Below are 72,089 nucleotides of genomic sequence, written 5' to 3' on the forward strand. Positions count from 1 at the left end.
CAGCGTTTGCCTTAACGAAGCCCGAAAAGAAGCAGAAGAGCTGAGCAGGAACTGCGAGGGGCAGATAAGCTGAGGAACAGAGAAGGTGAGACAGAAGGAAACGGTCTATGACTGCCACTAGCCTACGCAGGAGAAACAAAGTACACCAGCAAGCGCCGGCAAGTCCACCCAGGGAAGTGTGGACACCATGGCATATTGACAGCCGTGCCAAATCCAAATAACTATTAATGAAGCAAAATAAGTACATGAAAGATAAAGAGCAAGTGAGCATGTCTTTAAAAGGAAAATGGAACAAAAGTAAACGACTTTCAAGTTTGTGAATGTATGCAATACACACATAAGAAAAGCCCTGTCAGGATAGAATACGAGGCACATACAATATTAAAAAAGCAAACAAAAGAGAATATCAACTTTGGAAGTGTGTGCAGAGCCCACATGATCAAAGACCTGGAATGAGAGTACACCAGGCAGATTAAAGCTGCAAGTAAAATACACATATTAGAAAGTCCTCACAGGAGAGTATACCAGGCAGTTGCAGTGTGTGCATATAAGAAAGTCCTGGCAGGAGAGTATACCAGGCAGTTGAAAGTATATTCATGTAAGAAAGCAGTGGCACGGGAGTATACCATGCAATTGCAAGTGTGTTCATATAAGAAAACCCTGGTAGGGAAGCACACCAGGCAAGGTCAAGCTGAACAGTGTGTAAGAAATATATTCCCTAAGGAGATGCTGAGAAAGATATATCTGGACTAGCAAAAAGCTGTGCTGATTAAGAGAAGAGGAGTGAAAACCTGGCAGGAGAGTAAACCAGGTATCATAACAAGATAAACACGAAGAGCCAAGTTGTTATGTTTACCAGTTGTGGTTTTGATCAAGAGAAACTAAAGGAATTGACATATTTGAATATACAACTGAGTGGGCCTCGACCACTCAACTCCTCCTCCTTGTAGACTTCAAAATCCATTTGGATGCTTCCTGTCCCTCCACTGGACTCTTTCGCGACCTCTGTGACTCTCTCTCTCTCTCTCTCTCTCTCTCTCTCTCTCTCTCTCTCTCTCACTCTCTCTCTCTCTCTCTCTCTCTATTCTTCCCTCTCACCACTCCTCTCTCCTGGAGTGACCACTTTCTCCTCTCCTCTCATCTCTTTCTCTCTCTCTACTTTTCAGGCTGAGCCTACCCCCACACTGCCACCCACCTTCTCAGTCATCCAACCCATGAAGTGTGTGTCAGTTGAGGCTTTCGCCACCACTTTCTCTCCCCCTCCTGCTCCTCTGGCTGATTAATACCCTGACACAGCCCTTTCCATGCTCCACTCTGCTATCTCTGATACTCTTGATGTACTTGGCCCTGTCATGAGGATCTGCTTGAAGCCCAAAGCCAAGTGTAACTCTTGGTATGACTCAGACCTCGTCACCTTTAAACGCAAGTGTAGGGTGGCTAGTGGAAATGCTGGGCATCTTGTGCATCCTATGACAAACTGGCCTGCCACCTGCTCCACAGGCAATACTGACTCTCTGTCCTCATTAAGATGAGAGTTCACATCCAAGCCTTCATCTCTGTGGCATCTAATAACTCAGCCGAACTTTTTAAAATCTGCAAGGAGCTGGCCAATCATGCTGCAGTCTCTACCTCTCCTGTCCCCTCCCAGGCCTTCTGCACAGCCCTGGTTTCCCACTTCATCTAAAACATCCAGAACATCCTGCCCACCCTCTCGTCCTCTCCTCATTCTCCCTCTCCTCTCTCCTCTACCTGCAGACTCCCTACAGCCACCTCTCCCCCTCCCTTCTCTGTCTTTCCTCTGTTCACCGGTGACAAGATTTCTAGACAAGTCTGAACTATGAAAGTCTCATCAAAACAGGTTCTTCCCTGTTCTTCCAAAACCATTAAGGACCACATTGACACCCTCCCTCCAGCCTTGGCCGACTTCTGAAATCACCCTTTCGCCACTGGAACCTTCCCTTCCCCTCCCCCCTGAAGTACTCTCTTGTGCAGTCTCTTATCAAGAAACCCTCAGCTGACCCCTCTTGCCCGGCTAACTATCGCGCAATCTCCATTGCTCCTTTCCAGGGCAAACTCTTGGAAAAGCTGGACATCTCTCAGCTTAATTGTCACACTGAATCTGTTGATTGTCTCCCTGTCCATCAGTCTGGCTTCAGAACACCCAGAAGCATGGAAACTGCTTTTCTGAAATCCGTGAGGACCTGCTCTCTAAACCTTGATGCTAATCACCCCTTTCTCCTCATACTACTTGATCTCTCTTCTGCCTTTGACATGGTCGACCATGCCATCCTGCTCAACCAGCTCCGTGATAACCTTGGTATCACTGATCAGGCTCTGACTTGGCTGATCTCTTTCCTCTTGGACCAACCCTCCCAGGTCCATCTTGGGTCCTCCCTCTCTGCTATCCGACTCTCTAGCTGTGGTGTTCCCAAGGGGTCTAACCATTCTCCCTGGCTGTTCAACCAATACCTGGCATCCCTCGCCCACTGCATTGCTACTCTCTGCTCCAACTTGCAGTGCTATGCGAATGACACTCAGCTTGCTTTCAGGCTCTCCTCTGCCGCCTCTTCTCCCTCTCTCAACCCGGATTGTCTTTCTGCAATCCAGGAGTGGTGTGCCACCAACGATCTCTGCTTTAACACCAATAAGACTGATATCCTCCTCATCGGCACACCTGCACCTTCCTTACCTGTCACTCTCTGGCCGGCCTCCCTTTGCCCTCTTCCTGCTCCCACCTGTGAGGCTAAGAACCTCTGGGTCATCTTTGACTCCACACTATCCTTCTATCCTCACATCTCTGATGTCTCTAAGAAGTCTAACTACCAGCAGCTGCACCTTCTCAGAGGTATTATTTCCTTTCCCCAGAAGCTCACCATCTCCAGAGCTCTGGTTCTCTCTAGGCTTGACTATTGCAATAGCATATTTTTAAATCTGCCTGCCTCTACTCTCCGTCCTCTACAATTCATCCAGAACAGGACTGCAAGATTTGTCCTTGGCCTCACGCCCAGGGATTGTATCTCTGCAGCCCTGAAATCTCTCCATTGGCTCCTAGTTGTTACAAGGATCAAATTCAAGACCCTCTGCATTGTCCACAAGGCTTTCTGGGACCTGGGACTGCAGTGTCTCCAACTCTCTCTTCAGAAATATCTTCCTACTCGAGATCTTTCATCCTCCACCTTCAACTCCTTGAGAGTCAGTCACTTCTCCTAACAACGATTTGGGAGCAGATTTCTTTCTTCGGCTGGTGCCTCCCTCTGGAACATCCTCCCTGCCTCTCTGAAACTTGAGCAGAACCATCTCTGGTTCCGGAAGCACCTCAAGACCTTCCTCTTTGCATCTGCCTCCTCTCTTCCTCTCCCCTGTCGATCTTCTGTCTGATACTGCACTGGTCACCTAGCCACCCTTTGAATTCAGGCCCAGGTCCCTGCCTCTCCAGCTGCAAACCCACACTCTCTCTTGGCACCCCCTGCACTTGTGGTCTGTATCTGTAACACTACGGTCCCCTCTTCTGCCCTTACTAGACACTTGTTGTCTGCACTTCTGAACACCCGCACTTGCCACCCATTGGCTGCACTACTTGTTGTTTCATGTTCCTTTGTCCTGCACTTTTCCAACCTCCCACTACCCCCCAGAACTTCTCCCCTCCCCGTCCACCTGCACAAGGGTCTTGACATATAAGACCTCAGGTCTAAAAGCATTGATTCCGTTCCAAGACCGGGTCTAAAAAAAGGGTCTAAAACCTGACTGGCATTTGTTCAAAATCCTATGCTTATTAAGGTGGTCCAAAATGTGCTCCTATGGCAATATTTTTAGTAGAAATGGGGAGTTAGTGATTGGTCTATAGTTTGCCAGCATGTCTGGATCTAATTCTGGCTTTTTTAACAAAGGAGTGATCCAGGCACCCTTTAAGTCTAAAGGCACAAAACCTTCCATCTATGAGGTATTAACAATGTTTGTGAGTGTACCAATCAGTAGCTCAGAGCATTATTTGACGGATATTTATAGGCATATGTCAACTTTACATTCCGAAGGTTTGATTTTATTTAGCAAATTCTAAATTCTACCTCAGTAATAGTTCTGAAATTAAATGTAGGAATAATCTGCTGACATGGGGAGTCTATGATGGGCCTAGACACGCCACCTTCACTTGAGCCCTCAAGGTCGTTACAGCTCTAGCATTCTGTATGTTCATTCTAATGTTGTCCACCTTATTTACCATTGCATCCTGGATTGATGAATACCAGGTGTTGTCTTTGAGAATGCCTTCTTTAGTGTTATCCACAGGTTTAATATCCTGAGTTGTGTTCAGCTTCTTCTATACGTGTGTCATATGTGGATTTTTTAGCCTTAATGACTGCTACTTTATGCACTTTAGCAGCAATAATATAGGTTGCCTTGTCTACATCTAAGTGTGAATCTTTACAGAGATAAAATCTTTTCCTTTTGGGTACTCTTAGGTCTTGTAGTTCAGTGTGAAAACCAGGTATTACTTTTCCTGCATAATGCAATTTTTGTTTTCAAGGGTGTGCGTGTATTGGTGTCCTCTCTCATTGTGCCAAGATAAACCTTGGTCAAATGATCAGCTGTATGCAAATAAGGTAAATTAATACATGCATAGTTTTAGGCTTCAGTTACCTGATATTTTTTGACCCGGTCTATATTTTTTAGGCATAATTGTCTTTATGTTATGCACAAATACAATGCAGAAGTGAATAAAAAAGTAGTCCAGCCACGGACAGGGGGTAATGATAGGTTTACTCAAATTAGTGTTTAATGAGGCCATCCAGTCCAGGGTATTACCCTTTATATGTGTGGCCTCATATATTTGCTGTACCAAACCTACACTTGAGAGGACAGCCTGTAATTCCTTGGCTAACGAGTCGCTCTCATTACCATTCCAGAGGTGAACGTCTTCCAGCAAAATGAACATGGAAGTATGTTTCAATAAAGGTAGTACCAGTTTACTCAGCTGTATAGAAAAGTCAGCCATGGCAATTGGGGGCCGGTATATCGGCATCATATTCACAGTTGTTGTTGCCTCTGTCCTCACCTTTATACATACCTTTATACATAACGTTTCACATCCAATTGGACCAATAACCTTGGTTTCCCAAATGTCCAGGTTGGTTTTGTGTATGAAAGCAAATCCCCTCCCATTTGGTTCATTCTATTTGTATAATGGACAGTATAAACCTTGGGTGTTGCAAAGGTGATGGATGAACTGGCTTCTTCATGGAACCATATTTCTGTTATGGCACAGATATCTAAGTCTTGTTCCAAGATGTAGTCGGCCACCTCCAAAGCATGCTTTACTAAAGACATTGTGTGAAGCAGTAAAACATTAAAGTTATTGTTCTTTTCTATTCTATATTTCTTCTCCTGTAGTATAGCACTACTAGGATCCTTATTATCTGTATCATGATCTAACACGGAAGGGGTGTTAACATTATTGACCCGTGGTGTATCCATTAAATCCAGCCTGCAATTGGTTATATGGGGACCCATAGCTGCCCTACTGGGCTCTGCCTCAAATGATAGATGACCTGCTTTCCTTTGCTCAACCTCACACTCCCCAATCCCACTGCATGTTCCTTCTGTGAATGCAAACATGGATACAGGATTTAAATCTTTGTGCATGATAACGTGGCTCGCAAGAAAGCAGGCATATTTTCTATAACTCTATCCGTGCTATTACGCCATGCCAGCTCCAATGCTTCAAGCAAATTCATGAGGTTCGTCCAAAAGTGTAAAACGTGAACTCACATGACAATGGCACAAGCAGCAACATGATGGCATGGCTGGCACGGAGCATCAATGACTGGCTTGGTGCAGTCATGCCGGTGCTGTCATGTCTGCTGGCCAGAAATATTCAAATTGGACTACAACCTGCGCCTGGAGTTGTAGTTCTAAGCCCTCCTTTCCTTCTTCAAGGATACCAGGAAGTACTACCGGCACTAGCGTCTCGAAAATCAACACAGAAATGAAATAATGTGGCCAATGACTGTATAGAACCAGTTTTAAACACATTTCAAAACAGTTGGCACAAACAACAATTATTCCCAATAAAACAATATCAAAAAGCAGTGATTTTCAACAAATTAAAAGCTTAAACAATTTAAAAAATCAAGTGATTTACAATGTGTCAACTAGCTTTCAGGCTAACTAAAGTGCACAGCATTAGAAAAGAAAATGTATATAGCCAGCAAAGACCGGCTTGGTCCGGTCACGCCGGGGCGCTGTTTGCGCCTGCTGGCCAGTAAAAATTCAAATGTGACTAGAACGCTGCTCGGAGTTGTAATTCTAAGCTCTCCTTTCCTTCTGTAAGGGTACCATGAAGAGCTGACGGAACTAGAATTTCGTAATAAACACAAAGATGAAATAATGTAGCAAATGATTATGTAGAAACAGTTTTAAAGCAAATTTCAGAACTGTTGGCAGAATCAACAATTATTCCCTAAAAACAAGATAAAAAAGCAGCGATTTTCAACAAACTAAAATCTTAAGCAATTTTCAAATCCGAGCTTGCTACAATGTGTCAAATTTCAGGTTAATTAGAGTGTGTGGTGCAAGTAATGCATGGCAATATAAAAGGTCAATATGTTATCTGATGTTGTGTGTTAATGGCAGATCATGTGTACAATATTATCCCTGCTGATTGATGGTGCATATTGAAAAGGTAGTATTCTGTTCCAATTGTATATCAGAGCAATGAATGTCCATTCATATTAGCTTGACCTGTTTCAATCGCAAACCAAATTGAATTCTGTAATAACATCACATAAACAGTTTTTTGGCTGATCCTAAAACAGTTTTGTTACTCCTGATTAATATATAAAATATGACTCCAATAAATTTCTGGTTTGCGAGAAATGGGTATTTCATAGGAACAAACTCATCTCATGGTCATGTTGAAGACAAATTCAATAGTTCTGAGTCTACGAGTGATGTGTGCTTCTAATTGTCTCAATTTTGTGTCACGATCCCCTCGCCTTGGGTGTGCTTTGATGAGCTTGATATGCAAGAATCTGATTCCTTCTTTTTTGTGTAGTTGTTTTTTACTTGCCAATGGGCGACCAAAGGGATTCCGCAGTCTTGTGTACCAGTCAAGCTGAGGTGATCTCTGATCCTTGTGCAAAGTTATATTTTGTTACTGCCCACATATAGGTTCTTGCACAAACATTCAATAATGTAAAGAACATACTTAGTTGTGCATTTGGTTGATACATTGGTCAAGGTGTAATTCATAGTATGTGCCATATTTGAAGGTTTTGATATTATTCATAGTGAATATGTGCATGTCACACGTATCACATCTGTAAAGGGTCACTTCAGCTGTTAAAGAAACTTCTTTCATATAAATAGGTCTGAGTACACTCCTCAATGTTGGTGCCTTTCTATATACAATAGTTGGTTTATCTTGAATGTAGTTTCGGAGGTCAGGGTCCAATTGAAATATGTGCCAGTGTTTCTTTAGAACTTTAAATAAAGGTTTTGTGCCTCTCGTTGCTATATTGCGGGAACAATCTGGTGACATCTTTTTCCTGAACAGGTTGGGGAGTAAGTAAATCAGTACTGGATTTGGTTTGAGGTGAATTAGCTGCAACATTTACTAACACCTTTTTGTAGCCACGTTCTCTAGATCTGCTTGTAATGTTGGTTCTCTCATATTGATATTGCGCTAGTTCTATACAGTTCCTACGAGTTCTGATAAACTCTCCTTTTCGTATATTTTGATGGTGTTAGCCAGATCCCAACTTTGGGCATGCAAAATAGAATTAACCTCTAGTTTAATGAAAGTTTTAGTTTGGAATGTATTGTTCTCGACATAGATGTTTAGATCCAAAACATTAATTCTTGTTTGATCAAAATGACGTGTGATCGGTAGGCCAAAAGAAGAATTCAACGCAATTGTTCAGTTCAGTTTCGGTTCCCTTCAAAATCATCAGGATGCCATCAATGTATCTCTTTCAGTTAACAATGTGCTGTGTTAAAATCACATCTGATAGGGCATGTGCTGCCTCGTTTTCTCCCATAAAGAAGTTGTCGAGAACAGGTGTAAGACATGCACCCATAGCAATACCCTTAGTTTGGCTATATTATTCCCCATTAAAAAGAAGTATTTTGTTCCGTAGTATGATTGCTAAAGGTTCTTTGAGCATTTTGACATGATAATAATAGGAAGCTGATTTATTCCTGAAGAAAAAGTCAATTGTTCTCAATGCCAGTTCATGATCATTTGATATGTATAAATCTATGGTGTCCATAGTCAGTACTATGTAGTTTGTACGCCATTTCATGTTCTCAAGCATCTGCAGGGCATGCACGGTATCTCTAATACATGAATTCAGTTTTAATACCTCTGGTCCGAATACTTTGTCAATATATTTGCATGTGTTCTCTGTTACCAATCCAAGGCCTAACTTCCAGTAGTCTCTCAAATCCTTCATGGACTTTCAGTGGGAAATAAATAGTGAGTATGGCACAATGCTCTACGAATCAGATAGTCTTTTTCCCCATCTGTCAGGGGTCCTCCCTGGGACCAGAACAAAACAAGTTCTTTAACTGTACCTACGAAATTACCTATAATATCCCTATTGAACTTGTTGTAACATTCTGGTGTTTGTAGGTCTCTCTCTGCCATTGTTATATAGTCATGCTTATTAATAATAATAATGCTGCCACCCTTGTCAGCTTCCTTTATTATAATGTCAGTGTAACTGGATAGATTTGCAGAAGCTGTTTTTCCAATGAGTTAAGGTTGTTAAATATTTTGCTTCTATATTTAGGTTAATTCTCCATTGCCTGGTTCTGATCCCTTGTGTCTGTCTGATGAACAGTATCAATAAGATTCTCATTAGGCATTTAGGGTACACATTTAGATTTGCTTTTCAACCTGGTGTTCATAATAACAGCATAGTGTTGGATACATCTTGGATACTCAATTGGCTAATTGTTGGAGTGTATATTGTGGGTTCATATTTGGGTTTTCTTTGGTGGAAGTAATTTTTATGATTAAGCTTTCTCATACATTTTTAAAGATCAATTTGTATATTAATGTAGTTATTATATATGTTGTTGGAGCAAATGATAGGACTCTATTGAGAACATCTATCTCCATATCGTCCAGTGCTCTGATAAATTAAGGACAAGATTTACTTTTGGTCCCTTTTTTCCAAAGGTCTCTCCTTCCTGTATCCTGTGTATGCTTTGACCTTGGAGTCCACTTCTTCTCTTATGCAAACTCCTGTGACCTCTGCCTCTTCCTCCTCTGAATCTAGTTTTTGTGATGAAGTGTCTGTAAAGGTTCCTGAAATCTGACTTATTACTTTGGTTGTCTTTTGTTTGCCATGTGATGATGCCTGATATACTTCTAATAAACTGCTTTTAGGGTTGATGTTAGTGGTCCTAATAGTCATCATACTTAATACTGATGTTTCATTGTCTGTTTCTCTGGATCTTTCATCATTGCAGTCTACACCAGAGCTACCCGGGAGGTTCCCGGGGTATTCTCTCTTGATAGGTTTTCTACCATCTTCAGAGAAGATCTGAAATCATTATTTAACATTTCCTTTCACAAATCTGTATATCTGTAAACATGGACTTCAATTACCATAGTTCAACTTGTGGCTGTTCCCATTCCCTGGTTATTCCTATGCATCAGTCTAGGAACCACAATCCCCAGAAGCCCTAGAGATCAGTGCTGCTTTCCCTTTCCCAGAACCATAGAGGGAGGAGGCAGATGACCTTCAGGTGTGCTTATCCAGGTGCTGCTAATGAGCCTACTTCAGCCCAGGGCAAGTCAGCATTTAAACAGATGCCTGCAGGAGCACAGGGCTCTTTCATTGAGTTTCCTCCCAGCTCTTTGTGCCTTGATCCTTGGAATTCTTCTGTTTCCTGTTGCTGTCAGAACCTGCACCTGCTCCTGTTCCATTGCCCTGTGCTCCCGGCCTGGCAGCCAACCTACACTGCCGACTCTCCCCTGACTTCTGCCCTGCATCTCTGACCTCCCTGAACTGCAGCACTACTCCCCTGTTTTCAGTCGCCTGTTCCCTGTCTGCAGTCCTGTGTACCCTACCACCAATTCTCTTGTTCAATGGCTGCAGTTCCTTGCTCTGTGCCCATAGTTTGTGTTTACTGGCTTTAGTTTCCTATATTCTAGTCCTGAGTTTTCTTATTCTCTGACTGCAGTTTAGCCCTTGTTATTGTAGCCCAGGGCAAGTCAGCATTTAAACAGCTGCCTGCAGGAGCATAGGGCTCTTTCATTGAGTTCCCTCCCAACTCTTTGTGCCTTGAGCCTTGAAATTCTTCTGTTTCCTGTTGCTGTCAGAACCTGCACCTGCTCCTGTTCCATTGCCCTGTGCACCCGGCCTGGCAGCCAACCTACACTGCCTACTCTCCCCTGACTTCTGCCCTGCATCTCTGACCTTCCTCAACTGCAGCACTACTCCCCTGCTTTCAGTCGCCTGTTCCCTGTCTGCAGTCCTGTATACCCTACCACCAATTCTCTTGTTCATTGGCTGCAGTTCCTTGCTCTGTGCCCATAGTTTGTGCTTAATGGCTTTAGTTTCCTATATTCTAGTCCTGAGTTTCCTTATTCTCTGACTGCAGTTCCGCCCTTGTTATTGTAGCCCAGATTTGCAGTCCTATGTATTCCTGTTACATGCTCCAGTCCAGTCCTTGCTATCCTACTCCAGAGTTTCGGTGCTGAGTTCTCCCTGTTCCTGCTCTACAGTTCAGTCTGCTGTTCCTTTATTTCCAGTCCATAGTCTCTAGTCTGCAGTTGCACTCTCCTGTTCCATTCCACTTAGAGTCTTTTCTACTTGCTTTTCCTCTTTCATTCCTGGTCTCTGTCATAAACCTTGCTTACTTTGACTTCCTATTCTTCCCTAGATATTTCTGTTACCGTTCTTGTCCTCACACATGCTTCTGTTATTCCTTTGTTCAGAGTTTAACTGCAGGGTTCCCCAGCCAGCAATCTCTGCCCTTCCTTTGACTCGTTTTACTAGTAGTCTATAGTGAATTTAATGTAACAGGATGTTGTGTTCTGTTCTCTCAGAGGGCATCCACCGTAGGTTTCGACTGGACCCATGCCGGCTTGTCTCGTTTAAGTACACACCTTGTTTGTGATCCAGACACAGAAGCCACACTTGCTTCCCCTTCCATGGGCTTGCAGGGTGTGGTGCCAGTAAAAGTAACTTACGCAGAGGCATTCAGCTTCCCTTATATCAGTGGGTAGTGTCTAGCCCGGTTTATAGTCATAAAGTTGAATTAAATAATGTCGAAAGTCATAAAGTAAACAAAAAAATGTCGAAAAAATAAAATCAAATGTCTTTTTTACTACGTTTTTTATTCGAAATGGGGGGGGGTTCCCCCCAAATGCCCTTTTTTTACCTTTTTTTTTACATGCAGAACCCAAAAAATATATAAATAAAAAAATAAAGCATTTGAATTTTATTTTCTCGACATTATGACTTTTTTGTAATTCAACATTATTTTTTCGACATTATGACTGCACACCGTCTAGTCCAACCTGTGCATACACCCTTAGTGGGATTCCTCAGTGTTTGTCCAGTGCATAGTTCCCATCCCTTCTTGTTCACCATTGAGGTCTGCCATTCTACCTGTTCAATGTTCAGAATTACCTTATCTATTCTTCCTTCTTATTTACCCACCTGCTATATGTGTTTGCCTACCCCCTTACATCAGCACAGCCACCCCAAACCTACCTGGTTGTCATGTGTAACTTCTGACAGTTTCAATATTTCATCCATAACCTAACATTGTTCTTTTTGGTAGATTCTGGGTGGTCCATTTCAGAAATCTCTTTGTTTAGCTTTTCAATTTATATTTCTGATTGTCTGTGTTCCCTGTCTGCATGGTCTACTAATGATTCAATCATTAGTCTCCTCTGTACCTCGTCTTCCTCCTCAACCTTTCAACGGGATATTATTTCTATATTTGAAGCTATTTGATGTATGACTCAAGTCCAGTTTGATAATCAACCTGCAATTTATTAGCTTTGGATGTGTCGCTGGACCAATTATCAAAATGTTTTGATTGCGGACACTGTATCAGGATTCATGATTTTGATCTCAATGAATGAAGGTGGTAGATTAGGGCTTGTTTAAATGTTATTATGCACCAACCTTGAAAATGCCAGTTGCCTGTCAAAACACTAGCACATGCATGTCACGACCCACATCCAGAAACCCCCCTGGCAAGCCCATGTGCTAGGAGTGGTCTTGGCTTGGTTCTCCAACAAACTTAGCCATCCTTTGCCTAGGCCCTCTTGGGGCCAGTCCTGGCTCCTTTGGCGCCAGGCTCATACTTATTAAAGACTTGTGTTTAGGGAACTACTTTATTTCAAGTGCCAGCCAACATGCATGCATCCGCATAGCTTGGCTCCCTGGAACCAAGCTATGCAGTATAGTGTTTTGGGTGTGGTAGCCTAGGAACTACTTTACCTGGACTACTTTCTTGAAGCTATTTAAACCACATCCGACTTGGATAACACGCTTCGCGTTACTTTGCAATCCTTCAACGGGAACCTCATTGTGTTCTGCTGTACCCGCGGACCTCGGAAGAACAGCATCTGTAAACAGACAAAAGAACATCGTTAGCAGCAGCAGCTTACCTGTAATTTTAATTGTTAGCTTCCCTCAGCTCCTGCGAACAGCATCCTAGGGTCAGCGCGTCTTCCGGATCGGCGGATCTTCAAAAAAGGAAGAAACAAGTCATTAGACACTTTTACAATATAACGAATTGTGCCGAAAAGCTTACCTCGCAAGTCGCCCCTCGACCAGCATCGCCTCAGGATTTCATACACCGGGTGAGCACCGCGATCTATGGGAAAGAAAAGACAACAGGTTAGCAAAGGCAAGGCATCATAGTGCTGCGCATAGCGCCTACTTACTGCATCAAAGCGCTCATTATACACCATCATTTACCGGCGACACCCAATTCAGCCAATGCATCACATTGGACTTCCGCACAGCTAAGGAAGAGAAAAAGACATTTATTAAACCAAGATAGGCATGCAAGAATAACAATATACAACAGCAATAAGACCTACCTGAAAGACAAAAAATGGGCCGGCATCAGTGAAGTAACTAGATCGCATTCATCCACAAGGACAACGCGCCCCTGCCAAGAAGGCAGGATGGAGAGCACACCTGAATTAACAACAAGGTGAGGAGAGGTCCAGATGGGCTGCGGGCATACAGGGTGTTGGGGGGCTGCTTATCCCAGTTGCCTAGTCTTGAACATTGCCCACCTGAATTCCAGGCAGAACTTCCCCGCTGGTCACACCTGGGAACCGCAGAGAAGGATACCAGAGTCCCTATGGCTGGGTGGCGTCCCCGTGGATACCAGGTGAGCGTAACAATGCAAAGGTTTAGCATTTATTGGTTGGATTTCTACTGATGGTTCTATATTTTACAACTTACTAAACACAATAATAAATATATTTGTATACGTTTCTTTTGTTTTATTAATTCATATGATAAATTATACACTGTAGCCAATACGATAAATACAGTAATCATTGCTTACCATGTGCATAGTCACCCTTAGGGAATACTACACAATATCACAATAGGTCATCCATGTTAGCAGGTGAAGGTAACACACTTTTTGGGGGTGCATGCTATCAGGAACCTTTACCATCATATTAATTCCAAAGGTGTTTATCACAATATAATAATAGTCTGGCACTGGTTTGTTGATTCACCCAATCTCTATTATCCATTTTATTGGCTGACAATGAGTTGGAAGGTAAAACCTGTGGGGACATATGCTAGCCAACACACACATGGTCAGATACACAACTTTAATAACAAGCAGAACCACCAAAGCAATATGGGTTTACAACAACAGGCTGGACCAAATGCTTAAAGGTACTTGGAAAACGTCTGAAAATTATTAGGTGATTCTAAATTCAAAGAATGTTAGGCATTGCACAATGCAAAGTAGGGTTTTTATATGGTGTAAAATACCTCCAGTGGTGTATTGTTCTCGACATAGATGTTTAGAACCAAAACATTAATGCTTGTTTGATCAAAATGACATGTGATCGGTAGGCCTAATGAGGAATTAAACAAAATAGTTCAGTTCAGTTTTGGTTCCCTTCAAAATCATCAGGATGCCATCAATGTATCACTTTCATTTAACAATGCATTGTGTTAAAATCACATCTGATAGGGCATGTGCTGCCTCGTATTCTCCCATAAAGAATTTGTCGAGAACATGTGTAAAACATACTTAGTTTGGCTATATTATTCCCCATTAAAAAGAAAGATGTTGTTCCGTAGTGTGATTGCTAAAGTTTCTTTGAACATTTTTACATGATAATAATAGGAAGCTGGCTAAATTCCTGACGAAAACGTTGATTGTTCTCAATGCCAGTTCATGATCACTTGATGTGTATAAATCTATGGTGTCCATAGTCAATACTACATAGTTTGTATGCTATTTCATGTTCTCAAGCATCTGCAGGGCATGCATGGTATCTCTAATAAATGAATTCAATTTTAATACCTCTGGTCTGAGTACTTTGTCAATATATTTGCCTAACTTCCAGTAGTCTCTCAAATCCTTTGTGTACTTTCGGTAAGAAATAAATAGTGGGTGAGGCACGATGTTCTACGATCAGATAGTCTTTTTCTTCATCTGTCATGGGTCCTCTCTGTGACCAGAACAAAACAAGTTCTTTAACTGTTCCTACGAAATTACCTGTAATATCCCTATTGATCTTGTTGTCACATTGTGGTGTTTGTAGGTGCCTCTCATCCATTGTTATATAGTCATGCTTATTAATAATAATAATGTTGCCACCCTTGTCAGCTTTCTTTATAATAATGTCAGTGTAACTGGATAGTTTGGCAGAAGCTTGTTTTTCCAATGAGTTAAGGTTGTTAAATATCTTGCTTCTATATATAGGTTAACTCTCCATTGCCGGGTACAGATCAATTTGATTTTCAACATGGTGTTCATAATAACAGCATAGTGTTGTATAGATCTTTGGTACTCAATTGGCTAATTGTTGGAGTGTATATTGTGGGTTCATATTTGGGTTTTCTTTGGTGGAATACTTTTCAAGTTTAAGCTTTCTCATACATTTTTAAAGATCAATTTGTAGATTAATGTAGTTATGATATATATTGTTGGAGAAAATTATAGAGCTCTATTGAGAACAACTGTCTCCATATCGTCCAGTGCTCTATCTGATAAATTAAGTGCAAGATTTACTTTCAGTCCCTTTTTCCCAAAAGTCTCTCCTTCCTGTGTCCTGTGCATGCTTTGACCTTGGAGTCCTCTTCTCTTCTTATGCAACTTCCTGTGACCTTTGCATCTTCCTCCTCTGGATCTAGTTTTTGTATTGAAGTATCTGTTTGTAAAGGTTCCTGAAATCTGACTTGATACTTTGTTTATCTTTTGTTTGCCATGTGATGATGCCTGGTATGCTTATAATAAACTGCTTTTAGGGTTGATGTTAGTGGTCCTAATAGTCATCATACTTAATACTGATGTTTCATTGTCTGTTTCTCTGGATCTTTCATCATCTCAGTCTGCACCAGCGCTACCCGGGAGGGTCCCGGGGTACTCTCTCTTGAGAGGTTTTCACTCTTAATATCATCCTTCTTCAGCAGATAAGTCTACACCCTATCTTCTCTATGGTCCTGATCATCCCTAAAAATGTTCCTGGATTTCCTGATTTTTACCGCATCTTGTATGTTGTTTATGTCATGTTTCTGCATCTTTGCCTCTGGGTAGCACTGTCTGCAGACCTGCAGGTTGTTTTATACCATCTTCAGAGAAGACCCTAAATCATTATTTAACATTTCCTTTCACAAATCTGTATATCTGTAAACATGGATTTCAATTCCCATAGTTCAACTTGTGGCTGTTCCCATTCCCTGGTAATTCCTATGCAGGAACCACAATCCCCAGAAGCCCTAGAGATCAGTGCTGCTTTCCCTTTCCCGGAACCATAGAGGGAGGAGGCAGATGACCTTCAGGTGTGCTTATCCAGGTGCTGCTAATGAGCCTACTTCATCACAGGGCAAGTCAGTATTTAAACAGCTACCTGCAGGAGCACAGGGCTCTTTCATTGAGTTCCCTCACAGCCCTTTGTACCTTGATCCTCAAAATTCTTCTGTGACCTGTTGCTGTCAGAACCTGCACCTGATACTGTTCCATTGCCCTGTGCTCCCTGCCTGGCAGCCAACCTACACTTCCTACTCTCCCCTGCTTTCAATCACCTGTTCCCTGTCTGCAGTCCTGTGTTCCCTACCACCAATTCTCGTGTTCCATGCATGAAGTTCCTTGCTCTGTGCCCATAGTTTGTGTTTACTGGCTTTAGTTTTCTAGATTCTAGTCCTGAGTTTCCTTATTCTTTGACTGCAGTTCTGCCTTTGTTATTGTAGCCCAGAGTTACAGTCCTATGTTTTCCTGTTACATGCTACAGTCTAGTCCTTGCTATCCTACTCTAGAGTTTCAGTGCTGGGGTCTCCTTGTTCCTGCTCTACAGTTCAGTCTCCTGTTCCTTTATTTCCTGTCCATAGTTTCTAGCCTGCAGTTGCAGTCTCCTGTTCCATTGCACTTTGATTCTTTTCTACTTGCTTTTCCTCTTTCATTCCTGATCTCTGTCGTAAACCTTGCTTACTTTGACTGCCTATTCTTCCCTAGATATTTCTGTTACCATTCTTGTCCTCACACATGCTTCTGTTATTTCTTTGTTCAGCGTTTAGCTGCGGGGTTCCCCAGCAGGCAATCTCTGCCCCTTCCTTTGTCTAGTTTTACTAGTAGTCTATAGTGAATTTAATGTAACAGGGTGTTGTGTTCTGTTCCCTCAGAGGGCATCCACTGTATGTTTCGACTGGACCCATACCGGCTTGTCTTGTGTACGTACACACCTTGTTTGTGATCCAGACACAGAAGCCACACTTGCTTCCCCCTTTCATGGGCTTGCAGGGTGTGGTGCCGGGAAAAGTAACTTACACATAAGCATTCAGCTTCCCTTATATCTGTGGGTAGTCTCTAGTCCAACCTGTGCATACACCCTTAGTGGGATTCCTCAGTGTTTGTCCAGTGCATAGTTCCCATCCCTTCTTGCTCACCATTGACGTCTGCCCTTTCTAAATGTTTAATGTTCAGAATTACCTTATCTATTGTTCCTTCTTGTTTACCCACCTGCTATATGTGTTTGCCTACCCCCTTACATCAGCACAGCCACCCCAAACCTACCTGGGTGTCATGTGCAACTCCTGACAGTTTCAATATTTCATCCATAACCTAACATTGTTCTTTTTGGTAGATTCTGGGTGATCCATTTCTGCTCTTTGTTTAGCTTTTCATTTAATATTTCTGTTTGTCTGTGTTCCCTGTCTGCATGGTCTACTAATGATTCAATTATTAGTCAACTCAACTCTACCTCGTCTTCCTCCTAAACCTTTCAACTGGATATTATTTCTATATTTGAAGCTATTTGAAGTATGACTCAAGTACAGTTTGATAATCAACCTGCAATTTATTAGCTTTGGATGTGTCGCTGGACCATTTATCAAAATGTTTTGATTTTGGACACTGTGTCAGGATTCATGATTTTGATCTCATTTAATCAAGGTGGTAGATTAGGGCTTGTTTAAATGTTATTATGCACCAACCTTGAAAATTCCAGATGCATGTCAAAACACTAGCACATGCAAAGGTTTAGCATTTATTGGTTGGATTTCTACTGATGGTTTTATATTGTCCAACTTACAATAATAAATATATTTGTATACGTTTCTTTTGTTGTATTCATTCATATGATAAATTGTACACTGTAGCCAATACGAAAAATATAGTAACCATTGCTTTCTATTTGCATAGTCACCGTTAGGGAATACTACACAATATCACAGTAGTTCATCCATGTTAGCAGGTGAAGGTGGCACACTTTCTGGGGGTGCATGCTATCAGGAACCTTTACCATCATATTAATTCCAAAGGTGTTTATCACAATATAATATTAGTTTGGCACTGGTTTGTTGATTCACCCAATCTATATTATCAATTTTATTGGCTAACAATGAGTTGGAAGGTAAAACCTGTGGGTACATATGCTAGCCAAACACACACATGGTGCAGATACACAACTTTAATAACAAGCAGCACTGCCAAAGCAGTATGGATTTACAACAACATGCTGGACCAAATGCTTAAAGGTACGTGGAAAACTTCTGAAAATGATTAGGTGATTCTAAATTCAAAGAATGTTAGGCATTTCACAATGCAAAGTAGGGTTTTTATAAGGTGTACAATACCTCCAGTGGTGTTTTTCCAAATCATAAGGTTTGAACTAAGTGTTGCTCTGCTGGGATACCTGAGTCCACAAAATAGTGTCTCAATATGTAGCCAACAGAACGTGCAAAACCTATACTTAATACGTTTTAAGCCTACAGGCTAGACCTAAGCTAAAACACGCATATTCAAATTCTTGACAAACAAAATAGTTCACAAAACTATTTGGCAATGTCCACCCCTAATCACATAACACAATATGTGAATGTCTCCTGGAAGGGCTCTTCCAGGGATTTATAGCCTGGACCCTTCTTTGGTATGCTTGCTTTCAACCCAGTCCTCTATATCTCCTCCAATACTATGGTTGCTCAGAAGTCTCCTCTGGCCTCAATTTGGCCTCTTTATCTTCCAATGTGTTCTGTTTGTGTCATCAGTGCTCCAGGTGCACTTATGGGTTCATACCCTGATCTCTGCTTGTCCACTATATGAGGTAGGTCTTTTCCAGACCATGGGCTCATCAAAATTGAATTGAGGAGGTCTATCCCTAGATTAGGCTTTGTCATCATTCACTTGAACAGGCTTATTCTTTAGACCTTGGGTTTGCAGCATTCACTTAAAGTGGTCTATTCCCTGGAAATTGAGTTCATCCATAATTACTTTAGTAAGTCACTCCTTATAACCTTTCTCATCAGCATTCACTTGCATAGGTCTTTCCTTTGATCTTCGCTGACCATCATTTAGTTGAATAAAACCATTCCTACACCTTTGATTAATCAGTATTCACTTAAGTATGTTTCTTCTCTAGACCCATGTGGCATCTGTATTTGCTTGCGTAGGTATCTTTCTTAGACAATAGGTTGACCAGCATTCACTTGAGCACGTCCCTTCCTTATACTTAACTTCATCAGCATTTTCTTGAGTAAGTATCTCCTTAAAGTTTGGTCAAAGTTCAAAGCATGATATAAGGGTGCAGTTAGTCAGTAGCTCCTCTAGCAAAGTAGTCACTTTGCACCAAGTGACATGATCTCTGTCTCAGTAGAAAATGGTACAGAACACATCCTTCTGCACCCAGTCTGTTCCCATTTCTCTCCGTTCTTTGGCCTTACTGAGCTTCTTTTATTGTACTTAAGTGAGTTCATTACCTTTATCGAGCCTTACTCTTTGCTAGGGCTGCTAGATTTTCAACTCTGGGTTTTGGGCTGAACTCTTCTCATGATTTCCCTTAACAGATCTTGAAATTTGTAATAATGAGCATGAATTTCACTTTTTTCCACTGCTTCGTACATGTCAGCTCCATCTTGAATTCTCATCTTTATTCGCCCTTTAGTCCACCACCTTCCACAAGACTGGTACGCACACCTCTGTGGATTAGCTGCCTGGCCGTTTGGCTCCAGAGTGCCATATGTCTTCTCTCTGTTCAATTGGTAAGTTCAAGAATGGTTATAGTAAGAGTCCTTGCATGATTGAACACAGAATGGGTGATAGCCTTGGTCTCAACCCTTGAACTTGTTGGGCAGTGCACAAAGGGGTCATACACAACCAATATGTTATATGACTGCTTCTTTAAGGGGGGCCGGATCACACTCGATCCACCCTTTGTTGAGGGACATATGGTAGCAGCAAGACCACCCAGTCCCGGTGGCTTGCCATTTCAAATGAACTAATGGGGAGGTCTTGGACTTGTGGGTGGGGAGTGGCCAATTCATTTCCATGTGCTGGACATACAATGTAACATAAACACATGCACAATTGTAGACTACAGTGTTATTTCTAAACAGGTCTTTCTTCTAATGTGATGCAGCATTCAAAGTTGAAAACTATCGAGTCTTAGTGGTCTCATTCCACAGCAACCATCAACCATCAAATACCCTAGCATTAAGCTTGTTTGTCTTTCCACTAATCGGGAATCAGCAACCTTTGGCTCTCCTAATGTTTTGGACTAGAAACCCCATCATCCCTAGCAATGGTGGAGGATTTGGGGCATTGTAGTACAAAACATATGGCTTGCAAATGTGATTTCAGTCCAGGGGTGTATTTTGGGATTCCTGAACTGAGATCTTCAATATCCAAAGTTATGTTATATTCCCTTCTATACTAGTCATGGGAAAGGACGTTGCAGCATATCCTGTCTCAGAAATGTCTAAACATGCGGAAATGTCCTATGATCTACATGATTGAAGAAACATTGGGCTGAACAAATTGCAGTAAATTACATTACCTTACAATATATACTACAACCCATAAGACCCATCCACTTGTGCTTATGTTCAACGATTCAATAGTTCATTTTTATTAACAGTGCAAAATGTAATTCTATTATATTAGGGTATTGCAGCCAACACATTTGCCAAGTAACTCTGCTTAATTAGGCATTGCACTTCACAACAGTCGTTGTGAGCATAATGCAGACACATATTCACATGCATAGGTTTTTAACCACTCACAACATAATATGTAACGATATATACACATACAGGTTCCTTGTATAATTACAATGTAATTAAAAAACATGAATATACACATATTACTTAACCTCTCCCAATTTACAGAGTACACAACAGAATAAGGTGTTAACACATAACAATTTACTGACATTTGTTAATACTTAAACCAAGGATAAATCCTGATTAAGTTCTGAGACAATCAGTCGGTTCTCATCTCCCATAGTGTCTCTAGCTTATCATCTCACAGATCACTCCAAAGTATACAACATCAACATCAATGTTCCTAACATGTTTCGTCCTTCGTCCATCACTTAATTAAGGAACTTCTTCAGGGGATACATTATGTCATTGCTGGTACAGGGAGCCACTTATCACGAATACTATACTATATTCTTAATTTTGTTAAGCGACCTAGAATTGCTTTAGGTTTCTGTCGCATACTGTTCATAAATAGCTACTCCATCATGCTGTAGACCCATCTTCTGCTGTTAATTGTAGTGCACAGTAGTCCACTCAGCATAGGGTTTGCTACAGTTGCCTTAGTAGGTGCCTCAGTTATAAGTATGACATTTAATTCCCATCCGTTAAATACTATCGTGTCCTTTAGCACTGCACAGAACCTGCAGAATACAGGATAACCAGTGTTACTGTTACAAAATAACCACCCTTCAGGGTAAATCCTGCATCATTACAATATTAGTTTGAAGGAACGCATGTGCAACACGCTAAGTGTGTGATACTTCAGCAGCACACATTCAGTCCGCTTGATGTGCCTGATACCTCCATGAACTGTGAAGACAAACAGATTGTATCTTACCAACAATCTCCTTACCAGTGTCTCCTTTTCTGTAAATCATTACCTTCTACTCAAGGGCATTACTCACTTGTCTCAAGTCTTGTTGCAGCATTTGCCACTATTCCCACAGTGTCATTATGAGAGGTAAGCAAGTAGGATCTAACGCTTCCTGGTGTCAACGCAACTCCGGGACTTGTGCTGTCCCTGTCATTAGACTCAATAAACATTATGTTGTGCTTAACATGCGTTACACACGTACGCAGGTCCTTTCCTCAAATATTCATCGTGTTCACAACCCAATCAGCTGTCCACAACTTCATGATATTGCACTATTCTTTACCTGTATGTCAGTCCTATTTTTCCATCAAGATAGATACAGAAGAATCAAACAAACAAGAGAGAATGCAACGTGAACAAATGAATCAAACTAGTACACCCACTACTGTCTAAATCAGGATTTATCCTTGGTTTAGATTTAGTCTAGGGGTGACCCATTCCACATTAACCTTAGAGTATTTATCATAGTGTATATGACCTTACAATATAACATTTCTTAACAGAATCCCCAAGAGTTTGTTGTCATCCACATGCAGAAGCACATGCAGAAGCAAAACATCCCTGCACCATTTTTCTCATAGCATAACATAACATGAGACATATTACAAGTTGAACGGTAAGTGGACAAATTGGCAGTAATGGAATTACCACCACTTTTATGCTTTCACGACTCAAGGGTGAGCAAAAATAAGCACTAATACATTACTTGAAATTAGAGCCAGCAGAATTAGTAATTCCCACAGGGTAAATTTGTACAGAGGAATTAGCACTGGAAACAAATGCAGTAATTCCAGCGCATTACACATGGAAATACTGCCAAAATACCACCACGCATAGGTGCTAATTCTGCAAAAAGACATGAAATTTCTTTCACCCCAAGGGTGAAGGTAAATGCATACGTGTGATGCAAATGAAGGCCCATGTGCACCTAATTCACCCTTAAAGGGTATGTAAGGCCCACACATTGCCCAAACACAATTCCTAACACCATGCATCCACTAGCAATAGCAAACCGTGAGATCCGGGACCTCCTGCTCTACATTATGCTGCAGAGGCACCACAAAGTACAATCAGCAGGAAGGACGAGGACACACTTTGCAAAGAGAGTGCCCATTCCCAGGGTCAGACGATCATCCTGGGCACTAACTGATGGGCAACACTCTACTGCTCCAACAGGAGGACCAAGGCAGAGCTAATCTCACTGATACAGGTTGATATTCAGAGCAGGATCAATATCAGTCCAACCGCCCCACTACTACTGATGCTTGTGTCGATACTGCACTTTTATTTGTCACAGGCACCTTCCAGCACACTGTGGGCATGCTGCATGGCATGCAGCATATACCCCAGCACGTCCTCCTGCTCACCACCCATGCACAAGTAAATGCAGCGAAGGTATAGTTCTATGAAGTTGTCCCCTTCCATAATGCCATCACAGCTCCAGACAGTATGCATTCGTGGATCCACAGGCAACAAAAGAGATTTTCCAGAACAGGAAACAACATTCCCTTTGCGTATGGTTGACCTGTTGGCAGACCAAAAATGCAAAAACCCAAATTAACAAAGAAATATTTTAACCATGAACTACAGGGCTAGGGAAACCATACCTATACAGGACACAACATAGATATCCGGTGCAAGATAAAACTTCAACACTGAGAGGCATGAAGGCATCAAGATTGCAACCATGAATGTCATTTGCCAAGAGCACGCACACTATCACAAAGGGCACAAGATTACCAGACAGCTTATCAGAGTACGTGCATGAGCGCCCGGTACTGTATAGCCACAGACAACATATGCATTGGCGATCCAGACACATTGCATGACTATTACCTCTGTTGGGTCCATGATGTGTTAAATGGGGGATTTCCCAAGTGACATTAACTATAGCTGTACAGTAACTGACATTTTGACCCTTATTTCATGACCAATGATTACACTTGCTCATAGTTCTGAAACCGATACATATCCCCATTACCGTCTCAAGTAAATCTGACTTTCCCCATCTTCTTTGGCTACTGACACCTGCCCAGAACCCACAGACGGCGCAGGAGGAGGAGCACGATGAGACACATATAAGGACCGTGTTCTGCCTAGAGCATAACCTTGGCCTGCAGAAGGGACATTTCTAGAGCCTCCATCAGACAAGAGATGGCCTAATGTACTAGCCAGACAAGTTGGGCAACATTTTCATTGTCTGTGACATGCTGTATAGCATGTGTATTAGGAGACATGTTCCCCCACCCCAGATGCCAGCATGACCCCCCCCCCAAGAGGAGAATGGAGATACTCCGGCTTGGGACCACTTGTAATGAAGGCATGGACGGACATCTTCAGTGTCATGGACTGGTTGAGAATTTATTTAAAAAACATTTTATTTCACATACCTCACACAATTGTATCTGGGCCACCCACTCAAGGATGACTGTGCTCGAATCTGTTCCAGTGTGTATGTGATATTATTTTCATTGCAAAAACACCCTTGCCCTCTCATCTCTATCGCCCCCAACACCCTTACCCGTCCACGTTCCTTCATCTCTAATACCCGTGCCCTCTCAACTCCCTTGTGCCCAAAAGGAATATTACAAGTTGTGCAGTTTCATTTTCATGGCCGTTTAAGCATGGCAGCCTACTCAGCCTGCCATTATCCAACAGTGCATTGTGGCTTGCGACTGGTGAGGGTGACTTACACCAGACAGTGAGCCTTCTGTCTAGAGACTGAGGTTGCAGGTTCCAACTACTGGCCGTGGATATGCTCCAATGTGAGGAGCAAAGTACTTTGCATGGTCTCTGCAACAGCTGAGATTGCCTCAATGAACTCTCTCACCGTCTGGGAGTTATGGGGACTTGCCCCATCATGTATGCAGGCCTTCCTGACTGTATTTGATGCTATTGCTGCAGACATGTGGTGACATTGCCTGTCCATATCCCTTGCCATACGTTGGGATGATTCCTGCCTGTCATGCCTAATTTCTTGCAGGTATTCCTGCTCTGTGACATTTTCTATGTGGTCTTGGCCCTGCTCTATATTGTTGAGCCTCTTCTAGATTCCTTCGTGGGTGTACTGGGGCACACTCTCTGGCGTGTGGACAGGGCTAGGGGTATGGCTCTGGTACCTGTCTCCCTGACCACTTTCCTTCATGGCTCTGTTACCTTTACCATCATCATCAGTCCCTGTGGCATTGGACTGATGGAATAGGTGAGGTCGGGGAACGGGGGTCCAGGAGAGTGCTTGCCAATGTCACCCCATGAAGGGCTGGTATGTTACTGGAGTCGTTGCTGTTCTCCAAAGAGGCTTGCTTGCAGGCTGGTAGTCATGGCAAAAGGTAAGGCATCAGCAGAAATATTGTTTATGGTGGTGATTGGTTGTGGCACAGCATCAGCATCAATGCCAGTTATGTTAGGTTCAGTAACCACAAGTGCTTGGATGTAGGCAGTGCGGCTGGTGAGTATTTTGGCAGGGTTCCTCCTACAGGTGCCATAACTGATGGGTGCAGGGGTGGAGGAAAAGGTGCTAGCAGTTGTCATTGGACTCTTGGTGCTCCTAGTGGCATGTATCATTGACACCAATGCACTGGGCCTGATGTAACCTCCCTGAGTGGTCTGTGAACCTGTTGGGTGATGAATGATAAGCAGTCACTCATCATGCAGACTGGTACGTGGCATATCAAGACACTCATGCATTTTGGAGGAGTCTGACCTGTCAAATTATCTTTTGATAGGTTTGTTTATGAATTCTGTTTGGTCAACATAAGTGATTTCATGCCCCTTGATGTACAATCCCACCCCACAATTCTGGGAAAAATTAACAGTGTGCAGCTCAAAATTCAAAATGTATTTTGAAGAATAACATTATTTAAGCTAAGGTTGTCTCCAGCTTTACACCATGGAGATTGCCACAATGTTACAGGCTAGAATATAGTTTTTCATTCAAGCCAATTTTACCTGCATGTAAGAATGTCGCTTCTGGCTATATATATATATATATTCACTCAAAAAGTCTTAGTTAAGATACAATTCAGTGATTAATTCTGCAGTGTTATCACTGATCCCCAGCCTAAAGTCTCCTCCCATGTGGCTAGGGCAAGGCAGCCACTACCTGATCCTGATGCTGGGGATGGTATTCTGGGGGTGGACCACATAGGAGGAGATGGCTGTCAGGGGAGAGTGGTGACTCCAACAGGAGAGAAGCAGTATTCTTCTCTTTCTTGTGAGGAAAGCACCTTAATTCCAGAGTTTTTGATGGCCTGTTGTCATTATTCAGAACCCTTTAACTATTACACTCTAAAACCTACTTTTTTCAAAGAAAACCCTATCCAGTCTTCATGTATGTGTAGTAAGCCTAGAACATATCCAACATCTAATGTATATAGTGATTGCTATCTAAACCAAACTGTCCAACAATGTAATGTAAAATCATCTGAAACTTCCTCGGACTCAAAGTTCAAGAAAGCCACAAGTACTGAGTTGAGGAGGAGGAGCAAGGAGTTAAAGTGGAGGGAATGTGACACCAAGTACAGCATGCAGTCTAGGGGTCAGGATTCAAATCAGCTGCATGGGACAGTTAAACATGGAAGTTACCTGCAGCTGGGATCGAGGATGGAGAGAGGAGAAAGCCTGCAGAGTGTGCAGAGCAAAAAGCAAATCCAGAGGCAGAGGCAAACTCACAGAGAAGCGCTGTGGGAAGAGTGAAAGGCATCTGCCGGTAACAAGCTGGGGGCGTTCAGGACTGAGTTAAGGTGGGCTGTGCACAGCAGGACCAGGGCAGACGTGATCCTGTAGAGCGGCAGTGGATCCATCGCCGAAGCGTGAACCAACAGAGGCTCTGGCCAGAAGGGAAAGCTTGCCTATCCGAACCTCCATGCATCAGCTGCACAGTAAATCTCTGAGTCAGCCTAAACGAGTAGGGGGGCCCAGGACGTGCAAATACATTAATTAACATTTAGGAAGGAATTTTGAATAGTGACCAAATAGAATTGAAAAATTAAGGCAAACATGGTTCAAAGTTCCTGATATGAGATGTCAGTTGGGGGAAACTTGGGACCATCATTGCCACAGGCCACAAGACATTATGGAGAGAACAAAAAGGCAAATATGGTATAATTCTCCTAACATGAGATGTAAGTTGGGGGAAGCCTGGAACCAACATTGCCATAAACCAAAAGACACTGTAGAAGAAAAAAAGAGGCAAACATTGTACCATTCTCCAGATATGAGATGTCAGTTGGGGGAAACTTGGAACAAGCATTGTCAAGAGCCAAGAGACATTACAAGAAAGGTTGACCGATAGAGATTGAACAAACCCTCATATATCGGATGTCAGTGTGGGGGAAATTGGTACAAGTAATAACTGAAGTCAACAAAGTTGTGCCGTTGGAGAAGTATAATTGTATGATACTTAAGAGGAATGTGAATGTTGTAGAGAGATCTGATAACAGCATCAGGTAGTGTACCAGTTTTGAAAGAAATTCCTGGCCGGAGATTAAACCATGATATTAAGAGTTTCAGTTGGGATATTCCTGGCAGGTGAATAAACCAGGATATCAAGAGTTTCGGTTGAGGGGTTTCCTGGCAGGGAAGTGCGCCAGGAAGCCCACTTTGAACTGGTGTGGTGAAGAGAAACTTTGTTATATTAAGTTGTTCATTTCTGAACATTTTGTCTACCAGAGAATCTGAAAAGATGTGTCTTTTGTCATCCTTTGATCACTATTGGATAAAAAAATATTTGTTTAACCATCCTGAAAAGTAGGACCGACTTTCCTTTGCCATATTCCAAACAGCACTGTGGAAAAGACATTGGGCCTCATTATAAGGTCGGTGGTAATCCGCCGGTGTAACCGGGGGTTTGCCACTGACCTTGTAGCACCGCTTCTGGCACTCATCTTCCCGGTGCCACCAGAACATTACAAGTTCTGGTGGCCTGGGAAGTCAGGCACCAGAAAATATAAGTCCTGATTCCCATGGAGTCCTAGAGGTACCACACAGTGCTGGTGCTTCCATGGCAACTCTGCCTGCCGGGGTTGCTGTACCCGGCGGGTCGGACCTGTCAGACACAGCAGCCCTGGCAGGCAGCCTCGTATTGTGGCAGTGCCGAAAACATGGGTGCCGGTAAGCTTACTGGCACCCTTGTTTCTGGGCCGCTACACTTGCAATCAGGTCCATTGTGATTTGCTATCCTGAAAGACTACGAGAGACTTCCTCTTTGTTATATTCCAACCCGTGTTATGAAAGAGACATTTGTTTTGGCATCCTGAGGATAGTATTAGGTAAAAAGAGACAGTTGCATTGCCTTTCAGAGACTGGTTTTGAACCTGAACAATTTGAGCAATTTTCCTGAAATTATATGTTTGAGTTTTTGCCCATTTCTGCACATTTTGTTGAATTGAAATTTGGAACATTTACTGTGCACCTTTTTATTGCGTGTGTTATTGTGAGGCTCAGATTTAGTTTGGACGCAAGGTCATCCTATTTTAGTTTTAGTTTCATAGGCAGGAACGTTAGCTTTAGGATAGGGAAAGTTAGACCTTTATCCAGACCCCTTTCTGTTAATAAAATGGCTAAAGTTGAGAATATTACCACTTTGTGTCCACCTCTAATTTCTGACATCTTACAACTCACAGTGGTTGCACATTTGCATTATATCACACCATGCGATAGTGGGTCGACTATCCTATATCATGTGCAATTCTATGCCTGCATGAGCCAAGTATTCTATTTAGTGATGTTTAAGTTTACAATAATAGTCTGTATTTAAGTGCCCCAAAGTTACATTCAGTTTTAAATCTCACCTCTTAATACAAAATACATGTGTTGGACTTTAGAGAAATGACATGGCACTTTATATTCAATGTAGATGGGAGAAACATGGTGCTATATTTAAGATGAGAGTCGACTCCCAACCTGGACATTCTATCGGGACAATTTGGAGTTTTATTGGGGATTGTATACTAACATTTCAAATGCAGGTTTTCTTGCTTTGGGGGGACAGCTTGGACCCTCAATCTGGAGGGGCTGTCTCTGCAGTGTCTTTTTACCTAGCTGTGTGGAAAGCCAGTCTCCCCCATGTGGGATGTTCCTCTGGAATGTCTCAATTCTACAACCTGACTGGAACCCAATTATCCAAATGATCTCAGCTATGTTCCCTCCATTCAGTGGTATCCACCATCTTCAATATCCGTCACCCCATATTCCATAGCAATAATCTAGAATCTATGAAGGTGCTTATTATATGTTGTATAACAACTCCCACATCTTGTTACAGAGGAGTGGTTACTACCAGTCTCATGACACTGAAAGGGAGGCGTGAGGCATTAAATTGTCTTTATATAATTCTGACATTAATGGGGGTAATTTATGGATTATTTGCACCGAAAAAAACAGGGATTTGTGCGCCATTCTGCCCACAAATCCCTGTTTAACAAATGGGGATTTGCGGGCAGAATGGCACACAAATCCCGTTTTTTTGCCACAAATAATCCATGAATTACCCCCTAAATGTGCAAGCTTAATAACAATGATATCATCAGATTACGTGTATCAGTGTGCACAATCACATGCATGAACAACCACACTTTGATAAACACTAGAGGAGATCATTGATTTTCCTAATTATCTCAGAATCTTTACATGATACCAGAGGTGAATGTCTACATGGTTTAGTAGATATACTTTCCAGTCATACACTGCAATTTGTTTTATATGGATCGGAGCTCACATCACATAGATATGATATTTCTTCATAATTAAATCTTTGGGTTTTTACAGGCAACATTTACTTTGCTATCCTATTTTGATGTGAAGAAGAAGTATTGGATTTATCATATAGAGGGCATCATTGATAGATGTCCTGCATACTACTTTTTAATAATATCAATATGTTTCAGGCAGAATTATCTTTGACCTCTCGTGATGGTCAGTTAAACTGCTGCGTGTATTCAGCTAAAAGATTTTTATGAAGTCTGTGATTTGACAAGTGGTGACAGGTCTCTTGAAAGCCCAATGTGCAAGCCCATTAGCTGGCATTTGGCAGCAGGTTTATTGGTCTGCCTCCTTAGAAACTGGCTTCCACAAAATAGATTGTTAGTCCTTTGTGGGCTCATGTCTTGTGATATGCATTCTTAGACAGGTTTCCAGTGTGAGGTGGATTTCAGACAGTTTCAAGTTACCTCCATGTCCCAACAGAAATATGTCTGGGCAAATATTTTACAAGCTATACATACACCATGTGATTCCAAGTGAAATACATATACAATGCAGAAAATAATTTGACTTTACAATTTGTTCTGTATGCCCTTTTACATTAATTTAGTTAACATGAAACATGCAACATATGATAATTTAAAACACATGACCTAAATGTAACACAAGTGAGGTTTTCTTGAGGTTTTATGCTCCAAACATGTGTCCTTAGGCCTGCATATTTCATTTGAATGCAAATACACTCAAACGTTATGGGTTTTGTCTTTCCCTTTTAACATTGATTTAGTTGATAGTTGCAGAAGTGTGCAAATTCCAGTTGTGTCTTTTAAGTATAAAATCAGACCCCGGTAATGTTGCAATCCAAAAGTCACTTTCAGACTATTAAAAAGTTGTTTGGCTTGCACATTTGTTACCACCTCAAACTTTAAACAGACATTCTTTTGACCACAAAAGCAAGTGAGCTGAGTACTCCAATAAGCTGTTTACTTTTACTAATAGTGCCTCCTGCGCTTTTTCAGAAAGGCTTTTTTCTGTTCACTTCTTGTTTGGCCATTATCCTTTGCTATATGTTCCCTTACAGACCAAGGCTAATAGGGTTAGGGTGGGTTCACCTGCAGGGGATGTCTCCCCAGCCATTGGTACTTATGTACTCAGAGATGTGCACCCCTTGCTGGAGTTGACTTTCGTGTGACTTGGTGTTCATTCTGCTGTTCACCTTGTGGATTTCTCTGTGAACTCAGCATGTCAGGTCCTGCACACAGACTGGCAAGGATGGACTAGGGCAAGGAGATATGTGGACTGGCCCGCCATGGATGCAGGCCTTCATTTGCAGATGCCTTATTCATATGACATTCACATGTCCAGGATAGTTATTAGCGCATGTGTTTTCAATGTAGGTAGATTGGTATTTAGCTGTTTCAGGGATGCATGTGGATAGGAGTTACATTTTAGTGCAGTGGAATTGAATGCCCCAATAGGTGCATCTCCAGATTGCATGAGATCACATGTCCATGCATGCAATTGTATATTTCTATTTTCAAAGTCATGTGGTCATGGTGTCCCACCATGGATAGTCCATGCATGTTGTTCCCCTAGCATTGGCCCTATCAACTTTTTGCAGGGTGCCTATGATAGGAAGTATACTCATGTCTCCACATTAGAGAGGTGACAATTCGACTCATCAGCCTCTGCTTGACTGGCTGCTCCAATGTCTGCTCCTCCAATTTCCTCAATGACTGCCATGTGGGGAAAACATCTGGCCTTTTCCTCCCACGGCATGAGGGCGAGTGTCTCCACTGTGCCACCTCATGTAGCATAGGCTGCGTACCCTGGCGTTCAGGTCATTCCACTGCTTTCAACAATCTTTGTTGGCCCTGGGTACTGTGCCAACTGCCACAATCTTCTACTCTATCTATGTGTAAATGACATATTTCCTCTCAACAGAGGGTTTCCATTGCTGTCCCTGAAATAGCTCTTCAGCATGGTGTGCTACCTTGCCCACAATGACTTTTGGCTCTCCCTCACTGGATTTGGGTTTTTTTCTCACCTGCAAATCTTTCTCTCTCTCTCTCTCTATCTATCTCTCTCTCTCTCTCTCTCTCTCTCTCTCTCTCTCCCTCTTCCTCTATTTTTTGTATACATTTCTGCAAACTTTTCTGCTATGTGGTAATGTGCTAACTCTCTAAATATTTTAAGAGGATTGTTCTTAGCAGAAGCCCCTCAAGAAGCTCTGCAGTTCAAAAAGTAGGCTCTGGACTGGACTGCACCATAGAGCGGCATCTCCCTTCACCACAGAATAAGGAAATGCTATTGGCTACATATTTCCACTTGAAGGCAATGCACTTGCACATTCTGGCTTTATTATGTTATGTTATATTACTGGAATGTATACCATTCATCTCTGTTTATATCTCTCAGTGTGGTGCACTGCGCTCCTTCCTTCCTTTCTCTCTCTCTCTGTCTCTCTCTCTATCTCTCTCTCTCTCTCTCTCTCTCTCTCTCTTTCTCTCTCTCTCTCTCCACCTCTCCCTTTCTCTCTTTCCCTTTATTATGGAACTTATGTGTTCCACTATGGGGTGATACAAAACACATATAATATAATGTTACATTAATAATATGTATGATCAAAAGAAGCCATCCAAGAAGCGCCACAGTTGGGGAAGCAGGTGCTGGACTGTACCAAATAGTGGCAGGTACTCACACTCAGGAACCTCGTCCCAGGATGCTCCTAGATTTTCCAAGGACCAAGAACTGCTGAGTGCATCAAAGCCCCACCCCTCCCTCTCTTAGTCCTCAGACCAGGGCAGCCATCAGCATTCCCCCTGTACTTCACCCATCTCTTCTCCATGTGGACTTCAACAACAGTGGTAGTCATCAACCTTCCTACTCTGTTCCTCACCCTTCTCATTCACCTTCAGTTTCTAGGAGCTTCTTTGCTTTAAGAGATTACCATACAGTGATGCATTTACATTCTTGCTCTCCCAATAACATATTTTCAAAAGCTTCTAATATGTAAGTGAGTTGAGTAACAAAACATAATGTTACAAACATTTAGAAGAAGTCCGTTCACATATTGATCACAACCTCATTGTTCTCATTGGGCACAGGGCGACACATCTAAATGTGGTTTATCATCCTCTTATCAGTATCTGGGTCAGGACCTGCCACCAAAATACTGCAATGTCCTTCAAGATTTCTGTCTTGTTGGTTGGCTAGATACCTCTTAAGATGTACCCATATAAAGTCAATAGGATTTAGGTCAGAGGTTTCTGGGGGAGTTCAAACCCAAGTGAGGCCCTCAGATGTTTTTGTGCTCTCTTTCTTCCTATTTTCCATCCCTTTGAACCTTTTGAGGACAAATGTAGTTACATCTGTATATAGTACATCCTTGGTTTCTTCCATTGTCTCCATCCAGATCTTCATGTTGGATACCAAGTTTTCCTTACTGATGTTGGCATTCATATGGCATAGCCTGTGGTGCATAAACTAGGCAGGCTAAAATGGACAAATGAGTACTGCCATGCATATATGTCTAAAGTGAAGGTAATATTTGTTGAGTTGGGTGAGGTGGGAAGGTAGACTTGCTGAGTAGGATGAGTTACAAAAGGTAAGTTGGGTGAGGGAGAGGAAGTGATTGGAGTGAGGTTAAAGGGGTGAGTGGGGAGAGTTAGAGTAGGCAGGGTAAATAGTGTGGCAGAGAGAGGTGTGGCAGAATTGAGTGTTGTAGAATAGCTGAGAGCACTTACGTACAGTGGGTGGATAGGGAAAGATTCAGTGGAATAGTGGGGTAAGGTCGAGCGGATGACTAGGGTGAGGTAGAGTGGGTGAGTATGGTGAATAATACAGGGTTATAATGAAAGAAATGAGCAGTACACAAATAAATTGCAGAGTATCTGGCCTTGCTTTCTTTGACTTTTAGCCCAGAGTCCTGTGCGCATGGTAGATTACACCTGTGCTAAACTTGATCCTTTAGTCATGCAACCGGATTTCTTTTAGCTGCCAAACTGTCATTTTATCATCTTGTTACTTGAGCCCATCTATTATATTGCATAGATGCCAACATTTAAGGACAAAAAATTGAGAATTAATTCATAGTACTGTAGATTAAGGTTACCACATTTTCACCAGGCAAATGCAGGAGACCCTGAATCTATGTGAGTTGGCCATGCTTTCGAATATATTGCATTTTTGAATGAGTTCCATACTCCCTCCCTCCCACAAGCCTTCCGCACAATTCCATACACTTCAATGGGATCGTTATAGCAAATCTACATCATTCTCCCTGATAAAATGTTCACTATTTTGACTCCGACATAATTTCTGTCGATCGATTGTCAGTTTGATATATCCTGGTATTTGACATCTTTGTACAATACAGTATACTTATTTTATGCTAATGCCTGTACCGTTTAATCCTAGGTTGACAACCCCCCATGATATATTGCAAGTGTTCGTCTATTTGCTTGCCAGTAGCTGGCAGAAACATGTTCTAATATATATAATCACACGTATATATATATATATATATATAGGAACAGCACTTTTTGGCCGGCTTATAACTTCGCTCCCCCTGGACGAATCCTCACCAAACTTTGTAAAAAAAGTATATGGCCCACTCTGGATTATTTTGCAAAGTTTTTTGAGGATTAGTCCAGGGGGGGCCAAGTTGTAGGGTGGGTCCCAAACTTTTTTTTTCTCATAGACTGAATGGGGAAAAAAATTTGCTCGTGCCTACAGCCCAAACCGCTGGACGGATTTTCACAAAATTTGGACCAGGAGTAGCGGCTTGGTCCTGAAAGCGTGCTTTCGGTGAAGATTCGTCCAGTATTTTTTTTAAAAAAATTACTAAAAAGTAGGTCATAAAAAATTAGTGATATCTGTGTTCGGTCCACGGACACACTTCCCTGTTCGCTCCTCGGACAGTGTCCTGATTGGCCAATCGGCTTGCGTGATGTCCGCAGACATGCAACGTGTTCGCTAATTGGACAGCGTGGAGCATGAAGCACGTCAGATTTTCAGTAGCACCCGCCATCTTGGATTCACGGACAGCGCGGTGAAACCTGGTTTAAAATGTGTATTTAGTACAGTGTGTTGGTGTGTAAGAGTGTTTGGGGAGGGTGTGAGAGTATGAGATAGGTTAAATGTTTTTTATGTGGTGGACGCTCTTGTTGTGTTCGATTTGTCTGCGGACAACATGGCTGTTCTGAAATGTTCTAAATAAACTAAATGGGGGGGTGTTCTGAGGACGCAAGATGTGTCCGTTTTGTTCGCAAGCAAGCTGAAACTGTTCTAAGAACACTCGCAGTGTCCTGAAATGTTCGTAAATAAACAAAATGGGGGTGTCCTGAGGACGCCGTCCGTATTGTTCTCTGGTAAGTTGAATGTGTTCTAAGAAAACTTGTCGTGTCCTGAAATGTTCGTAAAAATACAAAATGGGGGTGTTCTGAGGATGCTGTCCGTATTGTTTGTTGTGTAGTTTAAAGTGTTATAAGAACACTCGCAGTGTCCTGAAATGTTCGTAGGGGGTGTCCTGAAGACGCTGTCCGTATTGTTCTCTGGTAAGTTGAATGTGTTCTAAGAACACTCGTGGTGTCCTGAAATGTTCGTAAATAAACAAAATGGCAGTGTCCTGAGGACGCTGTCCGTATTGTTCTCTGGTAAGTTGAATGTGTTCTAAGAAAACTTGTCGTGTCCTGAAATGTTCGTAAAAATACAAAATGGGGGTGTTCTGAGGACGCTGTCCGTATTGTTCGTTGTGAAGTTTAAAGTGTTATAAGAACACTCGCAGTGTCCTGAAATGTTCGTAGGGGGTTGTCCTGAAGACGCTGTCCGTATTGTTCTCTGGTAAGTTGAATGTGTTCTAAGAACACTCGTGGTGTCCTGAAAGGTTCGTAAATAAACAAAATGGGGGTGTCCTGATAACGCTGTCCGTATTGTTCATTGGGAAGTTGAATGTGTTCTAAGAACACTTGCAGTGTCCTGAAATGTTCGCAAATAAACAAAATGGGGGTGCCCTGAGGACGATGTCCGTATTGTTCATTGACAAGTTGAAAGTGTTCTCAGAACAATTGCGGTGTTCTGAAATGTTCATAGGGGGTGTCCTGAAGACGCTGTCCGTATTGTTCGCTGGCAAGTTGAATGTGTTCTAAGAACACTCGCGGTGTTCTGAAATGTTCTTAAATAAACAAAATGGGGGTGTCCTGAGGACACTGTCCTTATTGTTCTCTGGCAAGTTGAATGTGTTCTAAGAACACTTGTGGTGTCCTGAAATGTTCGTAAATAAACAAAATGGGGGTGTCCTGAGGACGCTGTCCGTATTGTTCGATGGCAAGTTGAATGTGTTCTAAGAACACTTGCAGTGTCCTGACATGTTCGCAAATAAACAAAATGGGTGTGTCCTGAGGACGCTGTCCGTATTGTTCGTTGTCAAGTTGAATGTGTTCCAAGAACACTTGCGGTGTCCTGAAATGTTCATAGGGGATGTCCTGAAGACGCTGTCCGTATTGTTCGCTGGCAAGTTGAATGTGTTCTAAGAACACTCGCGGTGTCCTGAAATGTTTGTAAATAAAAAAATGGGGGTGTTCTGAGGACGCTGTCTATATTGTTCTCTTGCAAGTTTAATGTGTTCTAAGAACACTTGTGGTGTCCTGAAATGTTCGTAAATAAACAAAATGGGGGTGTTCTGAGGACGCTGTCCGTTTTGTTCGTTGTCAAGTTTAAAGTGTTCTAAGAACACTGGCAGAGTCCTGAAATGTTCATAGGGGGTGTCCTGAAGACGCCGTCCGTATTGTTCTCTGGTAAGTTGAATGTGTTCTAAGAAAACTTGTCGTGTCCTGAAATGTTCGTAAAAATACAAAATGGGGGTGTTCTGAGGATGCTGTCCGTATTGTTCGTTGTGAAGTTTAAAGTGTTATAAGAACACTCGCAGTGTCCTGAAATGTTCGTAGGGGGTGTCCTGAAGACGCTGTCCGTATTGTTCTCTGGTAAGTTGAATGTGTTCTAAGAACACTCGTGGTGTCCTGAAATGTTCGTAAATAAACAAAATAGCAGTGTCCTGAGGACGCTGTCCGTATTGTTCTCTGGTAAGTTGAATGTGTTCTAAGAAAACTTGTCGTGTCCTGAAATGTTCGTAAAAATACAAAATGGGGGTGTTCTGAGGACGCTGTCCGTATTGTTCGTTGTGAAGTTTAAAGTGTTATAAGAACACTCGCAGTGTCCTGAAATGTTCGTAGGGGGTTGTCCTGAAGACGCTGTCCGTATTGTTCTCTGGTAAGTTGAATGTGTTCTAAGAACACTCGTGGTGACCTGAAATGTTCGTAAATAAACAAAATGGGGGTGTCCTGATAACGCTGTCCGTATTGTTCATTGGGAAGTTGAATGTGTTCTAAGAACACTTGCAGTGTCCTGAAATGTTCGCAAATAAACAAAATGGGGGTGCCCTGAGGACGATGTCCGTATTGTTCGTTGACAAGTTGAAAGTGTTCTCAGAACACTTGCGGTGTTCTGAAATGTTCATAGGGGGTGTCCTGAAGACGCTGTCCGTATTGTTCGCTGGCAAGTTGAATGTGTTCTAAGAACACTCGCGGTGTTCTGAAATGTTCTTAAATAAACAAAATGGGGGTGTCCTGAGGACACTGTCCTTATTGTTCTCTGGCAAGTTGAATGTGTTCTAAGAACACTTGCGGTGTCCTGAAATGTTCGTAAATAAACAAAATGGGGGTGTCCTGAGGACGCTGTCCGTATTGTTCGATGGCAAGTTGAATGTGTTCTAAGAACACTTGCAGTGTCCTGACATGTTCGCAAATAAACAAAATGGGTGTGTCCTGAGGACGCTGTCCGTACTGTTCGTTGTCAAGTTGAATGTGTTCCAAGAACACTTGCGGTGTCCTGAAATGTTCATAGGGGATGTCCTGAAGACGCTGTCCGTATTGTTCGCTGGCAAGTTGAATGTGTTCTAAGAACACTCGCGGTGTCCTGAAATGTTTGTAAATAAAAAAATGGGGGTGTTCTGAGGACGCTGTCTATATTGTTCTCTTGCAAGTTTAATGTGTTCTAAGAACACTTGTGGTGTCCTGAAATGTTCGTAAATAAACAAAATGGGGGTGTTCTGAGGACGCTGTCCGTTTTGTTCGTTGTCAAGTTTAAAGTGTTCTAAGAACACTGGCAGAGTCCTGAAATGTTCATAGGGGGTGTCCTGAAGACGCTGTCCGCATTGTTCTCTGGCAAGTTGAATGTGTTCTAAGAACACTCGTGGTGTCCTGAAATGTTCGCAAATAAACAAAATGGGGGTGTCCTGAGGACGCTGTCCGTATTGTTCGTTGTCTAGTTGAAAGTGTTCTAAGAACCCTTGCGGTGTCCTGAAATGTTCGTAGGGGGTGTCCTGAAGACGCTGTCTATATTGTTCGCTGGCAAGTTGAATGTGTTCTAAGAAAACTTGCGGTGTCCTGAAATGTTCGCAAATAAAAAAATGGGGGTGTTCTGAGGACGCTGTCCATATTGTTCTCTTGCAAGTTGAATGTGTTCTAAGAACACTCGCGGTGTCCTGAAATGTTCGCAAATAAACGAAATGGGAGCGTTCTGGGGACGCTGTCCGTATTGTTCGTTGTCAAGTTGAAAGTGTTCTAAGAACTGTCGCAGTGTCCTGAAATGTTCGTAGGGGGTGTCCTGAAGACGCTGTCCATATTGTTCACTGGCAAGTTGAATGTGTTCTAAGAACACTCATAATGTCCGCGGACATTAAAAGTTTCCATAGGCCATAATTGAAATGTTTGACTCTATATTTGTGATATGCTGAGGTGGTTGTGGCCAGGGCAAAGAGTGTTGGGTGCATAGCCATTTGGCCATTTGGCCATGCACCCAAGACTCTATGCCCTGGCCACAACCACCACAGCATATCACACTCATAGTTGCTTATAACTTTGAGTCAAAAACAAATTTATAAGGAACAAGGTTATAAGCCTCTATGGATGTGATATGCTGCAATGGTTGTACTTATTATAATATACTTACTGTTTGGTTTAGTAACTGGAGTATATGTATTTCTTGTTCATTTCTGTGATAAAAGAATACAGCATGTTTATTTATTTATTTATTTATTTGCATTTATAAAGCGCACAGAACTGCCCTGGGGCATCGTGGCGCTGTTACAGCAGACTTAGTCATGAACACAAGCATAGTAATGTGTTTACAGATGTAAACCGAGTTACAGAGTACATTTCACATTGGTAATAAACATTGAGCTTAAAGGTTATGCTATGCTGTGGTTACAATGCAAGCATGAGAGTGCATGTGGTAGACTTTAGCGGAATAGGAGGGTTTTGAGGTTTTTACGGAAGGTATGGTATGATTTTTCGTTCCTTAGTGAGGTAGGTAAGGAGTTCCAGTTTTTAGGTGCGAGGTGTTGGAAGCTGGTTCCTCCCGCCCTGGATCTTTGAAACGTGGGGACATCAATCATGTTGGTGCGGTGAGCTCTGGTGGGTCTGATGGAGGCTTTCGGTGTGATTCTTTCTGCGAGATAGGGTGGGGCATCCAGGGATAGGCATCTATGTGTGATGGTCATGGCTTTGAAAAGTATGCGTTCCTTCACGGGTAGCCAGTGAGCATCTTTCCTTGCTTGCGAGATGTGTTCTCTTTTTGGAATGGACAGTGCTGCCCGGAGCGCATTGTTTTGCGTGATTTGGAGTTTTTTTAGGTTGTGGGCAGAGGTGCCTAGGAACAGGGCATTACAGTAGTCTAGTTTTGTACCTATAGTGGCTCTGGCGATGGACAGGCAGTTTTTAGCGGAGAGAAAAGGCTTGACAGCATTTATCATCTTGGTGGTAAGTGCCGAGGAAGAGGCTATGGCGTTGACCTGGCGAGACATAGATAGTGAGGCATCTAGGTGAACGCCTAAGGTTTTAACAGTCTTGGAGACTGTGATGGTGGAGTTGTCGATGTTGAAGGATTTGTATTGGGGGGGGAGTTTGTTGAGAATTTCATTGGTCCCTACTATGAGGATTTCGGTTTTGTCCCCGTTTAGGCAGAGGCCGTTGGCCGCCATCCAGGTTTGGATGGCTGTGTAGATTTTGGTTAATGCTGTCGCATCTTCTTCGTAGGTCCCAGTTAGAGGGAGTAGTACCTGCGTATCGTCTGCGTAGTTGGTGTATTAGTTTTTTGTTAGTATTAGTATTTTGTAATGACTTATTACATTGTATAATCAACATTTATTTTTTTTGGACCCTCATATTTAGTAGATTACAAACCAGAGTACAGTGCAATTTGCTCAGTTTCTGTGTTTGTTGCTAAAATCATTGGGTCTGTGGGAGAAAACAAATCCATGTTGGATTAAAAACAAAAACCCTTTTCTTTTATGCTACAGTTTATTTGTTTGTTTTCAGTGTTCACTTGTTGTTTCTGGCTAATGCTTTATATATTGGCTTGTTGCAGTTTTTTGGAGCAGTAACATATTATTTATTTGTTTGGATATTGTAAAATTTTGGAGCAGTTAGATACCAGTAGGTGTATTCTAACTGTCTATTTTTTTATATATTTTAGTGGTATTGATTTATATGTTTGGATATTATTAAATTTAGGTACAGTTAGATACCATTTGGCGTATTCTAACTGTCTATTTTTTGCTCTAATTTAGTGGTATTCATTTATCTGATTAGTTGTAGAATCTTTGGGCAGTTAGATAGCTTTTGGAATATTCTAACAGTATATATTTTTTTACTATAAGTTTACTTAAGGTTTAAGTACAGTTTAGTTATCAAATTTTGGTTTTAAGAACATTAAATAAGCGTTTGTAAGATTTGCTGGTAATCTCTGCTTTAGAGTAATGGAACTATCATTACATTCAAACCATCCACATTTGTTTTTTATGTATGCAGTGTAGTGCCCTGACTTGGTTGTGGCTCCTGTGTGGTAGATTACACCTATTGTTGTGAAGGTTTTCTTACCAAGTGATATTTGACCATGTGTGAATCCAGTCAGCCTGCAGTTGTTTTTGGTACTATCTGCATTGTAACATAGAAGCATTAGTATTACATATTTACTATGTGTTTGTATTACTAACGTGGAGCGATTATTCAAATTGCAGGTAGTACATAATCTACCATGGTTTGCATTTTGTACAAGTTGCTGAAATGGAATGGATTCACAATTAGGTATTGATGTATATATGAAGCGTTCATTGGGGATTTCATCTTGTGTCACATTGTTGCAGAGAGTGCATGTATGTTTACACATGTATGAAATCTGGAATATTTCATTTATAGGTATGTTTTTGTTTTCCAGTACTTGTAGTAAGTACATTAGAAATTCTTGTGGATCTTCCTGTGAGTTTATAGTGAATTTAACCATTCCAGCACAGTAGTCCAATTGTTGTCTTATTCCATAAACACTATACGTGTTATCAGGATGTTTGTTGCATTTCTGTGAAGTACTAACATTTGCAAACACAATTGGTCTGTACTGTGTAAGTAAATGTTGTCAACAATTGGTGGCAATTGAAATAGAATATTCATTGCTACATTTGCATAGAAACTTACTCCAACTATATTTGAGAGTTTAAATGGACCAGGTAGTTCTGTATCTGATTGATTTTTGTTTTAGTTTGTCTTCCTTCTTTGATGAAGTACCTAGTTTATTTTCCCTAATGGGTTCTTTTATGTTTGTGGTACTTGATGAAGTTTTAGTTTCTTTTGCTCTCTTTGGAGGATTTGCAGTGACATCCTGTGTCACGTTTGATAGGAAGAAGCGGATTATCTACAATATCTGATATATCAATGTCCACCTCTCCTTCCTCCTCACCTGTCTCTTCAGAGGAGGGTTCTCGTCTGGAAGTCCAGTTCTTGGGTCTTTTCTTCTTTGTGAAGAGATACGGCCGTCCGCGGGAAGAAGCCACCATGATTCCCTGATAAACAGGGAAGCAGCCGGCACCCGTCCCGCAGGAACCAATACGAGAGGAAAAAAGCAGCCGCTTAAAAAAACCTCTCTACGGATGTTGCTGTAGCCGATTCCGTTCAGGACGCGATGACAAATTACGTCCGGACTTGCAGGTAAAACGAGCAGAAGCAGCAGGTTACCTCGGAGATGGAGGTACAAGTTCCACAATGCAGCTGAGGACCGGAGACGTCCGGACTCACAGCAAAACTGGTATTGAGCAGGAGGCAGAGCAAAGGACCAGAGAAAAAACAGGCACCGCAAAGGGGGAAAACCTTCCGGTCTGGGAAAACGGGCTGTAAGGGAAGCACTGAGAGGGACCAGGGAAGCGGTCCGGAAAAAAGGCAGCATGAAGGGAAAAAACCACTACGGTGCGGGAACCGTAGGGAAGGGAAAACAGAGAAGAAGAAGAGAGGGAGAGCTAGCACGGGGGGAAGTACCCGCGCGAGGAAAAACAGAAAAACAGGTACGGAGCAAAGGTATGGAGTAGCACGGCAACAAAGCGAAAGGAAACAAAGTTGCAACGCAAAGAGCCCAGAGAAGGGCGTGGCTAAATACGGAAAGGAGAAAGCAAGGGAAAAAGACTAGACCGTAAAACCAGGAAGAGAAAGAAAAACACGGGACATCCTAATGGCGCCGCCAACGCCAAGCCTTCCATAGCCGCCAGCGACCACCAAAAGACGGCGGCATGACATCCTGTTGCATTTCTGTTTGATTTAGTTTTCTTTTACAACGTTTTACTTTTTGTGGTACAGAATATGTGTTTAGATGGGGGGTGTATAGTGAGCAAAGTCTATTATATTCTAAAATGCAAGGAATATCAGCGTTTACTTTACTTGCACCAAAGTTTATTAGAAATAGACCGTCAAGTGTACGTAAGTGTGATAGTGCTACGTAGCTCATGCCTTCTTTAAAGACTGTGTTACCAATGTCTACCATTGCTTTGGCTAGTGTAAGACCTTGTGATTTATGAATGGTGACTGCATATGCAAGAGTTAGAGAAAATTGTTCTCTGCGTACATACATGTCTTTGAAGAGAAGGAATCGAGCTGTTTAGCATCCTATCCTTTTTACTTCTGAAAGTTTGTCAAAGAGAATATTGACAAACTAAATTTTGTTGTCACGTGGGTATGTTTGAAAGCCAACAACTGTACCCAGTGCTCCATTAACTAGTCCTTGGTCCACGTCAAGGTTACGTTTAAGCATTACTCTGCAATTTAAGGATAATTTTAATATCTTTTCCAATCCTGCTGTGTTTGAGATTGATTTTTCTAAACTATTTAGTTTCGTTGTGGCTTGGTCACACATGGTAGTGTCATACCATGTACATCTAGTTTGTCTGTGGCGCTAATTTCCATTATTGGTTGTATTTCTTTACTTAACATTATTTCATTGAATTTGAAACAGCTTGCAAGAGTTGGCATTAAGGCCTTACAATTGAAACTTCTGTGGGCTAATTGTTCCATAACATCTTTAGCACATGCATTATCACCATAAAGTGCATGAATGTGCTGGGTTTTCAATATTGCTTCTGCTTCTTTAGAAAGTATACCAACTCTGATACTTTTTAAGATGTTGGCATAAGTGAGATCTGCAGATTGCTGCATGTTTTCTGTTAATTCTCTGTATTGGAAATGTTGCCAACAGTTTTATGGCAGAGTTTGTGTCCTAATGTTTTAAAAATAGGCTCACCTTTTACTGGTGTCAATTGAAGAAGATCTCCGAAAACAATAATGTGTTTTCCTGCAAAGAGCTCTTCATAGTTTGTTTTGAGTACTTCTTGTAATCTGAGGTGAATCAAAGCCAACATTAGGTTGGACACCATGCGCTCTTCATCTATTAGAAGTATTTTCATTTGTTTCAATACTCTGCGTAGTTCCATTGCAGCTTCTGTAGAAAGTTTGTAATAGTCTAATTTGTTTTGGTGTTCTACTGGCAGGAGTAGTAATCGGTGTAAAGTGACACCACCTATGCTGTAGGCAGCTAAACCTGTGGGGGCAGTGACAACAGCTGACAGTTTGTTGTTTGTCAATTGTTGAAGGAACTTACTGATGATTTTGATTAGGAATGTTTTGCCAGACCAGCTTTACCACTGACGTACAATAGTATAGGTTTGTAATTTTGGCAGGTGCATTCTTTGTTTTCATGTTGTACACCATGTGCAATTTCTTTTGTTACTTCTTGAAAAATGCTACGTTGCTCATTGTTTAGTTTTGATGTAGTATAGTTAAGTCTTCTTTATCTTCATACTGACACATGGTGTTTTCTACTTCTATCATAGCTAATTCTGCCGCATTTGTTATTAGTGGCTCTCCCAGTGGTTCTTGGCTTCCTGTTACAGAAGGTTGACTACTGTCAGGAGTGTCCTTATCTAGTTGGGCCTGGATTTCTTCTCCGTGTTGCTGTTCATTGTGCAACAATGTTTTGTACTGTGTAAAGTTTACATCAGTTATAGTGCTTTCATTTGCTTTGAAAGCGTCTTCATATGAGTCATAGTTATCTAGTATTTCTTCTTCTTTTCTCCATGGTTTAAAGAGTTGTAGCAGGGACATGTAATATATTTCTTTATGTTGAGGAGTCTTTAATGACAATTTGATATGATTAATTAAATTTGGTTTGGTGAGTTTTACTAAGCTGCCTTCACAGTTTGTCACTCTGTATTTACCGTTTTTTTCACCAGGTTTTATATTATTTTTGTATGTGTAGTTTTGGGCTATGTGGTATAGACACATGGTTTCCAAAGTGGTAATCCTGTTTGGGTAGTATGTGTCCAATAAATTGTTTTTTAAAATGTCTTGGCTGTTGGGATCATGTTTGGCTACTGTTTCTATATCTTCGTATGATTTTAGAACTCTTTTTCTAGATTTAGCTGGACCAAGACTTAGCCATACTATATTTTCAGATTTACCATACAGTGCAGTACCAGTTAAACAATCAGCTGCTTCAATGGATCCACATTCTCTATGGGACAGCATTTTTATGCCCAAGCTGTATAATTTTGAAACACTGTTTTATGTGATGACAGGTCATTCCAGAGGTCTTCAAGCTCTGTCTTTTCTGCTTTGGTTAAGTATGCTGTGACATATCGTGCAACTGCAGTAGAATTATCTGCAATGTACTGCACATCTATGTTTGCATTCCATAAGTGGGCAATGAGTGCATTGTAATCATTGATATATTTTTCTTCTTCTTTTCTTTTTATGTAATATGTATTTTTAGGTGACTTACCTTTAACACTATGTCTAACTGAAGAGATGAGGTTGTTCACTTGACCTGTATTTGTAACTGGTCTAGGGAAACCAAATCGGCATTTGGTGAAGTATTTCCCTTTGTTTTTGTATTTTGCGACGACAATATTTGCCATATTTGTGTCTTTGAAATTGTAAAATGTGTGCATGAAGATCACTATTTTTGGATTCCGATGGAATTTCACAAGTGACATATTTTTCAATAAACTGTAAAACAGTGGCATCACTGTCTTGACCAAATTTAGGAGCATCTTTAATCCATAAAAGCATGTGGATATGTAGTACTCCTCTGGCTTGGTATTCTTTTCTCCAAAAGAAGTGTTGCACTTCTCCAAGGGCAGGAACAGTTTTATTACAAATAAAATGTAGCATAGCAATGAAGCGATGGTGAAAATATCTTGAAACATTCACAGGATCCAGAGAACAAAGTTCTCCAGGTGTTAGTATATCTATGTTTGTTTTGTTTTTGTTTGATATGCATAGGAAATCATTTTTGTTTTCTGCTATAAGGTACAGAGCTAATTCAAACCATTTAGAATCTTCATTGTCTTCTATTTTGTATGATAGGTCTACAGTTTTTGTGTTACTTTTATAAAAAGTTCTGCGGCAACATACACACACATGGTTTGGTGCTTCAGCTGATGTACTTTTAAATTTTAGTATTTCTTTTTTGTATGTGTGTAGTAAAAGGTTGCCATGTGTAGAATTGTTACTAATTTGGTTTACAGTTATTTCATTCTGTAAGTGGGTTTCACTTCCAAAATAGTTTTTCTGGATATAGTCGATTTCTTCTAGTAGGTCTTTTGTTGTACCATGTAGAAGAATGTTATTTAAATTGGCTAGTGCTAAAGCAGGACTTTTAGCATAGTACAGTGTATAAACTAGATTTCTTATAGTTGAATGATGTGTTGATATCATGGAAGGTGGTTTTGCAAGTAGGTCCTGTAATGCAGGCCAATGAATGTCCTTGTAGTCCTGTGTACTTGCGTACTGGACAGGTATCCATATTTTGCAGTAGTTTAATTTTGATTTTGTCTTTGCTTTTGACATATTGATTGAGGAATTGGCGTAAAGACTTGAAAAATTGTTTGGGAATGTTACACATTGACATGCATGGCCATTTGTACACTAGACGTTCTGATTCAGTTGAATGGAGGGGTAATTCTAAGTTTTCAGGACATATTTTTGCAAGGAGTACTTCCTGTTCCATTATGGTATTATTCACTTTTTTATAACCTCGGCCACTGCTACGTATGGCAATTGTATTTGTTTGCGTTTGTTTGTACGCTTCTTCATTAAAGTATGCTTCTGTGCTCGTAGTGTGAATCCATTCACCTCCGTAGATACTTAAGAAGTTCTTTCTGTTGACGTTTCGTTTATTGAGAAGTCTTTTTTGTAATTTAGTTATTAGTTTTGTTAGTGGTTTCATTTTGTTAAACACTAAAATAAATAACTTTCTTTTGAGAAGAATTGCACTGTCTATCAACGCTTCTAAGATTAATTTCATATGATATGTTTTAAGCGTTGAACCTGGTTTCTCTCCTGTTTTTATAATATTTTGAAGGACTTTGTGATGGAACATTTTGGCTAAAATACTTTTCTTGGTATGCTTACTTTGAACTATATCAAGATTTAAAGAAGCAGTTTTATCTGTAGTGATAGCTGATTTTCTACTAATTGTTTTTTGGATTGGTTTACATTTTGATTATCGGAAGCAAAGTTTTTGTACTTGAAACTTCTTTTGTTTCACTAAATGACTGTAATAGCTGTTTTGTTTCAACTTTTTTTACTAATTGTGCTAGAGATGGATGCTTATGTCGGACACTTTTATTTTCATCTGTTCTACTTCTGTGTTGCTTTCTACAGCCTTGATTTTTGGTAGGCATTCTTTAGGGTCTGTTGAAAAAATAAAGAAGGTATGGGTTGTGGTGTTCTGCAATGTATGTGTGCTGTGTGCATGAGTGTTTGAGTAAGATGATAAAGATGTATGTAATGGTGTGTGATTGTGCATTGGGAACTACAACTAGTAGGGATGGGTATTCTTGAATTGATGTGTTACTAAACTGGGGTTCAGATGACAGAAAAAAGTAAGCTAGTGGTGTAACGTATAAATAGTCTATCTAATGCTATACTAATAAAACAGTTGTTGTTCTATAACATCTAAATTCTAGCGGTTGAGTTGGGTAATTTGTGTGTCGGAAAATAGGAATTTGTGGGCCATTCTGGCTGTAAATCGCTGTTTAAGACATGGGGATTTTTGGACAGAATGGTGCAGAATCTCTATTTTTAGGCACAGAAATAGCATGAATTAACCTTACAGTGTGTTTGACTAAATATACAAATATTATGGTGATATTCTACTTACTTTTTTTCTAAAATGAACATGTTACGTCTTAGTTGTTCTTTGTACTTCAAATTCAGTTGCTTCTTTTCAGGAGAATGGTCTTCGCTGCAATTGTAAAAGAAACAAATTAGTAATTTTGTTTGTATATAGCACTGTTTTTAATTTAGACATTGATTTTTTTTAATTGAAATCCTCAGCGCCTTCCTCAAAACCATTAAAACTATCTTATTCACATAAGATACGTCGCACCAGTTGAATACATATGATATGTTCTTAATGAACAAATTGTATTGCAACGACCAACTGTAGCAAACAAAATATCTTTACTAAGTCTTGTGAAATTCATAATGTACCACTGAATACCATTATTCCTGTAACTAAGCTCTTCCAAGTAATAGTGCCTCAATGTCATGGGCTGCTTGTCCTATATAAATGTAAGTAATTAAATAAAGAAAGAAATTTTTAAAAATTATGTAATTGTACAAGTATTATTATTTGCGATTTTAACATAGAGTGTGCATGCACTTTTGTTTGATTATATGTAGTCTATATATTCCATTTAAAAAATGTTAGTTTAACATGTTTTGAGTGTGTGTGTGTATAAAGAAATTAAATAGTATAAAGATTTGTAAGTGACAGTTGATTTTAGGAGATTGAAAAAAGACAGTAGATTCATTTTACAGGTTATACAAGCTAAAAGTCAGTTGGAAAATGTGTTCATGCACTGTACAGAAAATATGCATACCTGTAGTTTGTGTTCATGCATATGGATATGCATGGATCTGCAAGTAGAAATCTTGGAGACTTGTACAGTATTTCTTGTAGATGGTGCTTGCCAATGATATGACACTTGTACTCAGAGAGATTCACATTGCATTGGCAGTGCTGATCTATGATGATTCGGTTAGATGTAGAGGTCTTGAATGTGATTGGTGGATGGTCATGTGACTTCTTAGCTACATCCAATGAGGGGATGGCACAGAGAGTGAACTGGAATTGGTAGAAGGGCTGTTCATGTTACGATATGTCCGCGGACATGGCAGTAGTTTGCGGACATCGGGTGTTTCATACGGGGATTTTTGGGTTCAGAAGTCATGCAAATGAGAATGAGCACTGAAAGGGATTGGTCAGGAAAGTTTAGTGGGTGTGTTGTGCCAGGAGAGAGTTTCTCAGATACTCTTTTTGCCGAAAGAAGAACAGATAGCTATGGCTGTGTGTTTCAGAAAACAGATTGTTTGGATTTTGGGAGACTCGTAGATACATTGGTTGAAGGTGCATGCAGAAACCTGTGGAGTAGCTGTAGATCTTCAATTCCCACATGTGGAAGTACACTGGCATGAAGTACGTGGAATGAAGTGGTTGGACTTGTTACCTCTCTGTGGAGGGAACAGTTTAGGACATGTGTCTGGAATTTCTTTGCAATTTGCAATGAAAGAAGGACTTGGGAAGGTAATGGACATGTTTCCAAAGTAATTTTTTCAGGGATTGCGCAGAGTCAAATGTGGCTTTGTTTTTCTTCATTTGGTCCACAAATGGAGAAAGCAAGGCGCAATGTCAATAAGGCTGTTTGTGCCTTTCTAAGAGATTTTGGCATGTCCTCTTTTGACAATGAAAATATTATGTTTCGTAGTACATACATTTTTCGCAGAGATGGAGGACGTCTAACTTATGCTGGCAATCAGATTTTTCTAAGAAATATACACAATGCATTGTGACCTTTCTTAGAATGACAGCATCCATTTTGAAGTAGGTGTTGAGTATTTATAATTTTTGAAACACAAACACCTCCCAAAGTCTCTTTTCAGAGCCACCACTTCCTCCCAGAGAAAATTGCAATGGTTTTGATATGGTAGCACCCCAAAATTTTAGATGTCCGATGACTGTCCCTGGACTTCTAAAAAATACAGAGGACCCTGCTTCATTTATTTTCACTTCTATGTGAAAGGCGGCTCTGAAAAGGGCCTTATTTTTTTTTTGTTGTTATTTTATATTTTTTTGTTTTTTTATACACGACACACTAGGAGAGGAGGGGAAAGGAGGGTAAAGGTGGGACACCAACCACAGGGATAAGAAAGGGCGAGATGAGAGAGGAAGATGTAGAGTGGGTTTTATTTGGGTAGTGAGCAGGTCTTCTCGTGCTCTGAGACGATAGTCTCAAAAGCACTACGAAGTCGCTCCCCCCTGCAGAGTACTGTGTCGCAGTACATACACACAACTGTGACCCTCGAAAGGTAAGGGTCATCAGCATTATGCATGGCCTGTGAGTCAGCTTGAGGAAGACGCTGTCCCAGAGAGGTGTTCCTTGTGGTGACAGGATCAGAAACGGAGGATGAAGTAGAGGAAATCAACCTACTACGCTCCTCGCAAGGTACAACCTTGCCAATGGCCCCAGAGTGAAATTACCTTAGGTGGCGCTTCAAGGTAGGTGTCCCAAAGCTGTACAAACCATGCCTCCCGTGACTGAGTTTTGCACTCATTGCAGGTGACTCAGTTCGCACGAGCCTTAGGACCATCCCCATGAATGGTAAATAACCGCCACACCCAAGACTCACGCCGAGTGCGGGTAGAAGGGATTTCCACTACCTCATTCTCGTCATCCTCTTCTTCCTCCTCTGCATCCTCACTCCTGTTCCCCTCTTCAGGCTCTAGGGGAGGTGGTGGTGGTGGATGGGGTGGGGGTGCTGCTGAAGCAGGTGCAGCGCCAGGTGGCACCAGTGCAGCCATGGATGCCATCTCGATGATGGTGTAATCTTCAAGTTGCAGGAAAAATAGCTGTGCTCTGAAGAATAGCCAGAAACACAATGAGAATAAGCTCTAGGGCGTGGTCTTTTATAGGGGTGCTTGTACGCGGTTCCCAGACATGCGCGCTGTCCGCGGACAGATAGAACACAAAAAAAAGTTCAAAAACTTTAAAAAAGTATGTAGAAACTCAGGATTAGTATGTGGGACTTGTGCTATGGTGAGTTTTTATTGACAAATATTGTGGATTACTTGAAAATGTACTTTTAAATTGTTCGGGGACACGAACAGTGTCCGCATTCAGAACACGCGATCAGCATGGGTGCGGTCACATGATCGCTTCGTGAACATGTTCGTGAAGGAATCGGCTGTCCTCAGGACACCAAATGCACGGACATTGGTTTGCGCATGCACGTTGATGTTCTACGAACACTGTTCGGGTCCTGAAGTAATTAAAAGTGCGTCACACGTCAAACGAACAGTTACGGACAACCGTTTGTTCTTAGAACAGTTTAACTTCCTTGCTAACAATACGGACAGACATAGCGTCCTCAGGATACCTCCATTTTCATTTATTTACAAACTTTTCAGAACACTGCGTGTGTTCTTAGAACAGTTTCAACTTGCTAGTGAACAGTACGGACAGGTATACTGTTCTTCAGGACACCTCCATTTTCGTTTTTTTTATGAACATTTCAGGACCCGGCTTGTGTTCTTAGAACAGTTTCAACTTGGTAGCGAACTTCATGGACAGGTATAGTGTTCTTCAGGACACCTCCATTTTTGTTTATTTACAAACATTTCAGGACACCACTTGTGTTCTTAGAACAGTTTCAACTTACTAGCGAACAATACGGACAGGTATAGTGTTCTTCAGGACACCCCCATTTTATTTATTTACGAACATTTGAGGACATCACGTGTGTTCTATAACAGTTTCAACTTGCTAGCGAACAGTACGGACAGGTATAGTGTTCTTCGGGACACCTCCATGTTCGTTTATTTACAAACATTTCAGAACAACGCGTGTGTTCTTAGAACAGTTTCAACTTGCTAGCGAACACTACGGACAGGTATAGTGTTCTTCAGGACACTTCCATTTTCGTTTCTTTATGAACATTTCAGGACACCGCGTGTGTTCTAGAACAGTTTCAACTTGCTAGCGAAAAGTACGGACAGGTATAGTGTTCTTCAGGACACCTCCATTTTCGTTTATTTACGAACATTTCATGACACCGCGTGTGTTCTAGAATAGTTTCAACTTGCTAGCAAACAGTATGGTCAGGTATAGTGTTCTTCAGGACACCTCCATTTTCATTTATTTACAAACATTTCAGAACAACCGCGCTGTCCCCGGACACCTAAATAGTTTTTTTTTTTTTTAAACTGAAACTAATTACAACACAATATAAAAAGGTAAGTTTATTTAACATATATTAACAATTCATGACAGAGAGGGTGAGGCAGAAACGGAAACAAAAACAGGAGAATTAGGGGTTTCAACATGATTGGTATCAGGTGAAGAAGGGATGGAAGTCTCATCAAAACGTTTTGGGTTATGGAGAGGGTTTGGGGATAATTGACTGGGATATGGTGAGGGGGGACAAGTACATGTGGGACAATGGTATGAGGTTTTTGTTTTAAAATGCTCCTCAACAAAAGTTTTCAAATTATTAAAATTGGTCAACAATATATCATTTTTTTCTTTTATGCTGTCAAGAGTGTTATCCGTAACAGTTTCTTCAGAGGTATTTTCTATTTTGGTATGCTCTGTACAAAAAAATACATATATGTTAAATGTATATAAAATAATAATAATTAAATGGTTTATATTATAAAGTGTGTACCATTAGTTTCACTATCTTCTGACATTTGCTCATGTGGGAAATGCTCCTCTAGCCATTCCAGAGTACTAGACATTTCTGTGAGAAAAAAAAAGATAATATATATTTTTTAATCTAATACAGAAAGTTTATAAATATATGAGTAAAATGAAGTACACTTACTATTTCAGGTAAGATATGTTCTGAGTACTCTGTAGGTCTGGTCTTGCTCTTAGTTGTGCAGTGTCTGTGAGGTAATTTTGTTGGAAGCCAATTTATCTTCTTTTGGTATATTCCATTTTAGAACATATTGTATTTAAATGAATGGTTAGTGTGTTAGAAATATATGGGTTAAATGTCTTATGTATTACTACATATAATATGTATGTGTGCTGCTTTGTGAATTTTTCAAACGTTACTATGTTATGATATAACAATTAAACATACCCTCCCAGAGTTTTTAGGTAGTGGTACTGTGTCCGAACATGTCCGTGGACATCAAAAAAGTTTGCGGACAACAATTTCAGTAGAAGGGGTTCAGTATGTTCCATTTTACATGTACATAAAGTCAAAGTTATTATTGTTAAATTGTGCTACTAAAAACCTATGAAATTCAGTGGAAAAACTTTGTTAAAGGGACGTTATGGTTCCAAGTAAAACCGAAAAACCCTTGAAATTCGCCAGTATGGTAAGCTAAGCAACCATAACTCACACCACCACCGTGCACTGCTAAACTTAACACCAAGGACATCAAAGATGACATCACAAATGTCATTGATGATATCACTGATGGCATCTCATGTGCATTCACCTTTCATGAAAAGTCAGTACAAGGGATTCTTAGTGTCATGTTCATAAAAAAAGTGTCAAAGATTATTGAAATAAATACCAAGTGCTAATCAGTGCATTAAGCTATGCATTGCTATAAATAGCATTCTATTATTAACTTCAATCCAGTATACTAAGGTACTCATGTAGAAACATAGGCATTGTGTGCAGCATACATGATGGAGGTGCAATATTCATAAGTTTGCCATGTTGAATAGTGAAATGATAACTGTTTTCATATTAGAGTTTTGCATACATTGAAACTTGTGATAAGTAGGTAATAAAACCCACTTACTACATAATTGCATTATTATAGACAAATCACAAATTGACAACACCACATACAAATATGAGAATATAACAAAGGGAATTGAAGTAAGAAAAACAACAGCAATAGTAGCAGAAAGTGTTCATAACCTAACTGATTACCTTTATGCAGAGAAATGATTGCTCTGTTTCAAAGCTGTTGTTTACCCTATGTATATATATCACATGATGTGTCTGGACCCTAAGGAAAATAGTGTGAGTACAACATATAAAAATATGAGCATATACAGGGAAAGTACAGTAATAAAAAAACATCAAAACTATCAGAAAGTGCTGATAAATCTACTGATAATTTTAATGCACAAAAAGGATTGCTGTCTTTCAAGGTTGTGTCTTCCCCTATGTATATGTTTCATATGATATGACTGGACCATAAGGGAATTATTGTTAGAACATACTTGAAGGATAAGTCTACAAATATAGTACATTTACAATGTTTAGTTCCTGACTGTTACTGCAGAGAATCATGTGGCCTAGATATGTCAGGAAAGGAAAAAAGGGGGCGTCAGACATGTGATGTCATCAGTGATGTCATCAATGACATTTGTGATGTCATCATTGATGTCCTGGGTGTTAGGCTTAGCAGTGCACGGTGGTGGCGCGAGTTATGGTTGCTTAGCTTACCATAACTGGCAAATTTCAAGGGTTTTTCGGTTTTACTTGGAACCATAACGTCCCTTTAACAAAGTTTTTTCACTGAATTTCATAGGTTTTTAGTTGCGCAACTTAACCATATCGCCCCTTTAACAGAGTTTTTTCACTGAATATATATATATATATATATATATATATATATATATATATATATATATATATATATATATATATATATATATATATATATATATTACATGGCCACAGTAGTGGCCATGAAGTTATGGTTAAGTTGGTGTTTCCATAGGAAGAGCACTTTTTGGGTGGCTTATAACTTCGCTCCCCCTGGACGAATCCTCACCAAACTTTGCAAAAAAAGTATATGGCCCACTCTGAATTTTTTTGCAAAGTTTGTCGTCCAGGGGGGGAAAGTTATAGGGGGGTCCCATAGACTGAATGGGAAAAAACTTTGCGCTCGGCTACAGCCCGAACCGCTGGACGGATTTACACCAAATTTGCGGCAGGAGCGGCGGCAGGAGCGGCAGCCAGGTCCCGAAAGTGTGCTTTTGCAAATTTGGTGTAAATCCGTCCAGTAGTTTTTTTAGAAATAACCAAAATGTAAGGCAAAAAAATTAGTGATATCTGTGTTCGCTTCGCGGATGGACTTCCCTGTTCGCTCCGCGGACAGCACCCCGATTGGCCCATGGCCTTGCGTCACCCCTATTGGCCCATGGCCTTGCGTCATGTCCGCGGACATGTGACGTGTTCGCTGATTGGACGGCGAGGCGCGTGGAGCGCATCAGATTTTCTGTGGCGCCCGCCGTCTTGTATTCGCCATCGGCCGCGTACAGCACAGTGAAATGTGAATAAAAAATTGTATTTAGTGCCCTTTGTTGGTGTGGAAGAGTGTTTGGGGAGGATGGGGGAGTATGAGATAGGTTCAATGTTTTGTTTTTTTATGTACTAGACGTTTTTGTTGCGTTCGATTTGTCCGCGGAGAACACAGCTGTTTTGACATTTTGTAAATAAACTAAATGGTGGGGTGTTTATAGGATGGAGTATGTGTCATTTTTGTTCGCAAGGAAGGTAAAAATGAGCTATGAACACTCGCGGTGTACTTAATTGTTCGTAAATACACAAACTGGGGGTGTCCTCAGGACGCTGTCCGTATTGTAATCTGTCTAGTTGAATGTGTTCTAAGAACACTTGCGGTGTTCCGAAATGGTTGCAATTACACAAAATGGGGGTGTTCTGAGAACATTGTTTGTATTGTTCGTTGTCAGGTTGAAAGTGTTTTAATACCACTCCTTTTGTCCGCTAATAGTACAATTTCCTAAGGGCGTCAACCGACTTTTTGTCCACTAAAGAAACGATAAATCAGGCTGGTGTGCGCCGACATTATGTGATAATCCTATGACTGGCGCTATTGACCTGGCTGACTTGCTTGTGGGAAACTAAATCATATCTCCCGCTCCTAAACCTGATAATATCAAAGCATTCATATCCCCCGCCTCTCTCCGTGATGTTACAGGGTGCGTCAACAAACGCGTGCAGTCCTCTCCAGTCCTAAGTGACTTTACACAGAACCCGGAAGACAACACATATTATGTCACAACACAGCGCGCCACAATTCGGAATATGAAACAGTGATTTCAAAGCAAACAGCAAGATTTTAAATTTTGTAAAGTACATTTATTTGACATCAAATGTTTAGAGAATATTCAGCAATTTGCATTTGTCTTTGTTGTCGATCCACAAAAGTTCTTGTTGAGGCACGCGATGTTCCTTTGCGGTACAGAAGGTGTTAGATCAGCTTACAACTCAGTGCGCCACAATTCGGAATATGAAACTGTGGTTTAAAAGTAAACGGCAGGATTGTACATTTGGTAAAGTACATTTATTTCACATTAAATGTTTAGTGAATATTCAGCGATTTGCTATTGTCTCTGCTGTCGATCAGCAAAAGTTTATTTGGAGCTACACGTTGTTCCTTTGCGGTAGATAGGGTGTTGGTTTATGATAAAAGCAGTGAATGGTTGCTCTGAAAATCGGAAGGTTGCTCCAAAAACGAGCCATTAGACCACCCTATTGGTTGGTATATTGTTTGAAGCTGCTAGTACTGCGTAAGGGCATATTGGTCGTTGGCGATTGTCCGATAAAATGGTGAGGGTCATGAAGTTGCATATTTGGACCTGCACCTGGCAGTTGAAGACCCCATCCGCTGGAGTCTGTAAATCGTGACATAGGCAAAATGGGGCCACATACCTGTTTTAAAAAACATAAATTACTTTCACCAGCCGATCTTCATCAAAAATCATCATTTTATTTATTAGGGCGTGAAACTATTTGCTATCGAAGATAGTGCAACGGAGTATGTTAATAATAAAATAATAATATTTTCCCATTCATATAGCGCTAAGAACCGTGAGGTATCTAAGCGGTGCTTATTATTAACCACAGTGTGTGGTGCTCATTTATCGAACACGGAAGGATGACAGGCTGAGTTTGGCCTTGCCGGGATTTGAACTTGCGTTAGCAAGCTTTGCACGGATGTCAAAGCGAGCGTTGTACTCGCTGTGCCACTTGACAGGCTACAGTGAAGTGGCACAGCTAGTAGAGCGCTTGACCGCCTATAGACCAGTTAAATTATTTATATTAACCCACCCTGTGTCGTCTGCCTTTTTCAGAGCCCTCTAAACAACAGGGGATCAATTCGGCGGTGATAGTGCACGGTAGAAAACATTATGCCACTTTCAACGAACAAGTTCAACTTGAGCGGTCTTTAATGCTACGCTATTGTAATTATATTTGGTATAAAATAATCTAAAGGGTTACTTACAGTACAATTGCAATTTCCATTGTCTACGAGTGGTGCAGTCCCAAAATACGACTCCGCGTGTGCCAATGATCTTTCGCATAGTGATATAATATATAAAAGTGGTTTTGTTTCATAAATTTCATCCTTATCTTCTCTTATGTTTTAGCAACACTCCTTCAAGAGATGTCTTTCATCACAATCTCTGTCTGTCAAGGTCAAAACACAATACAACCTTATAGTCCGCTTTGTGAGCCACTCCGTGGCCCGAGAAAAAAATGGAAGCAGCTGACCTTCACTGTGAACGAGCATAAATTCTTACTTTGCAACATTCTGTGTAAAGCCATCTGTGAGAAGTTGTTTTTTGCACGCCATGTTTGTATATTGTTTGCGTGATATTAAAAAAAAGTTTGTTTAATAGACGTTATGGTTCTAAGTATAGCCGAAAGACCCCTGAAAATCGCAAGTTATGGTAAGCTATGAAAAATAACTCGCGCCACCACAGTGCACTGCTAAGACAGTGCATTGCAAAGATGACATCGCAAATGTCATTGATGAAATCACTGATGACATCACATGTGTATGTACTTTTCATGGAATTTGTGTACTAGGGATTTTTATTATAATTTTGCAAAAAAAGTGTCAAGGATATTGCAATAAATATCATACCGTTATTAGTGCTTTGAACGATGCATTGATATAAATAGTATTGTATTATGGGATTCTATCTAGTATACTGAGCTACTAATGGAGAAACATAGCATTGTGTGCAGAGTACAAAATGAAAGTATAATATTTGTAATGTTAATATGTTGAATAATGAAATGATAATTGTCCTGAAATGTTCGAAAATTCACAAAATGGGCGTGTTCTGAGGACGTTATTCGTATTGTGTGATTGCTTAGCTGTATGCAATGAGGGAATGGCACAGAGAGTAAAGTGGACTCCGTCCGCGGACAACGCGGCTGTTCGTGGACAGGGCGTGCTACATCCGGGGATTTTCCAGGAAATACAACATGGAAAGAAGACTGTACGGATCAGCCAATCAGATGTCGAGGTTTTGGATTTGTGTTGAAAGAGACTGTGTGTGGTGAAGATGGCAGAAGTGGAGAAAGTCAGGGTGTTGGTGCTCGGAGATATGTTTGTGCATGGTTTACAGCAGTACGCTGAATGCAGGCCTGTTGCAAAGAACTTTGATGTGAAAGGAGTGGAGGTGGTGTGGAGCAGTGTGCCTGATTGCAATGTACAGGGAATTGTACAAGTTTGTGAGGATATGGCCACAATGAACAGTCCGCATGTGGTAGTTTTGCACTATGGTGCTTTCCATTTGGGCAACGTCAGTGCCCCTACTTTGTTGGCTGATTTGGAACGCTTGGTTCAAGCCGTAATGAAGATCCTTCCAAATGCGAAAGTAATTTTTTCTGGATTACTACCTAGGGCAATATGGGACAATAGTTCAGTTTTTTGTCCTCAGCAAAACATTGCTAGGTGTGTCATCAACCGAGGCATGTGTGCCTTCATGCTTAGAGCTGGTATGTTCTTCTGTAACAATGAGAACATTGATGCCAGTAATGCTGTTAATTTTAAAGAAGATGGCATTTCTTTATCTTTTACGGGAAATGCCTTTCTATTTTGGAATGTAAGGGTTGCTTTGGAGAAGGTTATGTAAAGATTTTAGAAGTAAAGTAAGAAAAAAAACAAGAAAAAAAATACAAAATAACAGGTGTCTGTCAAGCATCTGTAAAACAAAAACAAAAAACGGTTCTTTTCAGAGCCAACTTCAAAGGGGAAATGGGGCACACTATTTAAATTTACATTCACCACACTCAGATTTTCGATGTGTCCGCAGACATGGCGGTAGTCCGCGGACATGAAAATCACTACGAGGGGGTTAGTATGTTCTATGTTACAATTATATGAAGTCAGGGATATTATGGTTAAGTTGTGCTACTAAAAACCTATGAAATTCAGTGAACAAACTTTGTTAAAGGGACATTATGGTTAAGTTGCGCTACTAAAAACCTATGAAATTCAGTAAAAAACTTTGTTAAAGGGACGTTATGGTTAAGTTGCGCTACTAAAAACCTATGAAATTCAGCGAAAAAACTTTGTTAAAGGGACGTTATGGTTCAATGTAAAATCGAAAAACCCCTGAAATTCGGCAGTTATGGTAAGATAAGCAACCATAACTTGCGCCACCACCGTGCACTGCTAACACTAACACCCAGGACATCAAAGATGACATCACAAATATCATTGATGACATCACTGATGACATCACGTCGCTGGCTCTCCCTTTTTTACTTTCCTGACATATCTAGGCCACATGATTTTCTTCAGTAACAGTCAGGAACTAAAAATTGTAAATTACTATATTCGTAGACTTATCCTTCAAGTATGTTCTTAGAATAATTCCCTTATGGTCCAGTCATATCATATGAAACATATACATAGGAGAAGTCACAACCTTGTAAGACAGCAATCCTTTTTGTGCATTAAAATTATCAGTAGATTTATCAGCACTTTCTGATACTTTTGATGTTTTTTTATTACTGTTCTTTCCTTGTATATGCTCATATTTTTATATGTGGTACTCACACTATTTTCCTTGGGGTCCAGACACATCATGTGATATATATAGCTAGGGTAAGTAACAGCTTTGAAACAGAGCAATCATTTCTCTCCATAAAGGTAATCAGTTAGGTTATGAACACTTTCTGCTACTATTGCTGTTTCTTTTTCCTACTTCAATTCCCTTGTATATATTCATATTTGTATGTGGTGTTGTCTCTTTGTGATTTGCGTATAATAATGCAATCATGTAGTAAGTGGGTTTTATTAACTACTTATCACAAGTTTCACTGTACGCAAAACTCTAATATGAAAACAGTTATCATTTCAATATTCAACATGGCAAGCTTATGAATATTGCACCTCCATCATGTATGCTGCACACAATGCCTATGTTTCTACATGAGTACCTTAGTATACTGGATTGAAGTTAATAATAGAATGCTATTTATATCAATGCATAGCTTAATGCACTGATTAGCACTTGATATTTATTCCAATAATCTTTGACACTTTTTTTATTAACATTACACTAAGAATCTCTTGTACAGACTTTTCATGAAAGGTAAATGCACATGTGATGTCATCAGTGATGTCATCAATGACACTTGTGATGTCATCTTTGATGTCCTGGGTGTTAGTGTTAGAAGTGCACGGTGGCGGCGCAAGTTATGGTTGCTTATCTTACCATAACTGCCGAATTTCAGGGGTTTTTCGGTTTTACTTTGAACCATAACGTCCCTTTAACAAAGTTTTTTCACTGAATTTCATAGGTTTTTAGTAGTGCAACTTAACCATAACGTCCCTTTAACAAAGTTTTTTCACTGAATATATATATATATATATATATATATATATACAAATCTGTAGAATGCTAATCCATTGGACGTTTAATTATCCTCTTCTGTTGGTATGCTTTTCCACTGGTGATAATAATTTGTAGATATGTGAATAAAATTCCACAAATGACAGACCTATGCTGGACTTCTGAAACAGAATTGCCAGCTTAGTAAAGACCCCTCTGCTTGGTGCTCATCTCTCGGCTCATACATTCAGGCATTGGCGGGGCATTAGGTCTACAGGTAGCAGGCATAATAGATAAAGCCATAGATTGTCACAAGTGCAATGCACAATGAATAACTGTACAATCTATTTCAGAACGGGGTCCATTGAATGGCATAAGATTTCTATAGTAGGAATATACAAGGTGTGTAAAAGTATGCAGTTTTATTGTTTCTTTGGTTACCATGTTTCTTCAAGTACAGCCATCAAGATTCTGCTCTTTAATTTGGGTCTATTGAAATATTTCATGCATGCAGACAGAAATTGCAAGTTGCCTTTCACCCCAACACAATCCAATACCAAACCAAACTTGAAACAGAGAGATGAAAAAGAATAGAGGTACAATATTTCCCAAAGGATGAACTATATTTAAAACACTTGCCTCATGGAGTGGCATAGATTTTAAAGTGTCTGTTTGAAAGGAGGAAAATAAAGGCATTGGCCATGATGGAGCATTCAACTTGCACACTTTACATGGACCCACAATGCACTACATTGACTGTGACAACATTATGATATTATCACAGGTCTGTTCCAGTCTCAACCGCTGGTAGAGAGTTTCCCAGACCCCCCCCCCCCACCATGGTTTGCAGAGTAAACCTTGATTTTACAAAAGCAACAAAATCAACAAAATAAAAATACACATAATAAAATATAAATGTCAATAAATGATGCGATCAGATAAAAAAATAAAGTTTGTAATGTAAAAAATGAAGAATAAATCAAATAAATTCAGAGTTGGATGTTAATGGTGAGGGCCACACAATGATTCACATGATTAGCTTAACTATCCAAACAATAATGTTTGCGTTGCTAGATTCAGCTGCCCTGCAGTTGAGGGCATGTAGAAGGTCCCACAGCACAACACAACACTATACCTTTTTGAAAAACGCACTCAAGGTTGTCAGTGTCTGAGTTGTGTATGCTAATAATCAATAAAAAATAAACTGTCCTCATAACCAGCAGACACACGTAAGAAGGTCATGGTTTTACAGTAGAAACAGTTGCAGCTGCAATTTTTGTAAATGTACAACTCATGGATGGTAACATAGCACAGGAATAGGTAGCAACCAGAAGTGTCACACCAACCAAGCCTACAAGTAGTAATGGAAATGGAACACCAACCCAGGTACCTAGGTGTGCCTTCACTGACATCACTGACGTGGCTGTGTCTTACACTTGACTACTACCATGCAGTAACCAGACTCCAGATTCATCCCGAACATCTGATTCTGGTACAAGTGAGAATGTATCCCATCTTTCCATGCTCTAAGCGACCAGGATATACATCCAGATTTTGCATAGGTCGTCAGAGGAGGCACCTGCATACCTCGTCCTTGGCACTTAAGGGGTTAATGAAGGAGAAAATGCTAGAAGGCATTGAATGGTGAAATACCGAAATCACCAAAAAAGGCCTTGGCATGGGGGGGAACCCGTGGCAGTTGAAAGGTTAATGAGAAAGGTTTCACAATGTCAACAGTAAATCACGGTAAACAGTGCCAGGGTCAACCAATGATGGTACAGGTGCAGTCTGTTTCTCAGACTGGCACACCCACTACATCGCATTCATCCCATCCACCCCTTTGGCTAATGAATCTGATGATGTTAATGATGTTAGGTATGAATCTGGTGAGGGTGATGCTGACCAAGATGATGATTACGACCCATCTTGTTGCAATAAATCTCAGAGTGATATATCTGGGAAAACTGAAAATGATTACAACCCCAGCTCCTGATTTACTGATGGCTGATCAAGGAAACTCTGAAACAATTAATACAGGCACAACCCCTACATGCATTCAGAGTTCAGTTATCCAACAAGCCACACATCCTTTCTAAACTCTCTTTATGATACTAAGTTATAGTAGAGTTGCTGGAGTATATCATTGTCAAGAAATGAAATCACCAACCAGCCCATCAAAGCAACCAGTGACACGTATGGATCATCTTTGCCTTGTGGAGAAACAGGATCCTTCTCCTCCTTTCTCTGCCCAGCAGCCAAAGGCACCTTCTTCTCCTAGTGCTGGCCAATAGAACATATGTTCTGTGTGTTTTTTTTTCACAAACAAGAGCTGCATCTAGCCAACTGCTCAAAGTTACAAAACAGGCTGTCCATTAGGAAGCAAGAGTGCATGATCGATGATTGACAATATGAAGCGACATCATACACAGGAATGGGACCAAAATACACAGCAACATTTCACGATGTGTCAAAACTCAGCAGCATGCTAGCCCTGACCTGCACTGTTAACCTGGATGGCAAAGTTGTGGTAAACCCACAGCAAAGTACTCCCAGCAACAAGCATAGCTAACAAATTGGCTGGGAAGCAATGTTTTATGCACCAGCGCTGTCTCCATTAATCATTTGGGCAGAGAAAGGCATATCAATGTAAGCATCCAAGAGCATGGCAGATGAATGCCAAGATGGCAATAATACTGGATGTCGACCTTCTGCCATATGCCTATGTTTAGAGCAAATATTTTAGGGAGCTGTTGTCCAATGATGATGCCCACTTTCAAATTCACATTTGTAATTACTTGTCATGCAATGCTAAATATGACTTGCAATAGTTATTTTAGTAAGACATGCATTGGACAGATTGGATGGTAGGAAAGTCCACTTCACCATACATGTGGACAAGTGGCCAAAGCACTGACTACATACTTGTAATAGTGCCTTGATTCATCTTTCCTTTTAGTGATGACACTGAGGGAAAGAAGGTCCATCACAACACGAACATGGCATTCAAAGTCAAACCACTTTGTGCATGAAAGACTTTGGTGTCTGGGACCATGCATCTGCAAACATCTGGGATAAAGTGAAGTAGTTGGAGTCAGAGGAGCTATGTACCCAGAAGCTATCCTTGGTGTTGTTGCTAGTATACAATGACTCCAATGCCATTTCAGACCGAATGCCGGGGATTACAATGCTTGGTACATGCTTTGTACATGTACTTCACCTTGTGTTGACATATTATGTCAGTGATTGCTGGCCTATCTTTTGAATGTTTGCCATGGAACATGGGATATGCTCTCACACCAGCCATTCATACACCACCAGAAAGGCTTTGTAAATGTTTCAGTTGGTGCAAACAAGCTGAAATTCAACTTGGCATAGACTTGACTAACTTTGTTAGTGAGCCAATGCTTTACATGAATACAGTTAAAGTCACAGTTGAGCAATGGGTGGGCCTTCTTCACACCCATCCAGTGCCAGCTCATGCAAAATCCCTCCTGTGTGCTAAGGCCTTTTGAGAAACCCATAGATAAGGTGAGGCATAGCTCTGTGTCATTTAGTGTCATATAGCGTGGTACATCTATTGATATATCTATTGGAAACACACTTTTACAAAGAGCAATGGAACATCGAAGAACCCATGAGCAATCGTGTGGGATAGCTACAGAAATATTTCATAATAATTGACACAAACCAAGCATGAAAGAAAATATGGAATATCTTTTTTGCATCTTGCACTGACTAGATAGATGTTTGGTTATATGAACCATACTCTAAGTCACCACCAGTACTAATCTTTCACTGTGCAAAAACTGTACTGCATTTTTTGTGATGTGATATGAATGTTTAATATGACAAAATTTGCAAAGATACCAAAAATGTGTTTGGTCTAACATGGTAATACATGTACAACAGCCCGAGTAGGTTTTTATGAAATACTTTAAATAAAGTTGTTATTTGTATCAATGCAACATTGGTGATCTTCAACTTATGTACAGATAAAATTACATTATTTGTCATTTTGTGTTGTGATAAATTACCGGCAAGTGCCAAAAAGGTGGGGTAGCCTGAGTCCCTGGTCATTTTTCCATCTTTCACTGACCTCCACTTTAATGTGTAAGTTCCTTTGTTCAAGACTGTCGAGGGACACATTGAGAAGCCGCAGTTGAAATGTTCAAGATTGCACTTGAGAGGTGTTTGCAAGAAAAATTACTTACACAATAAAGCCCTCAAGGGTAAACCAATTTAAGAAGTCTGGCCTCTTTTGCCCCCCTCTTACCAATTGAAGCTACATGAGGTACAGCGAAACGCCATCTAGGGTGTGTGACAAACATGCAGCCAGTTAATTGTGCATTAAACACATTTGCAAGTTTGTAAAGTTTTGCAAAGAAATTCAGAAAATGTGCAAAAGTCAAAGTCACACAACTTCCCACAGCCGTAGTATTGGTTACTTTTGTCATGGATAATACTAGCTCATGGTCTGAATATTAAATTTTGTTTTAGTGGTGATGGTGGTTTAAGGCAGCAGTGATTTGGTGAGGTGGATAACATTTTTGATGCATCATAGTGTTAAGTAAAGAGAATTATATATATATATATTGTATGTCTATGCTCAGACTGTAGCACAGGGTCTTGTGAGAAATGCCCCTGGTGCAAATAAAACTGTACTGCATGAATTGACTGGGTCACTCACAAACATGTTTACTGTACTCCCTACAGGCAAGGGGGCAAACACGTTTTTGCAAAAACTCCTGGAGGGAGAGGTCACACCCCCACGTTCTGCCATAGTTCCAAAGGGAAGGGAACACACAAGCATTATTTGCTGCACTACCACCCTCAGGAAGTGGTGTGCAGACACTTTTTACTGCATTCCTCCAGGAAGGAGGCATGCATATATGTGTTGCTAATCACCTGCAGGCATGGGAGCACAGACAATTCATACACATGTTTTCACACTCCAAGGGAAAGTGATACACACACAATTTCGCTAAATTCCCACAATTGCTACCACACCTCTGTTGGAAAGGGGGCACCCACTTAGAAGGGGGCCATTGATATTTGTTGCCATACTCCTGCAGGGAAAGAGGTGCATGCACAATATTTGCTACAATGCCTCATGGAAAGGGGTACACACACATTTTGTTCTGCATGCCCTCAGGGGAAGGGTGTACAGACACAATATTAGCTGCACTCTCACAGGGAAAGGTGTGTTCACACATGATCTCACACACAAAAACACAGTGACACACAAACACACACACACACACGCACACACACACACACGCACATACACACACCTTTGCTTCCTAGCAAGAAAACACATTGCTGCCTAATCTCCCACCAAAGGCTAGGGCTCTTTATAATTGGATCAGCTGTGTACCAGCCCTACCTCTGCTTACTGCAGCCAAACTCAACACACTAAAGTTAATAGGACGTTGCATTTTCTTTTTTAGGTATCCGAACGAGCTTTTTCTTCAAGAACGCCTTACACGGGTACCCACATCCCATTGTAACATCACGTTCTCATCTGTAACAAGGTTCTAATTTATCCATGGGTTCCTACAGATTGTATCAAGCGGTTGAGTCTGCAGGGATTGGCAGGTGGTTTCTTGGAAGATTTGCTCAGTCTTACTGCATTGCCTGTAATACTACTCATTTCAATTCTGTAGTTCTGTAGTAAAATAACATAAAATACAAAGCCAATTGCAAAAAGGCATTCGCAGAGGTGGTATTTGAACCCAGCTCTTACAAATGGTCCTCATTTGTTGGCCATGTTAAATCTACTCGCCAGTCCAAATGCTGTGTCAGGGAAGCCCGCAGAAAAAATACCCAAAAACCACGGTGCGCTTGCACAAGGCCATCCCTGTTTCCAGGAGAGATTGGAGAGGTGCAGTTGCATTCTCTTGTGGCATATCAGCAATGCCACAATAAATATCAAATCAAGCAGACATCACTCAGTGAGACAATGAGCCGCGCTTTTGGGCAAAGGCGCATTGCGTGTCGTACCGATATTACAGTTCCATTGACAGGTATTCCAATTATAAATCAGCTGAAAAGCCATGTTGCACCACATCATATCCTGGTTCTATTTCTGGCCCAATTTAACCTGCTGACCTCACAGAAGTGATGGAGAATATTATATTAGAAGGATGGTCGAGGAGGAAAGAGTTGGTGCACTGATTCTCTTGGATTGGAATGCTGTGGATCCCAGTATTCTACAAGGTTGTATGCGCCATATGTGCATTACAGGAACAGCACTGGCCTGGATAGTATCCTTTCTCACACACTGCATACACACCATTGTAATTGATGACTTTGCATCATCACCCTACGAAGTTGACTTCGGGTTGCCACATGGCTGTCTGTCATCGCTGTTGCAATTTAATATCCCAGAGCAATGCCAGAGGTTAAGATGTATTCTAAACCTTCCAGCCATCACCTCTTTGCTTTTGCTATTGTTACCCAGAGTGGGATGGGTATGCCCAGACATGGGTCCCGTCCATGCTGGGCCAAGAGACCCAAGCTACTCCTCACTGATGATGCCCAACAAGGATGAAACATGTCTGGCGATGCTTGTGGTCTCGTGCAAAAAGAATGTGACCCAGCAGTTCGGGCTGGCCTAGCACTTTGGGGACCAAGCCTGATTTGCATATGGTCTTTCCCTTTTTGTAATGGCTTGGCAGGCGAAGAACAATGTTCTGGAGAGTTGCCCAGAGCAATGCCAGAGGTTAAGATTTAGTCTAAACCTTTTGTTTTGCAATTTAATATTTGCCATCAACCAGTGACAAAACATTTGCACTTAACCAGCATTCCTTTTTAATATAGCTATTAGGTACCACTAGCACCACCTATAAGGCGAAACTGTTGCATTAGAATACAGATTAGGAGAAATGGCATATGAGGAGGGGCACAAAGTTTGTAAGTGCTGTTTGAATATTTGTCCACCCATTGACTGCCCAGGGCCATGCTAATCCATATGGCCATTCCCACCCAGTTCCTGCCCCTCCCCACCCGAAACACCTCCTCCTGGAAACTCTTTGTGCTCTCTTTATTCACGCCTTATCATTAATCCTTGCACTCGAAGTGCCTGCCTGTGTTTTTTCAAAGATGTCATCTGAGAGTTAACAATTTAATTGGAACTGTTATTGCACTTCTAGTGTAATACAATTGTCGTACCCAGGTCTGCCTTCAGCCTCTCGATTTACAAGCACAATGCATGTATTTCACTGACGTCCTTACAAGTGCTTTTCCCATGCATACACAAAAGCCCAAACTGTTGGCATTGCCAATGCTTGTTTAATTATGGCAATAGTACATACATGCATTAATGCTTAGACATCAACACTGCCAAAGTGTGAAACGTGTTCTCCACATGCATGATTGCACCCAGCGATTGGATGGAGCTTAATAGTTTAAGCTGTAATGCAATGAAAATATAAATACTGATATACAGCACAAACAAATAAAACTGTAACCCATCAATACGTCCAACCTCAATGAGAAAAGCGCCTACAGAAAGTGAGAAATAGAGGAATCATACTAGATGATGAATTTACTCTGTTAGCCCAAATAAAAAATATGCTTTTTTCATCTTAAGCACTTAAGTTCTAAGGGCACATATTTGGTTCCTCAATTACATAGGAAATGAGTTTAAGCTTCGTCCATTTCTTTACCACATTTTGCTCCAGTGTGTAATTTGGTGGCAGAGAGCCATTCCATGTAGATATACATATAGGCGGCTGCCTGATGCAAAATGCTGGTCATTTGCACAGCGGAGTGCAAAGGTGCTGGGAAAAATGTGGTGTCCACGTGAAGGAATGGAAATGTAACGGAAGGCCTAACAGTCCTGAATTATGGTTCATTGGAGTGTATATTTGAATTTTTACAATGCAGTGTCGGCCCAATGGGGCTGATTCATGGAATTATTTGCGCCAAAAAAACGGGATTTGTGGGTCATTCGTCCCTCAAATCCCCATTTGTTAAACAGGGATTTGCTGGCAGAATGGCGGACAAATCCCTGTTTTTCGGCGCAAAGAATTCCATGAATCAGCCATAATATGTGGATTTATAAAGTGCATCCTGCAACATGCAGTCATTAATTAGCAACACAAGTGGGTTGGCAGGAGGTTGAAAGAGATATCGTTTCCGTTCTGGTGAATGCGGCAGGGTGCTGGTGAGAAAACGTGCAATACGTGAAGGCACAGGGAGCCAGTCTACATATGCACGAGGAACAAGCCACGACAGAGAGAAGGATCCCATAGAGCAAACATAACAGGAGGCCAGACCAAGTTACGGGCAGGAAGTCATAGGGGTGGTAAGTGCAACAAAGTTACACAGCGCCATCAGCAAATGGAACCAGAAAAGTCTGTAGGAATGAATCCAAAAGACAAACATGAAAGTGGGCCTGACAAAGTGGACCCACAATGAAAGTCTCAAGAACAGAAATGAGAGCTGAGGTGAGGCAACATAACAGATGCCAAGAAGGTGCAGCGCAGTAAGGCCTGGGACAGGGACCGAATGACCTCACTGCACCTCTGAGAGGCCCCTGGATGTTGAGTTGGGCATTTGGTCAGCCGGGGGAAGGGCTAGACGAGGAGGTCATAGTGAGGCAAACAATTCTAAAGGTTAAAACAATCCTGAATAAGAGGACCTCTCCTGAAATTTCAACCTATCTGGCACCTTGAACCTAGGCATTGTTTCAACTTACCTTGCACCTTGAACCTAGGCATGGTTTCAACTTACCCTGCACCTTGAACCTAAGCATTGTTTCAACTTACCTTGCATATTGTACCTAGGCATAATTTCAATTTATCTTGCATATTGAACCTAGGCATTGTTTCAACCTACCTTGCACCTTGAACCTAGGCATTGTTTCAACTTACCTTGCATCTTGAACCTAAGCATAGTTCAACCTATCTTGCATCTTGAACCTAGGCATTGTTTCAACTTACCTTGCATCTTGAACCTAAGCATAGTTCAACCTATCTTGCATATTGAACCTAGGCATTGTTTCAATTTACCTTGCATCTTGAACCCAGCCACTGTGTTAGCACTCACCACCTATACAATGTTCCTACCAGGCACCTACTCAATACTGCTGAGAACTATTCTCCACCTCATTAATCTCACATGGCCGTCTAGTTCCACCTTAAGCCTGGCCTCCATCTGCACCACCCCACCACCACCTTCAGATCCTCTCGCCACAATCATGCTACCCCTTACGTCCCTACCATGCAGCTTCTCTGAAAGAAACGCTAGACTACGGTCCAGACTCCCTAAACTGTACGAGCCACGAGCCAGGGACTTGACCCAACCCAAACTCACCAACTGCTCCTATCTCGCTAGCACCTGTGCCAACCTTACGATGAAAAGACCCAAGCCCACCCCACAAACTACTACGTCCAGACACAAAACCGACAACACAGCCACCACCACCACCCCCACTAAGACAAGAGACACACCCATAAAAGGAGCCCTCATTAACGCTTGCTCTATAATAGCCCATGTTACAGATATAGCGGACCTCATTCTAGCAGCAGATCTAGATTTCCTAGCCATAACAGAGTCCTGGCTCCACACAGCCGCTGGACCAGCCCTCTCCTTAGCCATCCCACACGACTACACCATCCTCCGAGCGGATAGGACAGAATCAAGAGGCGGTGGCCTGGCTATAATTGCCAAAACACATCTCAACATCAGACTCGACTCCTCTACCCACCTCCCATCATGCGAATCACTTACAGCCAAGCTGCCCACTACTAACTCCCAAACGATATCCATCCACCTACTCTACAGACCACCCGGACCTCTAGGATCCTTTGAGGAAGACCTTAGCACCATCCTCACTAACAACCTGAAAAACTCCTCCCAGAGCCTTCTCCTTGGAGATTTCAACCTAGGTTTTAAAGACCCCAAAGATCACCACGCCACCCTCATCAACAATACCCTATCTGAATTAGGCTTCACCCAAAAAGTATCTGGCCCCACCCACAACAAAGGGAGAACCCTTGACTGGGTTGCAGACTTCAACTGCGTGGCTGCCATCACTGACAACTCCCCCAACCTTGGTCCGACCACCACCTACTCTCCTTCACCCTCGAAGCCTCGAGCCCCATCATTAACAATGAGATAGCCTCTGCCATTCCCACGAGAAGTAAGAAAAAGATCACAGTGGAAAATCTGATCCCTCTGATCCTCCCCACACTTAACCAACTCCCCGCCACCCTCAACCCCCATGACCTCGTCGAAGGCTATAACAAAATCATGCGCACAGCCTTAGACTCCATTGCACCTTCAAAACTAAGAAAATGCAAACCCAAAAAGCACCTCAACCACTGGTTCTCTAATCACCTTAAAACTCTCAGAACAGAAAAACGCAAAAAGGAACAAGCCTGGAGACAATCTCCCACAGACCACAATAAATCAATACTCAATAAAATAAGGTCCAACTACAAAAAAGAAATTATAGCTGCCAAACAAGATTCCTACAACATGAGAATCGCGCAATCTAACTCCAGTACCAAAGAGCTATTTACAATAATTAAAGAACTGGAAACACCAGCGCTAATTTCTGACACCTGTGTGAAGGACAAACAATGGTGCTCTAGTGTCCAAAATGCCCTAAACAATAAAATCACAAACCTTCAAACTAAAATTAAAAACAAGAAAGAATCCTTAATTAAACAGACCAACCCTACCAACACGACCCCGCGCCCCACGCCCCAACTCCCGTTGCCTACCCGCCTCCCACTTTAGCTTCTCCAAGGTCTCCACTCTAGAAGTGGAAAAAATCATCCTTAGTCTAAAGCCATCCAATTGTCAGGGCGACCTCTGCCCCCCTCAAATCATTAAAGATGCGGCAAGAGACCTCTCGCCATTCATCACAAGACTTATCAACGCTTCCTTCTCCTCAGGCACCGTCCCCAGAAACCTCAAAGAGTCCTGGGTCCTCCCCCTTCTCAAAAAACCCTCCCTCGACCCGTCCATTCCCACTAACTACAGACCCATTACCACCGTTCCCTTCCTGCTCAAGATTTTAGACAAGACAGCCTACCAACAAATACAAAAATTCCTCGAATCAAACCATCTACTCGGTATTCGGCAATCAGGTTTCAGACCCCAACACGGGACAGAAACAGCCCTTATCGACCTGAAGGCTCAAATTGACACTCTGAGAGACAATGGGAAAACTGCCCTACTGCTCCTCCTAGACCTATCCGCAGCATTTGACCTGGTCGACCACAAAATCCTATGCAATCACCTCGACTCTACTGCCCACTTCTCCCATGAAGCCATCGGCTGGATCGAGTCCTTCCTTAGCAATAGATCCATGCGTGTCTTCTCTACCACAGCGGCCGCAGACCCCGTCCCCATTACCTGCGGAGTACCCCAGGGTTCTTGCGTCTCACCTACACTGTACACCGTGTTCACGAAGCCCTTGTTTGATGATCTAGATGGTCTGGGTATCACCTACACTAAATATGCCAATGATACCCAGATCCTCATCCCGTTGACGGGAGACTACAACCATGATTTGGCCTTGGTGAACAGGGTGTACCTCATCATCCAGGCATGGATGGCATCACACAGTCTATGCCTGAATGATGACAAGACTGAACTCATCATACTTGGATCCACTTCAAACCTAGCCAAACTAGACCACAATTACACCAGCTTCAGAATAGACGGGAACCCAATTAAAGTAGCCAAGGAAGTGAAAACCTTGGGAATATACATTGACTCCTCCCTCTCTTTCCATAAACAGATTAGCTCCTTGGCCTCCTCCACGGCTTACACATGTAAGCTCATAAGAGCAGCCAAACCTTTCTTATCCACCCACAGCTGCATTACATTAGCCAGAGCATTTATACTATCAAAACTGGACTACTGCAATGCCCTCTACGTAGGAGCTTGCAAACAGGTTATCAACAAAATACAGACGCTGCAAAATAACGCTCTCAGAGCAGCGCTCAGCATCCCTAAGAAAGAACACATCTCCAACACTAGGAGAGCCCATAACTGGCTCAAAACTACATACAAAATCATGCTCAAAGTAGCCTCACTAACACACAAGTGCCTCAACAACGCCGCCCCCAGCTACTTAGTCGACAGAATAAGCAAATACTTGTCCAACAGACCCACCAGAACCTCCAACGCTAATCTACTCACTGTCCCCAGATTCAAACGCACCAAAATGGGGGGCAACAGCTTCCAAGTGAAAGCAGCCCAGCAGTGGAACTCCCTACCACCCCCACTAAGGACACCCCAAACCTACTCACACTTTAGGCGCAACTACATACACTGGATAAAGAACAATGACCGCTAATCCCATCCTACCCAGACCCGGTACACACCTTGTAAATAAGTTTACTCGTAAACCTGCATACCCACCTTGTAAATATATATACACTTGTAACCTGCATACTTCCTTGTCTTTATCATGATTGCTGTAACTGTTTTCTACCCGATTGTAATTACTGTAACTACTGCAATGCAATGCTATGTGAAGTGTAACTAAGCTTTGAATAACCTTGCTGCTCCTGCGCCCTCCTACCCTCGGGTTTGGTGCGCATTACAAAAAATAAATAAACTAAACTAAACTAAACTAAATGGAGGTTGCTTTTTCCTCTCAGAGGGAAGGTGGCAGAGTATTCCAAAGAGAAGCCCTGGCCTCACCATGTTTTCTGACCACAAACATGTGTTTCTGTTAGGATATCGCGTGACGTCAGGTCTCGCGAGATCTCGGCAGGCGAACCCGGAAGAGCCAGGCGAAGCAACGCGAGGCACAAACTAGGAGAAA

Source organism: Ambystoma mexicanum, chromosome 5p (assembly GCF_040938575.1).
Source record: "Ambystoma mexicanum isolate Mex_15411 chromosome 5p, UKY_AmexF1_1, whole genome shotgun sequence".
NCBI classification, from domain to species: domain Eukaryota; kingdom Metazoa; phylum Chordata; class Amphibia; order Caudata; family Ambystomatidae; genus Ambystoma; species Ambystoma mexicanum.